The 72089-nt window shown below is 42.2% G+C and overlaps 1 protein-coding gene across 7 annotated transcripts; it reads right to left on the bottom strand.

The window, feature by feature from the left end:
• Nucleotides 1–30737: 30737 nt before the first annotated feature.
• On the bottom strand, nt 30738–69902 carry PPP4R2 (protein phosphatase 4 regulatory subunit 2). 7 transcript variants are annotated; one of them, XM_073351130.2, is made up of 10 exons: nt 69722–69900; nt 69159–69309; nt 68905–68986; nt 45965–46135; nt 39155–39248; nt 37191–37228; nt 35350–35424; nt 34870–35013; nt 33829–34097; nt 30738–32945 (listed from the first exon to the last, which is right to left on the bottom strand). In XM_073351130.2, coding segments are annotated over exons 3-10 (1107 nt in total). In that variant the 5' UTR covers nt 68907–68986; nt 69159–69309; nt 69722–69900; the 3' UTR covers nt 30738–32631. The 7 variants fall into 7 exon arrangements, with proteins under 7 accessions (XP_073207231.1, XP_073207229.1, XP_073207228.1 ...); XM_073351128.2 differs by lacking the exon at nt 69159–69309 and having other exon boundaries at nt 69722–69902; XM_073351127.1 differs by lacking the exons at nt 69159–69309; nt 69722–69900 and having other exon boundaries at nt 68905–69145.
• Between the last annotated feature and the right edge of the window lie 2187 nt (nt 69903–72089).

Raw genomic sequence — 72089 nt, 5'->3', positions numbered from 1 at the left:
CTGTAATTTTCACTCCATGCATCTGAAGAAATTGTTTTTTTACCCACAAAAGCTTATGCCCAAATAAATCTGTTAGTCTTTAAGGTGCCACCGGACTCCTCGTTTTTGTGGATACAGACTAACACGGCTACCCCCTGATACAATTCACCCCACAAATTGTTTTGACTCAATGACATCTTTTGCATCCCCACTTTTCCCTTCCTACCCCTTTCCCTCCCACTCTGACTTGCTCCTTGATTCTTGGGATTTTGAGTCAGGTAACACGAGAAAGCTTCTTTTAAATTTTTTAAAAAATTTAGATTAGAATTCTGCTACCCTAGTTCCCTCAGCTCCAAAACCAGAGTCCTATTACAGCCCTTCGGAGAACAGAATGGGTGCTTTTAGAGTGTTTAATCAACATTTAGCAAAAGAGCAACTATAGGACAATGAAAAGACAGACCATGGACAGCTGATAGACTTTATTTGATGTAGGCTTTCGTTTGTAAACAAGAAAGCAGTCCCTTGAGTAAAGTAGTCCCTCTCTTCTGGGCTTGTTGCTGTGGGCAGGACTCAGACTGCCTGCTTGTTTTATACACTGCTTTTTGTGCATTCCCTTTGGGTCTGAAGAACTACCAAGCCTCAAGAATCCTGAGACCTGGAGTTCCTCATGAGAAGAAATTGCTTGGAGCAGAGAGTTTTCTTTGCTTACTTAGTACCTCTTCAGACAGCATGCGGAGCTGTAACTAGTTCTAAGCACTATCTTCAGAACTGGGCTTGATCCTGCATTTCTTATATAAAACACAATTCCCCAATGTGTTTGCTTGGGCAAGGAATGCATGATCAATCCCTTATGCTTTGTCAATGGGACTCAAAGTGCCAGTTTAGTGCCAACTGCTTTAGCCTCTGCCCTGCCCGCAGCAGGCCTTATCCATATACTAGGCAATTCAGCCATCAGTGGCTGGCTACCAGCCTTGCCGCACAATTGCAAATCCCTGGTGTATTGGCAGCAACACAGCTTATTCCTGATCGATATCGGGGTGCAAATGGCATCTTATAGTGTCCGTGCTTTTCTGCATGAGGGGTTTGCACTCAGGCAGCTACACTAACCCAAGCAAATCCAGGCTGTCGATAAGACCTCTCATTACCAAATCACAATAGAGGGGGTGTCACTGACTGAAACCACACAGCGAAGGCAGATGCAGGAACCACTTCCACAGACAGACAACTGCCTGGAAAAGGGTGTATTTGCAGGAGGTAGAAAAAATAAATCCATCTCTGGATGAGGTATTATGCAGGGATCGTTTTAGTCATGGAGGCATGGTTCACTTCTCCCATGAGACTTGGGAGAGAGATAAATAACCAAGGAACTACAATGCTTGCATTTAGTTCCCTTGTGGGATCATAAGCCACATCCACTTTCCCTCTTAATGAGTATCGGATCTAAGTCATTTTAAAAAAAACCTGTAACAAACTAAATGTAAATGTAGTCAGTTACTCCTGCCACTTGACATTAGCTAAAACGTGTAAAAATAACCCCAAACCGAAGTCATACTGAGAGCCTTTAGGAACTGCTCATTGGTACACTGTCCTGTATAGGGTGACCACCTTTTCAAAAGGCAAAAGTGGGACACATGCAGGAGCCCCGCCCCCTATGTGGCCTCACCCCTGCTCTTCCCCTCCCCCCAACACCTCTCCTCCCCCCAGCCAGGCCGAAAGCTGGAGATAGGCCATGGTAAGAGCTGCTCAGGGAGCCCAGGTGGCTGTGGGGAGCCCTGGACCTTCCCCTGCCCTGGGCGGGATGCTGGAGTGCCTGAGAGCAGCCCCCATCCTGTGTCCCTACCTCCTGGGGTGCGCCACCCAGAGCAGGTGGAGGGTCTGGGGCTTCCCACAGTGGCCCAGGCTCCCTGGGTGGTTCTTATTGCTACCTGGCTCTAGCTTCAGACCTGGCCAGGGAGTGTGACCTGGGAGGAGGGGAGAGGAGAAACAGGGCCCCCTGGTGAGGGGCTAAGGAAGAGGCTGGCATCGCCCCTGAGCCTCAGGCAGGTGTGGAGCAGCACTGCAGGGAATCCGAAACAAATGCTGTGTTAGAGTCATTCAGCCCAGACTGGGACTTGGAAGTCTGCATTTCGGGACTGTCCCATCCAATTCAGGATGGGTGGTCACCCTAGTCCTGTATCTTCCACTTTTCCTGCAGTACATTTTTTGGTATTCAGTAACAGCCATATGGTTCATACCCTCTTTAGTGCTTCATTTCCCAAAGGAATCCAACTCACACCTTCTTTCTTGTATGATGCCTATGTTTAAGTCAACAACCCTGTTGTTCCATACCTTATTGCTTCCTAAGGTCTCATGGGGGATTTTTAAGGAGCAGATTAGTTACTTTTTGTCCCTTTAACAGAAAGCTGGTGAAAGTCACATTGTACCCTCAATGTGTTAAAATATATGTTGCATTTCAGTCTCCTCGGTGCTATTGTAACCAGACAGGTTTGGAGTTTTTCCTAGGCTTATCTTTTTCATTTTAGATCTAGTGTAACCCGTGCATGTAAATCCCCTTCTACTGGCAGGTCCACTAAAGGATAACTTGCTCCTGCTACTAGGTAGTGAAGCTACTCCTTTTGCTCAGGAGTACCCAGAAGTCACCTACTACAGGACAGGCCCAACAAAGAAAATAACAGAATGCCACTAGCTGTCACCTTCAGCCCCCAACTAAAACCTCTCCAACACATCATCTAGGATCTACAACCTATCCTGAAGGACGACCCACCGCTCTCACAAATCTTGGGAGACAGGCCAGTCCTTGCCTACAGACAGCCCCCCAACCTGAAGCAAATACTCACCAGCAACCACACACCACACAACAGAACCACTAACCAGGAACCTATCCTTGCAACAAAGCCTGTTGCCAACTGTGTCCACATATCTATTCAGGGGACACCATCATAGGGCCTAATCACATCAGCCACACTATCAGAGGCTCCTTCACCTGCACATCTACCAATGTGATATATGCTATCATGTGCCAGCAATGCCCCTCTGCCATGTACATTGGTCAAATTTGACAGTCTCTACGTAAAAGAATAAATGGACACAAATCAGATGTCAAGAATTATAACATTCATAAACCAGCCGGAGAACACTTCAATCTCTCTGGTCACTCGATTTCTGACCTAAAAGTGGCTATTCTTCAACAAAAAGACTTCAGAAAGAGACTCCAACGAGAGACTGCTGAATTGGAATTCATTTGCAAATTGGATACAATTAACTTAGGCTTGAATAGAGACTAGGACTGGTTGAGTCATTACACAAAGTAAAACTATTTCCCCTTGTTTATTCCCCCACACACACACACACTGTTCCTCAGACGTTCTTGTTAACTGCTGGAAATGGCCCACCTTGATTATCACTACAAAGGGTTTTCTTCCCCCCCACTCTCCTGCTAGTAATAGCTCATCTTAAGTGATCACTCTCCTTACAGTGTGCATGATAAACACCCATTTTTTCATGTTCTGTATGTATATAAATCTCCTCACTGTATTTTCCACTGAATGCATCTGATGAAGTGAGCTGTAGCTCACGAAAGCTTATGCTCAAATAAATTGGTTAGTCTCTAAGGTGCCACAAGTACTCTTTTTCTTTTTACTGCTTATAAAGGGATTCGTGTAACAGGCAGGAATGGAGTCTGCATGCCCAGGTGGATTTGAACACCTCTGTGTTGTGCAACAGAAAAGTAAACCTCAGGCAGGACCATCTGAAGGGCCTACTATGACATGGCTTTCCTACAGTAAAAGTCCAGAGTAAAAAGCTATAAGGTCTGGTTTTCTTCAGGCAAGCCCAGAGAGAAAAGGATGCCACCAGTGCTCTGTTCCACTCCAGCATTTTTCAAAGAGATGATTCCTCTCTGATTCTCATTCCTAAACTTACCGCCAACCAGCACATCCCTCTCTTCAGGGAGATGAGAAGGAGAGGAAAATTAATTCACAGGAACTGGCCAAGCCCTGTTACCCTGTAAATCCCTGCACACAGGACAAGTCCCTTCTGTAGCCAGAGAAAGGACCTGATCCTAACACACAAACACACACCTCCCCTTTTTAGAGATGTATTTTAAAATATATCTAAGACCTACAGCCAGGAAACGAGATCAGAAGAGAGAGGCCTTTGGAGTCTGGAGCAAAGCTCTTCAGCCAAGTTGAAAGTTAAACAGAATGAAAAAGGGAATAAAGAATCAAAGGGAGGAAGCTGAAAGTAACCCGTAACGTTCTGATTTGTGCAGAGCTGTATTTTGTATTAAGAGAGCACCAAAAAAATAAGCATTTAAAGAAATCCATTTTGTAATAATACAACACATGCATATGGTTGTGTATTGCATATAATGTCACCCCTCCCCCACAACACACTGACTGAATGTTAGGGTTGCCTGTGTGCAGGGGGGCACTCACCTCTTGAGCATCTTCTTGTGACTAGGTGTGGTATTGCATCCCTTTTCCCACTCCTGCCACCCACTGTGACCCATCTGCCTGCCCGTGCTGGTCTTCTGTGGTTCGGCCCTTCAGCCAGCCCACACAGTTCAAAATGAACCCCTTCCTGGGTAGCAAAGAGTCCAAAAAATAAGGTTTATCTGCCCTCACCAGGGTCTTCAGCCCCCCATCCTCAGCCCTTTAAATTCAGCCCTTCACTTGGGCTTCTAAATGAGCCCTGTCCCCTTCTTGGGGCTTAAGTTAAGCTTGTCCCCCCACAACCAGGTTTATGCTACTTTGCCACCTGGGCCCACCCACTACTCTAGGTTCCAGCCAGGGACCCCATGAACAGCACCAATGTACTGCTCAATTCAATTTACTGCTGCTGCTACTTTCCTGGGCCTCTTCCTACTTGGCCCCATTATCTCAGGGCCAAAGTTCTCAAGTTCCTCAATACCGAGCTCTGCCAGTACAGTCAGAAATAAACCTTGGCTACTGCTCAGGCTCCTTTGGCAGAGAGGAATGAAAGGACCAAACAGAACAAAGTACCATACCCTTTAGCCCCAACCAGTGACTGCCCTACTAAGGCCTTGCAGCGCCTTTTATCTGAGCCTGCTGGTTCTGATTGGCTGTTGCTAACCCTTCTAGCCCTCAAAGGACTAGGTCTCTGTAGTTTCCAAGATGGCTGCTCCAGAGAGGCCTCTCTAGGCAGGCCTGGAGGACCCACCTTCGCTGCTCCTTTCCTCCCACATCTCTGCTTCCTGGGATGGAGTGTAGTAGGCCCACTGCAGGGAGCTGCAAAGACCAGGTACACTCCAACACACTGTGCAACATTAATTGGGCCCTCTTGTGCCTAGACAATATGAGACGTTGGCAAATGTTATATAGGAAATCTTGGCAGAGTCAGGAACAGAACACAGATCTCCTGATTCCCAGTCCAGTGCATTAATCACAAGAGAACAGCCTCTCTTCTCACAACCCTCTGCCTCCCACACTGTGCTCTGAATGAGGCAATGAAAACAAATAGTTTGAGATCATGTAGTTAACTACAGAAGCCTAATATATACTCATAAGGGGGCTGAATTCAGCCTTAGGCAGAAAGCAAGTGTAGAAAATCTCAGTCTAAATGTTTACAGTTTGCCAAAGTTATAAGGAATTAAAAACAGCAACTTGTGATGGAAAGTCTTAAGCAACCTCACCTATAGGTGACACTACCAGCACTGCCCATAATTTAAGACAAGAACACTAAATTGATGAACTTGTAATTAGTCACCTTGTCTCCAATTCTCCCACCCACTCCCTCTGTTTCTTCCTTGGTCGTGCCATGTCTTTACTTAGATTACAAGCAATTTGGGGCAAGAATTGTGGGTAAAATTTTTGAACTTGCCTAAGTCCCATTTTCAAAAGTGACTTCAGATTTAGTCTCCTAAATCCCACGTCTTGATTTTCAATGACACTTAGGCTCCTCATTCACTTAGGCAATTTGAAAAATTTACTCTGTCTTTTTGTTGTCATTTTCTGTATAGCACTTTTGAGTGCTGAACAAATAAATAATAAGAGAACCCACCAGTTTGGTAATATCAAGACAGCCTGATTTGGAGGGGTAAACTGGCACCAACATCCATGCCTAGGTCCTTAAGGTCCTATCCAGCACCTGAAGACAAGCAGTAATTCATGTTAGAGAAGGGTAAAGCCTATTGAGAAACCTGCACACACGGAAGGGTACTGGTACCCACTGAGGATTTCTGAGTCCGTTACTTCAGACCACTCATCTGTGCTAATCGTGTTCCCACCTGGAGCACAGGAAAAGCTTTGCTAAACACAGGGCCATGGAATTAAGTGAGCTATAGCTCACGAAAGCTTATGCTCAAATAAATTGGTTAGTCTCTAAGGTGCCACAAGTCCTCCTTTTCTTTTTGCGAATACAGACTAACACGACTGCTACTCTGAAACCTGGAATTAATGTGGTGGTTTTGCTCTGTCCCTTCTAAGGGCTGCTCTCTGTGGGCCCACTGAAGACAGTGGAAATACTCCTACTTATTTCAGTGAACTTTGGATCAGGATCTATTTCTGCTTCGGTTTCTGGTATGGTTTGATCTACTAATCCAAATCCACTATATATTGGGGATGGGTGGGCACATGCAGTATTGTAATATTCTGAGGAAATACACAGCTCAGCAGCATTCATATTCTTTAAAAAAAAATAAAATAAGAGGGGCTATGTGGTAAGGGGGGGGGATGTGAACAGATGCTCACAAAAGGCTATGTGGTGTCAGGTGGTTTATTCGCCATAAATTTAAGTGGGGAGCATTCTGTGTGAAGTAACTACACGGCCCAAGACCCTTTTAAATGTTAGCAGCCATTTCTCACTCAAATTCCCACTAAAATAAATGGCCCAGATGGGAATTAGCAGCCTCTCTCCCACAAAACTATTTATTTATTTTGATTGTAACATGTAATGTAAGAAAAACACCTGCCCTGAGTTCTAGACACCCTCCGCAAGTTACCTATATGATCCAGCAAAAACACACACAGAATTCTGGTTAGACTTTACCAGGAACACTGTGTTCTGATCTGGACACCGCCCTTTCAGAAAGATGTAGACAAAAGGGAGGACGTTCAGAGAGGAGCAACCGAAATTATCAGGTGGTTTTTAAGTGGAAAGTCCAGTCGAAAAGGGGACCTGACAGCATCCAGTCAGATCTCCTGACCAGAAACCAAAAGTCTGGTGGGGGAGATGCTGGGTCATCACCCACACCAGCCCCTACTCAGCCAGGGCCACCTCCTACCTACGTCAGGCAGCTGTAGCTCCCCATCCCAGCTCCACAGGTGAGTCCCTCTCAACCTGGGCTGGGAAGGAGGGGAAAAACAGAGAGTGATGGGGAGGAGACGGGAAAAGGGAACAAAGGGCAGGGCCTTGGGGGGGGAGAGGCGGGGCAGGGGAGGTTCCAGCACTCCTGCTGGAGTATCCAGTTTTTAAATATTACAAAGTTGGCAACCCTAGACTGGAAAGGCTTATGAGGGAAGATAAAAAGAGTTAAGTATGAATTGCTTGACCAAATGATGACTGGAGGGAAAGGGGCAAACTTGATATCATCTATAGATATTTGAAGGATGCAAACTACAAGGAGTAAGAAAATTATTAGGATACCCAGAGGTATGTCTAGAAATAATGTGATGAAATAAAGAAAAGGAAAATGTAGGATGAAACACCAGGAAAATTTCCCTAGCAAGACACATCCACAGTTAGCTGTGCTCAGTCTTACATCCAACTGAACTCGGAAAAGGTTTAAGATTATTTCAAATTTAAATATACTCAAAACTAATAATGTTTCACATCCACTTCATTCCTCTCCCCTCTCCCTGTTATATTTAATCTTTCCCAGCCAATACTTATACTGCACCTCCGATCCGTTCCAAACGTAAGGAGAAAAGAGAGATGTACCATTCTTGTCTCTTATTGGCCATTTTAAATACATGAGCATAATGATCTGATAGCAGTGTTGTGTGTTAATTGGTTATTAATTGATATGTGTATACAACACTTCTCATGATATGTACTAACAACTAATGAGACCTGTGAGGGAAGATAGTTATTTATTCATTGAGAGATAAATATGCGTCTCAGCACCAACCAATTACAAATATTACCTAATTCAGAGTTGCACTCCTGTCATCAATTATTTAAGAAAGTTAATGTATGCACATTGGTTGTGTTTATGCTTAAACTTCTCATAGTGCCAGGATGGGACCTTCCAGCTTTATCTCATTAGCTACTCTGCATATGTAAAGTAGGTGATTATGGTTTTTACATTATTCACAGGTTTTTATCAAACATTAAAATATTATTTCTAAATATGGGTATGTTTCTGTTGGTTTCCAAAACACAGTGCTCTCTCTACTGGTCATTAGAAATATTGCACGGTCAGACATCGTACACAAGCGACCAGGAATAACTCAAGCATATACAGAAATATGCACAGATAATGTTAGTGCTTCTCCGTTGATAAAGAAAAATTAATTGCTGATCCATACATTTATGAGAAATTATTTTATTTTTATTTTATTTGTAGTATATGGAAGTATGCCAGCCACATTACTCAAAGTAGGTTGTACATTCACTGTAACTAATGGTTTATTTGTAGGGGAAAATTCTCTGTCTGTTTCTAACTGTTGAGTAACTTTCCTGCCAGGGAATTAATCTCTCTCAATATAATTATCCATAGGCTTCCATTGTCATGTGTTATATGTATTATGATGCATTATTTTCTGTGCTCCACAGCTAAGAGAAGTTTATGAGATGTGTCCCTCACTATACCATAGATTTCCCCCATCCGCAACACTTTTATCATAGAGACAGTTGTGCAAGGGAGTACCAGCTATCCATGCACCAAGTAGCATAGCAATGCCTCTCTGGAAATACAATGTACTTGAAAGCCTATCTTTGTATAGTTTGCAAAACTAAATGAGCACAGTACAGTGTCCTTCAACTGCAAGCCATCCCTCCCTGGAGAGGTGTGGTCCCCTTCTGGGGGAGACAAAAGCAAGCCAGATAGCCATCAGCCAATTATGGAGATCAAGTATCTTTTCTGTTAGCAGCTAATAATTAACCACTGAGCCATCAAGCTGTCTCTCACGGGAATGCAGGTCACACACAGCCACCTCCCCAACTTCCAAAGAGGTTCTGTGAAAAACCTGGGTGGCGTTCCTTCCTGTCTGGCCCACCTCATGTTACTGGCCCAAATCGTCACTGGCCCTGCTGAAACAGCATTGCCACGGTACCCGTCAGGCACCAGCTTGACATGCCTCCTCCTGTATTTCTGCCTCTCATTTGTCTTCTATTTCTAATTTTCCAAAAGATTCAGATTCTGTCATTCTTCTTTGGCTCTTACTCAAGGCTTTTCTTGCCCTCCACTTTAAAATTATTCCTTTTCCCCTGCCTCCCCCCACAAATGGTACCATCCCTTTTAGTTAGATGATAGGCTTTTATTTTACTTATTAAAAACAAAGTCAGGGAACTAAGGGGCCATCTGCTGCACTGGCCTCGCCACCCCATTGGCTGCACTGCACTATTTCTGTATGCAATTTGCTTTCCAGCTTTTTGCTACCCCATTAGATGCAGGCCTGCTTTGGGGGATCCTGATGCACAGATCACATAGTAAGCCTAGAAGCTGGCAGTCTCCTTCTGGACACTTCAGAGCGGTGGGATCCAGGTTCTTTGAGCAACAGCATCAGGATTTGGGACTTGGCTGTGTAAGCAACTGATAACAGAAACGGGACTTTTGGGTTTACCTTTAATCAGCAGGAACTGCTATATCTAACAGGGACGCGGAGAATGGCATGTACAGAAGCTACCTAGGTTTGGCAAGTTGTGGTCCAAATTCTGCCTGGTCCTTGCAAGGGTGTACAAGGTGTGCAGGTGGGATAGGAGTGAAAGGAGCCTTTTTCCATCCTCCTTGCACACTCACCATATGCGGTCAGCACATTAACAGATCTCAGCGGGCAAGGACCATTTCTTTCCAACATCCACTGCAAGAGGCACATGGCACCGCAGAAAGGGTAGGGAAGAGGTGGGGTCATGGACCAGCCTGGGGAGCACCAGCCTGGGGAGCTGGTTGGGCACATCCTAAGGGTAGGGGATAGTGCATGTGTTGCACTCAAGGCACATAGAGGAAGAGGTTTCTCTCCCCTAGCTGCGCCACAGGGCAAGGCACAATTTGCCTTTGCTTTTGAATCCAAGAACCCCCGGTCATAATGTGCTTGAACCAGCTGATTGTTTCTTGGTCATTTCATACACCGTCTCACTCAGAGAACTCGTTTATTTTGAGCCCAAATCACTCATGTGATGACTGTAACTAGGGACCGAACCTGGGACCTATGGAACTACCAGCATGAGCTTCTATGCTTTGAGCTAAATTACTCCCACGGCTGGCACTGCGGCAGACTCAATATCCTCTCTGAATCAGGCCTACCACCCACTCAACAGTGGGCTACACTTGCATTATGACTGATTCTTAAGCCTGATGCACCTAGATTCTCTAGCAGGAAGAGGGAGGTTTATGTGAATGCTCCCAGAACTCCTGGGACATTCAGATCTAGGTCCAGAATCTGAACTGGAAGAGACTTTTGGGTGAATTAGTCCATCCCCCAGGTCAGCGCCGGATTGCTCTCTGCAGTATATAGACTACACCAAGGATGGATTTGGCCCACAGCTTTTCTGAGCCAGACCTAGATTGTATTTGTTGTTATTATTGAATTATCCCAATTCAATCAACAGATCCACTGGCAGCTCAGCCTCCAAAGCACCGTATGTACATTAGAAACAAAAGAAATACTAACAATAGTGTAGGCCCATTATAAGATGAGACAATAAAAATGTTAAATATTTCTGTTCTGTAGCTGGAAAGAAGCATATGACATGAGGATGATTAACTATTCCTGAGGGAATTCTGTGCCTCTGAGCACATGCAGAATTCAGATCCCCCGCAGATTTCTTTCCTCGAGGCAGAAAATACATTCTGCCAGAGAAGTGCTGCAGTTACGCCTTTTGCCCACCAGGGACTGCTATGGTACCAGAACAGAGGGCAGCTAGCTTACTAGCCATAGCAGCCAGCTGCGGATAGGGAAAAGGAGAAGCTGCATTCCTCAGCACCCTGCCCACAGGGCCAGGTGAGGAGGCACAGGATATGGGGGGACAGACAGAGCGGGACCCATGGAGCTGCTGGGTGGGTCACAGAGACTGGGGTTCAGAAGTGCTAGTGGGAGGACAGACTGGGGGGGGGGGGGCTGAATGGGAGTGGAGGTGCAGGGTCACATGGGGCAGGGGGCAGATGTGCCAGACAAGGAGGGAATGGTCAGCCAGGGTCTACATGGGGGAGGTTTCCCAACTCCCTCACAATCCCTCCCCACCCCACCCCAAAAAGAACCCTGTTCCATACTTAGCCCACCCACACCCAACAACGCTCCAGGTTCACTCCCAGGCTCCTTTTCAGCAATTACTTCTCTCTCCCTCAGCTTCTCCATTACCCCTGACTTCCCCTAAGCCTTTGCACTGCTTCTAAGGGGTGTGGGAAATATATTGCTGTATTGTAGTTTAAATGAACTATTACTCAAAGTTCTGTATTAATATGCCTAACACGGAATCTGTTTGTCAAAAACATTTCCTGAATCTTTTTTGTGGTCTGTATTGTTACAGACATACTTGCTGACAGCTATTTTGAAATAAATTGCGAAAATAATTGAAACTGGCATGATTATATTGCGTCATTTTAACAGTATGCAGAATTTTGCAATATCGTATGCAGAATTTTTAATTTTTTGGCACAGAATTCTGCCAGTGGTAAACTCTTTCCACTCCATTAGTAACTGTAAATCAGGAGGTCCAGATAATTTACACCCAGGAGTCCTAGAAGAGTAGACTGAGGAGATCTCTGCCTCACTGAAGTTAATTTTTAATACATTTTGGAATAGCATGGAAATTTCAGAAGTCTGAAAGAAGTATACAAATGTTGTGCCGATATTCAAAAAGGGGAAAGCACAATGACCCAAGTAATTATACTCTGGTTAGTCTGACATCAATCCCAGACAACATAATAGGATAACTAATACAGGATTCAATCAATAAAGAAAGCAAGGATGGGAATACAATTAATGGTTTTATGGAAAATAGGTCTTGTCAGATAAACCTGATTTTACCTTTATTGGATTACGGATTTGGTTGATAAAGGAAACTGCATAGATGTAGTATACTTGGACTTTTGTAAGGCATCTGACTAAGCATCACAAAACAGTATTGTCTAGGGGTTAACACTATAAAATATCAGTAAAACACATCTTTAATAGATTAAGGACTGGTTAACTCGCAGACTTTACAAAGTAGTTGTCAATGGGGAATCAACAAATGGGCGTTCCACAGGGATCAAAACTATGCCCACTGCTATTGGATATTTTAATCAAGGATATAGAAATAAACATAAAATCACTGCTAATAAAATTTGCAGATGATCAAGACTGACAGCAGTAAATAATGAGCACAGGGCAGTCAGAGTGATCTGGACCACTTGGTAACCTGGGTCCATTCAAACAAAATGCATTTTAATTAACCAAATGTAAGGCCGCATATCTAGAAATAAGAAATGCAAGCCACAGCTCCAGAACGGAAGAGACTATCCTGGAACACAACAACTCTGAAAATGATTTAGTGTTCAGAGAGCACAAGCACCTCAACATGAGCTCCCAAACGATGCTGTGGCACAAAAGGGCTAATGCAATCCTTGGATGTATAAACAAGGGAGAAGCAAGTTGGGAGGAGGTTTTACTTCTGTATGCAGCATTGGTGAGACCATTACTGGAATATTGCTTACAGTTCTGGGCTCTACATTTTAAAAAGGATGATAAAAAATTGGAGAGAATGAGAAAAGAGCCACAAAAATTATTCGAGGGTTGAAGAAAATGTCTTCCAGACAGAGATTAAAGAGCTAAATCTTCTTATTTCATTTATAAAAAGACTGAGAGATTATTTGATTACAGTATATAAAGTACCTTCAAAGGTGAGAAAATACCGGATACTAAAGGGCTCTCTAATCTAGCAGAGAAAAGCCTTTCTGGAAGATATGATTTAATTAAATACAAGTTATTGGGCTCAGTAGAGATGTAACTGGGTGAAACATAATGGCATGTGGTATATAGGGGATCGATCTAAGTGATTAAAAAACCTGTAAGTAGAGAAGATCTATTTTCTCATCAGTTTTTTTCACTTATTTGATTTGTGCAAGACAAAATAGCATCATGAAGGATGTTTTCCCATTTGCAGGCTCCTTTGAGCTTGCATATTAGACGTTTCATAGAAACCATAGACACATATGAATGACGTTCAACGCTCTGCCAAGGGACAGCAGAAGACTCAAGGACCGCTTACATCCTGCTTATAATCTTTAGGCAGCTCTTTGCGTGAGGATTGTTTTTTATTTTTACATCCTTCCTGTGCCAATGTTGGTACACAGGACAGATATTAGTCTCTTCCCTTCCTCTCTGACATTTACTGCTGCTCCCATCTGCTCTGTGGTGTCAAGATCAACTGTTCTGCCCTCCCTGTTAATATTCTTCTTAGGGTTTCTCTTGGGCAACCCTTTTTTGCTCACATCAGTTGGTTTCCACTTGATGACTCCATGTGGGAGTCTGTGTTGACATCTGTACATCCAAAGTTTCCTTCAAAATCTAGTGGAGACGAGCTGCTGGTTAGGGGATTTCTCAGATCTCTTCATTGGTAATGAAGACTTTCCATCTAATGCCCAGGATCTTTGATAGGCACTTATTTGCAAAGGTGTCTAGTCTGGTGTTGAACATTTTGGTAGGTCTCACAGCTATATGCCCGGGTGTGGTGTTCTGTCCCCTCTAGTGGCACTGAGACCACTTAGAGAGAGATTAATGAGTCTGTTCTACAGCCTTAGTTAAGGACTATACGGCTTTTAGCTCATGCCGTTAGAGGCTCATGCATTTAGCTCCAGAGGTCCCAGGTTCAATCCCGTCTGCCGATGACCGGGGCAATCTGTTGGTGTTACAAGTTGGGGCTCGTCCAGGATTTCAACTGGGAAGTCTCTGAAGCTCGAGATGTGCTTCCTCAGCTAGGGGAAGTATGTAACCCACACATCTCCTAGGGGTGATGCTCTGTCCGCTCTAGTGCAGTGGTTTTCAAACCATGGGACACAACCCAGAACTGGGTCAAGGAATGGAAGGCACTGGGCCATGGCGGCTCTGGTCAGCACCGCCAACCAGGCCAGTAAGAGTCCTGTCAGCAATGGTGCAGAGCTAAGGCAGGCCAGACCCTACTTCTTCCGACACTGCGCTGTGCCCCGGAAGCAGCCAGCTTCCATGGGACTCCACGCGCTGCCCCCATCCCGAGCACCGGCTCCACACTCCATTTGGCCAGTTCCCAGCCAATGGGAGATGAGGGGGGCGGTGTCTGCAGGCGAGTGCCGCGCAAAGCCGCTTGCGCACCTGTGCCTAGGAGCTGGACCTGCTGCTGGCCACTTCCGGAGTGCAGCGCGGTCCGCGGTGCCAGGACAGGCTGGAAGCCTGCCCCTGCACCCCAGCTGCGCCACTGACTGGAGGTAAGCCTGTGCCCCAACCCTGTGCCTCAATCCCCTGCCCTAGCCTTGAGCCCCCCCCCCAAACCCAGAGCCCCTTCCTGCACCCCAAACCCCTCATCCCTGGTCCCACCCCAGAGCCCTGACCCCTTCCCACACCCCACCCTCCTGCCCTAGCCCAGAGCCCCCTCCCATACCCTGAACCCCTCATTCCCAGCCCCACCCTGCAGCCCTCACCCCTATATCCCAACCCTCTGCCCCAGTCCTGAGCCCCTCCCAGCTCCGTTGGGTCGCGGGCATCAATGTTCTTCACCTGGGTTGCCAGAAAAAAAGTTTGAAAACCACTGCTCTAGTGGCACCAAGACCACTCAGAGAGAGATTAAGGAGTCTGCTCTACAGCCTTAGCTAAGGGCCATGTGTCTTTTAGCTCATGCCGTTAGAGGCTCATGCATTTAGCTCCAGAGGTCCCAGGTTCAATCCCACCTGCCAACGACCAGAGTCTGTCAGTGTTACATTAGCACTGAGTTTGCATCGGAGTTGAAAATTCTCAGTTTTGTTCTGGCGCTGCATAACTTTGATTGCCATACACTGGGGAGTTTAGCGAATGCTGTGGATGCCTTTCTGATCCTTGATGTCACTTCCCTCTTGAGGTCTCCAGCGGCTAACATGGTGCTGCCCAGGTAGATGAACTGTCCTATTTATTTATTTTATGGTTTTGCCTTCTAATGTGATGTTGCTGCGGCATGTCTGGGTGCTGAGGATGTTACCTGATTCCGAGTTGGGCTGCTTTTGCCAGGCTGCCTCTTTTTGCAGCTCTTCAAGGGTGTTGGTCAGCAACATCATATCATCAGCCAAGTCTAAATGTTCCAGGCATGCTATACCAATGTTTGTGTTGCTAGTACATTTATTTACAGGGTTTAATCTATACGTATTCGTTGAAAGGAAGTTGTAATCACTGCTCAGAAATGATGAAATATTAACAGTGGACTGGGCAGATTTTCAAGCATCCATGTTAGCCTGTTTACATTCCAAGTCCACTCTGGTTCAGGTCTTTAGTAATGGGGTCTGTGGAAAGGCAAGCAGAGTTACTGATGCCAAAGGTGGCTCCCACTGCGCATTGGATCAATTGTAACACGTGTATATTCTAAGCAAAGGTCATTTTCACAAGCACTTGCAGATCAGCTGTGAGACACAGGCTCAGAGTCACGTATCCACCAGTTGTCAATAGTCTATAGTGACATAAAGAGGGTAAATGGTGCTAAAGCTGTCTCAAAGTATGACAGTCCCCATTTTGGCCAACACACTGGGGATTTAACCTGGGATCTCCAGAGCTAAGAGCATGAGCTGTTACAACTTGAGATAAAGAGCTCTCGCTCTGTCACAAGTCATATCCTCTGTGATCAGCACAGAGGGAGACATGGACCACACAATCACCAGGGGGTTACATAAACAGGAGATGTAGTTCTATGATGGTAGCACCCCAACTAAGATCAGGGCTCCACTGTGCGAGGCATCATACAAACAAATACTGTGATAATCCTTGCCCCAGAGATCATACACTCTAAATACAGCAAACAGACAAAGAAAGGAGTGGCATCCCCATTTAACAGTTGGGGGGACTGAGGAAGAGAGAGATTGAGCTACACGGGAAGTCTGTGACAAAGCTGAGAATTGAAGCTCAATCTCCTGCATCCAACTCCCTGACACACACAATTAGGGTGACCAGATGTCCTGATTTTATAGGGACAGTCCCAATTTTTGGGTCTTTTCTTATATAGGCTCCTATTACCCTTCACCCCCATCCCGATTTTCCACATTTGCTGTCTGGTCACCCTACACACGATCCTTCCTCTCTGCCCATGGGCCAAGACTCCCAAGCCAAAAGGAAACAGAAGATCCAATAAAAAAGCATCAGGTATTAAATAATTACAAATAATCACTAATTCAAACAAAATGTGTTAGAAGAAATGCCAAATAAAAAGGAAGACCCAACACTGCACTGCTGGCTGGTGGTTGGTTTCAAGCATCCTCCAGATCTACCTGCAGGAGACTATCACCTGTTCAAATGATCTCTTATCACTTTGTCAGTTACATCACAAGGATTAGTTAGGATCATATGGGCAAATTATTATTCTGAAATAACATTTGGTGGCACTTCTCTCTCTATCTCTCTCTCTCTCACACACACACGCATGCACACTTTGATCTGTTATAAGCAGAATCACACTCTAGATCCAGTCTCCTTGCACTCCTTGGAGAAAAGTGAACAAAAGTTCTCTCTTATATTTCTGGCTTCTCCATCCAACCATGAGATCTTGGTCTTCAGAAGCAATTCCAAGAACTTAAATTACAGCATGTTACTTCTTAGAGAGCAGTTTGTTTCTAACATTACAACTACCGGACAGAACTGCTCAGGTTTATATGATCGCCTAGATGCAAAAGAACTGGATTGGAGGTGGGAGGGGAGAATAAGCAGCCCAAGTTTTCATCCATTCCTTGAATTTGGGTAAGGGCCGTTCATCATTACACAGCCCAAACACCTTTGACATGATATAAGAGAAAATGGATGATTTTTTCCACCCAATCTTCAACTGAGTTAGAATAAACTGACTTTGAAAAGTAATTTAATTTCAATTAAATTAGCATGAATTCAGGACAATTGTCTGGTTTACCTCTGAGGGCTCATCTTCCCTATAAAGAGTTACAGTGTTTAACCCTGTTGTAAGTTAACTATGCAGTCATTGTAGATGAGGATACATTGTCGAGAACTCTTCATGATACAGTGGAAAGTATCTGCTGCTTGGCTCAGTGGGCAGCATAGGGGTATGGCTGGACTCAAACCCACTCCCAGGTATCATGCAAAAGTACTCCGAAATGCACTGCACTCCCTTCTGTGCCCAGCTTTTCCAGTGGTTTTAAGGTTGGCTCCTCTCTGCTTTAGAACCCCGAGACCCACCACATTGCAACAGCTTGATCAGCATCACATCAGCTGAGCTAATCAGGACAAAACCCTTGGCAGACATGATGCTGAGCACGCTTTGCCCTACTCTATGCTTTCCACAAAGTCCCGGTCATCATCCTATCAGCCAAGCCTGACTGAACACTAACATTTTGTAGCTTAGCCAATCACAGATTCAGTTCACCCAGGACTGCTGGCCTCCGCTGCAGTGTGGCAAAATCCAAAGGGATTTTAAGCGGGATGAGTTACCTCTGCTGGGCTACCCCCATTGTACCATAATGAGCAATGGACACAGTGGGGACAAATTTTTGAAGGGTCTAGCTGCTAATTTTGTACTCATAGTAGGCAGTGCAATTGGCTGGTTAGACTACTAAACCTCACCATTTGCTGATGAAAAACTTAGAGACTGCTTGAAAAAAAATGTCTGGGTCTGTCAATATGGCATTGAAAAGATTAACCATGAAAGTGATCTGATGCCCTCACAAGATTATTTCATCTATGTCTAGCCATGCAATCTTGCTTCCCAGAAGCAAGAAGAACGGCTAGTTCCAGTCTTCCCCTTTCCTTACTGCTTGGTTATTTTTCTTTTCATCCTGTTAGCTTTATTTCACAGCTGAAGTGCTTAACCTCATTCCATTTTGTTTCCCCATCTGACTTAACCCTAGTTTCTGTTCTAACACTCATTATTATTCCTTCAAAATATCTTGGCTCCTTTAATTGCCAGTGCTTTGCACTGAAAACTTGACTGTTTTCCACAGTTCCTCTGTTGTGGTTACTTTTAAGTTCCTTGGATTACATTGTTTTGACTGAACTGTCAGATTTCAGAGCTTGTTACTGACTAAAAACATATGGAGCACAAAAGAAAAAAAAAAGACTGTAAAATACACCACAGACCTGCAGCTCACCCTTGTCGCCAGTAGGTGGCGGAACAAACCCACTTGAACTTGCTGTATAAAGGCTGCTGCACTGTATTCCACTTCGGCACATGGAAATAGCCTAGTTATGAAAAGCTAACAGGTTTCCAGTGGGGCTCACTGGAGAAAGGCAACATTTACTCCAAGGATAACGGACACAAGCTGCATTTTTTAAATGCTCCCGATTTCACTTCCCCCCACCCAGTGATCTGATATTGCTTTGTGTTGCCACTTATTTTTAGCAAGTTTGATCCTGGCAAATCACAGAGTAAAATGATGGGAAGCTCCAGGAACGTGTTTGTGGGTCTAGGACGCACAGCCCGATCGGGAAGCAGTAGCATTGATTTCCATGCTCTGCTCCACTCTATGCTATTCTGGAGGGGAGACTTCAGGGAGAAGCATAATCTCCCTGGCGACTGATTCTTCAGCCTCTCGTCAGAAGAGTGCCAATTTGAATGTGTGGTCTGGACTTTGGGTCTGTCTACAATGCAAAAGAAAAAAAGGTGTTCGTAACTCAGATTAGATAAACCCCATTCGCCAACTCGGTTAAAATAGCAATGAAGACATGGCAACTCCGGTTTTAGCACAGGTGAACAGCTCAAGTTCAAGCCTACAGGGGTCTGTCTACACAGCCCTTTGGAGCAAGCAGGAGCAAGCCTCCCAGCTTTGGTCGACAGACTCAGGCTAGCAGGGCTTGCACTAGGGCTATGAAAAGAGCCGTGGCAGTAGATAGCCCTTTTAAGTTTGCAGCTTCGGCTGGGGCTCAGGCTCTGAAGCCTAACGAGCCCAAGCTCCATCCAAGCCGCAACTTCAAAGCACTGTCTGTGTAGTCGTTTCTGAGTACCGCTAGCTGGAGTCCGTCCACTTGGGCCAGGAGGCTCACTCCCAAAGGCTGTGTAGACACACCCTAAGGGAGCTTGCGGTTCAACTCAAGCTGCTAACCTGAGTTGCCATATCTTCACTTGCTGCTATTTGAAACTGAATTAAGACCTTGCCTTTTTTGCAATGCAGACGTGCCATAAAATTGGTGGCCGGAGAGACTACCCACTCATTTCACAGGAGCTACCAAACTCCTCTCAGCAAAGCACTAGCTTCACTACGCTGGGTCAGACCCATACCAGGGAACCTTGGATGCAAGTCGAAGTAGCCCATGCACCACCCTCTTAGTCACCAATTACAAGGTTTCAACATCTCACTATCTGAGCCAGCTCAGCCAGTCCTTTGAAGTTAAAAATCCAAAAGCTTTGCTGAGCGGTTTCTAGTGCTTTACCAGCAGTTCCTCCCGGAGATAGATGTTTTTATAAAAACATCTGTTACCCAAGAAGCAAATGCATGTGCTTGCACCAGAAGGCGTACACACTTCATTACTGGAAGAATATACCTGCTCTCCTATTATATTTTACCATGACTATTTTTTTGCAAAGTGGATGCCAAAGAAAAGCAAGTCCCCGATACAGCCCATTTTATATTGAGAGAATTTTAAGTAAGTCGCCCTGCTCACACAGTGAGAATCTGTGGCAGTCAGAGGTAGAATCCAGGAATTCAGCCCCTTTGCACTAACCACCAGAGGTAAACCCTGCCTCTTTAGGAAGGAAAACCTATTAGAAGCCCATTTCAACAGTGCACAGTACCACAAAGACCTTTTCCAATCCCTGCCTTGTACGTAGAGTTTGCAAGGAAAGCCAGATTCTGGTTTTCCTCTTTGCAAAAAGGTAAAGGGACAGTTGCTTTTGTTGCCATGACATGAGAAAACACAGTTGTGCACTTGCCAGGGAGGAGGACCCAGAAGACTGGAACCTTTCGGGACTCCTGAGAGAAAGCAGGCAGGCACAAGGTCAAGAGACCAACTAAATAATGCCTAAAATAAGTTAATAGAGACAGACAAATGAAACTGCAATAAACCACAGCATAGGGAGGGTTATTTGTTTTGTGGTAGAACCTAAGAGTCACACTCACGGACCAGAGCCCCATTGTGCTATGTGCTTTACAGATACAGGACAAAGACACAGGCCTGGTCTACACCTAACAATTAGATCAACCTAGTTACATCGCTCAGGGCTGTGAAAAATGTGTCCTGTGAGACACATTTAGGTCGATCTAACCCCCACTGGAGATGCAGCAGGGTTGACGGAAGAATTCTTCCATCCACCTAGCTGCCACCTCTGGGAGAGGTGGATTAACTACATGGATGGGAAAACTCCTTCCGTCAATATCGGCAGCGTCTATACCATGGTGCTGCAGCTGCAGCGTAGATATACTCACAGTTCCTTCCCTGAAGAGAAGTATAAAGAAAGAAGCAGGGATTAAGCCAGTTTTCAACATTCTGTCAAACTACTATATTTGATCTACCAATGATGTTTAAATAATAGAGATGTCAGAAAGGTACGGCACCTCCAAAACAAACCGAGATCCTAACTACCAACCAGCTGGTCAGTTATCAGCCCAAATCAATACACTAATTTCCCACTAACCATTTTGTCCTAAGTACAGACATCTTGTTTCAGAGTCTAAAACCTTGTAGGCTTCTTGTAAGCACAGCACAGTCCTTTCCATGCAGGTGCTGATAGTGCCTTACCAGGTCTGGCAAGGGGATGTGCCTGGGCTGTCTCAGTTTCCCCACAAGGGATTCCCTGGTAGGGTTGGCAGGATGATTTAAGGCACTGGTCCTCCAATGAAAGCAAAAGTCTCAACAACAGAACAAGGTCCTTCAGTCCTCCCCTGATTCAGGTCCTTCCCCTTTATCACATGGGTTCTCACTACCACCTCCAGGTGGTGCTGTAGAGAATACCAGGCTCTCCCTTTCCTCCAGGCTCCACCCCAAGACCCAACACCACAAAGCAGCTGTCTGCCTCGCACTCCAAACTGCCCTGCTTCATGGTTCAGATTCAGAGATTTTTTAAGGCTACAGTGAAAACATCTTTTAGAAAGACATGCCAAGTGGCAGAGAATCCATCGTATCCTTCAGTTAGTTGTTCCAATCGTTAGTCACCCTCAGCACAAAAAAGTGCACGATATTTTCACTCTAAATTAATCTAGCTTCATTTTCAAGCCATTGATCTCCCTATGCTTTTGTCTGCTAGAATAAAGGAGCCCTCCACTCACAGAAATCTTCTCTCCAGAAGGCACGTTTAGCTGATCTGGTAACCTCTTGCCTTTCCTTTGGTAACCTAAATGGATTGAGCTTCTCAAATCTCTCATTGTAAGGCAGGTTTTACAGACCGAGACCTCCAATCATTCTTGTACCTCGTTACTTAACCTTTTGTATCAATGGACTAAAATGAGCAAATTGCTTGCTGAGGAACAGTTTTTGGTCATAAAAAGGTATAGACTCCCCATGAAATAAGATTGGTCCATGAACCCCTCCTAACTCACTGGCTTATATTTGATCATTAAAGGCAATCATTTTCATAAAGCATGCAACCGCAAGATGCATTGCTTAAGGAGACACCATCAGATTGTAATCTAGTCTTTTTTTTATTATTGTTGTTGTTTTACAAGAAGTTTTAGATCATAGACTTTTGCCCAAATTGCCAATTTCTATACTTTTTTAAGTCACTTCTTTTGGGGTCAATACTCGTCAAGGCATGTAAGGTGCACAGTAATTTAAACATATGCAGACCCATGCAGCGCTGTCCTGCAATCTGCAAAATTCAGACCTGATCTACAACCTTTCAGAGAGGGTGTCATAAATATAAAGGGAAGGATAAACCCCTTTAAAATCCCTCCTGGCCAGAGGAAAAATCCTCTCACCTGTAAAGGGTTAAGAAGCTAAAGGTAACCTCGCTGGCACCTGACCAAAATGACCAATGAGGAGACAAGATACTTTCAAAAGCTGGGAGGAGGGGGAAAAACAAAGGGTCTGGGTCTGTCTGTGTGATGTTTTTGCTGGGGATAGACCAGGAATGGAGTCTTAGAATTTAGTAAGTAATCTAGCTAGGTATGTGTTAGATTACGATTTCTTTAAATGGCTGAGAAAAGAGCTGTGCTGAATAGAATGAATATTCCTGTCTGTGTGTCTTTTTTGTAATTTAAGAGGGATTCTCTATGTCTTGAATCTAATTACCCTGTAAGGTATTTACCATCCTGATTTTACAGAGTTGATTCTTTTTCACTTCTATTAAAAGTCTTCTTTTGTAAGAAAACTGAATGCTTTTTCATTGTTCTAAGATCCAAGGGTTTGGGTCTATGGTCACCTATGCAAATTGGTGAGGATTTTACCAAACCTTCCCCAGGAAGTGGGGTGCAAGGGTTGGGAGGAATTTGGGGGGAACCCAGATAAAGTTTGGTGGTGCCAGTGGAAGTCCAAGGGCAAAGGGTAAAATAGTTTGTACCTTGGGGAAATTTTAACCTAAGATGATAAAAGTAAGCTTAGGAGGTTTTCATGCAGGTCCCCACATCTGTACCCTAGAGTTCAGAGTGGGGAAGGAACCTTGACAGAGGGTTTGGTTTGGGCCCCCATCGCTAATTGTGGGTTGTCTAACTGGCAAACCTGGCTTTAACAGAACTGAATCTGCCCAGGGACTTTGGCTAGTGGAAGAGGAGAGAGAATGGAAGAGTTTTCTGCAGGAGCTTTCTCCTAACAACAAGGGTTTACTTCTCCAGTTTAACACACCTACATTGTGATGAATCAGTTCCTTAGGCGATTATATAGCGTTCAAGGGTAGGTACCATCTTACAAGCGAAACACAGGAATGTTGTTAGTTACTTAATCTCTAGCGTTTAGTGTAACAATTTGAGGGAAGGGGCGTTTTGTTTTGAACTTTGTTTCCTTGGTCATCATTGTTTCAGAAGAGTTTCTAACCCTAAATGACAAGAAGCTCAAGACTCAAGAAGAAAGGCACAAAATAATTTTTAAAAAGTAACAAGCAGAGAGTATGCAGGAGCTTACCTAGGGTGCAGGTGTCTCAGGGTATGGAGAGGATCATGCATGGCTCTCTCTGGATCACCACTAAGGCTGAATCTGGATCATTGCATTTAGTCTGGGGACCTCATTACCAGAGAGATATTGACACAAAGTGGTGAGTTCAGCAGAGATCAACACAGTTAGGAGAAAGTGTTCAAGCCAAATATGTGCAGTTTGGCTGAGCCACGACTAAGAGTCATGAATGGATGTGAACGCCAAAGAAAAAAGATCTATTTGTTTATGGCTGTATAAGACGGAATAAGTGACGCAGTTGTCCTCTAAGATAAACCCCTTTGCTTGTGACAGAGACAGTAGTGGCTGAGCAAAGTGTGTTTATCATCCCTAATTTCCATAACAGATCTGGTATAGAAGTCAAGGTGTTCAGAACAGCTGGGTTGGCTCTTGTTTAGATACCCAAGTAAGTAGCCTGATTTTCACAAGTGCTGAGCATCTAGCAGCTCTCACTAAAACCAATAGGAATTCAGTGGTGCTCAGCACCATTGCAAATCAGACCCCCCCCCTCCACCCCCCAGTTCAGTGCATAAAAATGGATTTAGGAGCCAAACATTTAGGCATCCCTTTGTGAAAGTCTTGGCCCAATCTTCCAGCATTGTGACAGCTTACATCTTCCAGGAACCCAGGTTTGAAGCGTCCTCATGTGCCATATCCCACAACAATGTGAAAATTAAGTCAGAAGAACATTAATTTTTAATGACTTAGGGCCTCCTCCTACCTCTCCTCAGGGCTACTTCAGGTTGAATGCCTAGCAAACTCTCTTTCTGGCTCCCTCTCTGCAGGGAGCCATTGCTGGTCCTTCCACAAATCCCAGTCACTGGAAAGCCCCATCTGCAAGTTGCTATTCGTAGGTGCCATCCCCCCTGACTTTTGGTCTTTTATCCTGCTTCCCTCTTCCCAGCAAGCCTTTCTCCTAGCCTACAGTCATGTGATTCCTCTAGGGACTACAATTCCCAGAATGCTGACCCTTAAAAGCCCAGAACTTGGAGCAGCAAGTTAAGGGGACAGAACACTCTGTGATACTTCACCGATTTGTCTATACAGTAAGTCCTCGCTTAACGTTGTAGTTATGTTCCTTAAAAAACTACTTTAAGCGAAACTATGTTAAGCGAATCCAATTTCCCCATAAGAATTAACGTAAATAGGGGGAGTTAGTTGCAGGGGATTTTTTTTTCCACCAGACCAAAGACATACAGAATACGTGTGTGTATATACATACACACACACAGTATAAGTTTTAAACGAATACTGTACACAGCAATAATTGTGAAGCTTGGTTGAGGTGGTGAAGTCAGAGGGTGGGATATTTCCCAGGGAATGCCTCACTGCTAAATGATGAACTAGCACTCGGCCAAGCCCTCAAGGGTTAACCCATTGTTGTTAATGTAGCCTCACGCTCCATAAGGCAGCGGGAATGGAGGGAGGAGACACAGTAGATGCATGGCAGTGGCTGCAAACGTTCCCTGTGGAAACTGAAGGCGACAATGGACCCAGGGCTGTCCTTACCCATACGCGAAGTACGCAGCTGCGTAGGGCTCCACATTTCCTGGTGCCCTGTGCAGCTGCATGCTGCTCCAGCCCCTGCTCCACCCCAGCCCCACCTCTTCCCACCCCTGCTCTGCCCCCACTCCACCCCACCCTTCCCACCCCTGCTCCACTCCAACCCTTCCCCCCCCCCATTCCCTGAGTAGGGCTGCATGGCTGGGTCTGCACTCACTGGCAGTGGGAAGTGCAGCAGCCAGGTCCCAGCCACGCCACCAGTGAATCCTGGGGGGCAGTTCCCCTCTGCCCCCCAAGCCAGCCCCTCCCCCCTACAGAGGCCTGGGGCCCCACCCCCCACCTAGGGGCTGCATAGGGCCCCAGAATAGCTAGGGATGGCCCTGGATGGACCCACACTATCCCACTGGAGTGCACCACTCCCTCCACTTTCTAAAGTGCCGGGTGGTGCGTGCATGAGAGAGACAGACAGAGAGGCACATTGCCCCTTTAAGTACGCTGACCCAACTCTAAGTACATTGCCTTTGTAATTAGATCAGCAAGTTGAGACAGCAGCTGCTGCCAGCAAGCTCCCTCCATCCTGAGCCCTGACATGTGTCGTCCCCCCCACTCTGTGGAGATGGGATTCAGGAGCAGGGGAGGGGGACAACCTGACATCAGCACCCCTCTTTCCCCCTCCCCCCCACAGCAAGCAGGAGTCTCCCAGGAGCAGCTCCAAGGCAGAGGGCGGGAGCAGCACATGGCAGTGGGGGGAAGGACACCTGAACTGCTGGCAATTAATAGCCTGCTGGGCAGCTGCTGCACAGGGAACTTCGTGGGGCTGCTGGCCCACGCTGGTTCCAAGCCCCCATCAGCTCACTCCAACGGGCTGCTCTTCCTGCAAGCCACAGACAAAGCAGACAGCTGTCAAACAACCTTATAAGGGAGCATTGCGCCATTTAAATGAGCATGTTCTCTCACAGATCAGTGATAGAACAATGAAACGTTAACCGGGATGACGTTAAGTGAGGAATTACAGTACAATGACTAGAACCAAATATACACATATATGATTTAATTCATACCTTTGGCTATTTCAATGTAAGTGTATATGTGGGCATTTCAGTATGAGTGCCCATAAGTGGTTCCTTCTTCACAGCATGACACTGCAGAGGTCTTCACCTCTAGCACCTCCTCTCAACCACTTCTTTGGTCTAGAGATGGGCTGTCTCTGTCTACCTCTTCTGTGGCCCAGTCCTCCAGCTGGGTCACCTTTCAGGACAGTCTCCTTCCAAACAGAAGATCCTTTGCCCCTCTCAGACTATTCTAAAATTCCCTGCTCTTCACCCATTCTCCTGGGGACTGCAAATTTCCTTCTTTTATCCTTTGACTGAGCACTGCCTCCCAGGGCTTTTTCCCTGGAGGCCCTTCTTCCTAGCAGGTTTTCTCACTGCCTCCCCTCCTTAGAGCTTCTCACAGGTTTCTCTCCAGGCCTCCCACAGGAGCCTAACCTGCTCCCTGTAGTCCTCTCCAGCCTGCCTTCACCAGGCCCTTCCCAGAGAGCAGGAACTCCCCTTGCTCCTCCCACTGCAGTCTCCCCTGTCTCTGTAGTCTCCCTGCCCCTTTCACAGCTGAGATGGCTAATTTTAAAATGAGGCACCAGATCAGGATCAGCCAGAGGTTAACTGCTACATCACAGGGCAAGGCTGAGCCCAACTCCCCTTAAAGGTCCAGTCTGCCTGTGCACTACTTTGATAGAACTTAAGTCAATTCCTTGCCAGCTTCATTAAATTGACATAAGTGCTCGGACCACAAGAAGAGCGTCCACACACAGAATAAGAGTGGGAAGACAACTAACAGTTATTTTGATTCCATTCACCATGTAGACAAGCACTCAAAGAACCAGGGCATAAATACCTAAAATTCCCCCAGGACATGCGCATTTATAAACCAAGAACCATGCTCAGCTGCTTCTCAATTGCATTTTATTTTTTAAACCAGTTAGTTTTAGAGGGAAAGCTCTAGGCTGAAATGCCCTGGTTCTACGGTTTCTGTACATAACCTGGAAGTTTCCACCCACCATTGGTGGAGTTTTGTATCTGCCACTGATTTCATCCTTTTCTTCCTAAAACCATCAATCAGAACATCCAGATAAAGGAGATATATAGGAGCCAAACATAGGAGTCCACAGTGCACATGGGGTCAGTGGTGGCTGACTCTACCATCTGACCCAGAGACTGATAGCTGGTGGAACAGAGGGAAAAACAGAGGCTACCAGAAGTGCACTCCTATCCCTATAAACAGTAACTCCTCAAAATCTGACCCACCAAGCCGTGTCACTATTTCCCCTCCCCCAGAAACAGCTCCGTGGTTTCTCTCAAACACAGTCATTGCACCCACACACCTCCAACAAAGGACAACTTCCTCCTTGCCACATTCAGTGAAGAAGGGTGACATACAACAATTTGGAGCGGGTGTTAGCACCTTACAGCTCTTTATTATAGTTCTTGACCAACAAGGATTGCACTCCGTCCAGTCACAAGTATAGCAATACACATGGTAAATATGCGCTAGCTAAATATACCAGGGCTGAGCAAGATCAGGATTGACTGTCCTTGTTTACCATACTGGAGCGATGAACACGCATAGTTTGGTTTTGCTTTTTTTAAAAAGCTGGAATACTTTTCTTGAACAGGTGGAAGATCAAGTATGAAAGGCATGCTCAGTATTACAGCATACGAATAAATAACTGCATGAGTGTAACAATAGCTTTTTCTCTATGCAGAGCTGATTAAGAAAAGCTTGGGGGAGGTTAATTTTACTGACTACAGTCAGTATTTATGCTTATTATATATTAAAACTCCACCTACTAACAATAAGCCAAGACAGCACACAGGTGACAGTAAGAGCTTATGGCCCATTAAACTCTGAATTTCCTAATGTATCAATTACAGAAGACACATGTGCCAAACAACATTAGGCTGAACCACTGTTAAACTCAGTGTTCAGTGGTCCTGAAAATTTTTCATTTCCTTTACCTGCTCTGAAATGGCCCACTGATTCTAAGTTTGGCCACAGAATAATACATGCAAGGAAACTGCCAGTCTTTTAAAAGGAATGTTTTTATGGTGTATCTCAATTGTAGACAGGAGACACATTCACTGTGTTTAAAGAATTAAATAGATTTCTATTGACAGCTAATAATGATGAGCCAATCATTCATTTCCAGTGAATTAAGCTAAAGTTGCCTGACTCCTAAAAATAAGGATATGACCAACCTCCAGATCTGGACATTTGTCTGAGTTCTTCCACGAGTGAGAAAGTTCTTGTTTTTAGTTTCTTTTGGAGATGCCGTTTCATTTTTTTGTACCGGACCCATGAAAGGAGAGTACAATGTGTTGTGCCTTTCTATAACTGGAATCACAGTGCTGCACTTGCTTGGATCCCTGCAGCCAGTGCATTTCCTGAACTTTGAAAGTTTACAACAAAAAGTGCCCAGTGATTAAGACAAAGAAATACATGAAACTAGCTGAAAAGTGTATCATCTACACCAGGTGAGAGCTGAATGCAGTTCTAAGTCAGTTTCCAAATTACTAAGTACTCCCTGCTGAAATGTTTAAATAACCACATGGCTTTTGTGCTATGTATTAAGGAACCTTAGACGTAGATTTGGTATAAAAATTTTGGATATGGATTTTTACCCGGCCCATCTAGATGAGCAACATATCCAAGGGGATTAATTATTTAAATCCAACCTGTGCTCAGCTCTGATAGGCAAAAGACACCCTCCCCTGAAGATCTTGCAATCTAAAATAGAAAAAAAAAATTGCATTGGATAATCCAAAGAAGGGCATAACTGAAGGGTTTGGATCTTATCACGAATTCAATTTGTGAAATAAGGAGCTATTTATCCCTTTTTGTTCTGTAAAGTGGAATTCGTTCATGTAGGCCCACAGATTCTGGAATCATAAATGGACAATATTGAAGGTGTGAGCAGGCCAAAGCACTCCATCAGATCCATCACTCATTTAGACTGATGTCCAAGAACCTGAGAGGTGATGGGCACCTACAGTTTCCCTTAAAAAGGCTTCAAATTGCTACATTTAAAAATATCAACTCCAAATTCTAATTCCAGTGCAGAGAAACTAACGGGCTTTATTCCATCTTCAGCTTTACCCTATGATAGTATGAACGTTTGAAGCATGAATATTTAAAGCTATAACAGGGGTGGGCAAACTATGGCCCATGGGCTGGATCCGGCCTGTCAGGGCTTTGGACGCGGCCCGTGGGATTGCCAGCCCCGGTCCAGCACCACAACCCTGCAGCCCCTGGGAGAGGGGGGACAGAGAGCTCTGCACTTGCCTGTGGATACCTCCCCCAAAGCTCCCATTGGCCGGGAATGGGGAACCGCAGCCAAATGGGAGCTTCAGGGAAGGTACCCACAGGCATGCAGAGCTCTCTGTCCCCTGTCCCCGAGGCCGCAGGGACATTGTGCTGGCTGCTTCCCGGAGCAGCGTGGGGCCAGGGCCAGCAGGGAGCTCTCAGATCTCTAATGTCTATGACTGCGTAGACAACCCGTGTTTCCTACCATTATAAATGCATGTAATTACATGTACTCCCTATCTCCATGCTTACGGCTTGATTTTATTTTTTTTTTTTTAAAGATGAATACCTACAAATACCACAAGTGCATACATCATGTACAAGCTATTTTAGTATTAAGCTACATGCTTAATTCATGTATGTAATGTGCCATCTCTTTTTTAAAAAAAAATCAATTTATTGGCCACCCTCACTTACAAGGAGCAGCCAGCTATTCTAAGAGGAGTCCTATGCTAGTTTTGAGCTAGCGTTAGTCTTTCATACTTAAGGCCACAAACACTGAGTCAACATGCAGAATATATGGTGTATAAGATGACACACTAACTACAGTTGCTACATTAAAGAACTTTTTTTTTTTTTTTAATTAAAAAGTCTGGATACTATGCAACACTATTAAAGCTTAGACCTGGCTGCTGTGGCACTTATGCTATGGTTAGTCTTATGTTATAGCACGGGGTGTGCAAACTTTTTGGCCCAAGGGCCACATCTGGATGGGGGAAATTGCTTGCAGAGCCATGAATGTAGGGCTGGGGCAGGGGGTTGGAGCACGAGCGGGAATGCGGGGTGTGGGAGGAGGTGCGGTGTGCAGAAAGGGGCTCAGGGCAAGGGGTTGGGGAGAAGGAGGAGTGCAGGGTGTACGAGGGGGCTCAGGGAAGGGGGTTGGGGTGAGTGCTGCAGCCCGGAACCACTTACCTGGAGTGGCTCCGGGGCCAGGGCAGGCTTCCTGCCTGCCTGCCCCGGCCCCAGCCCCTCGCCACTCCAGGAAGCGGCCAGCACAACATCCCTGCAGCCCCCTGCGGGGGGGGGGAGAGCTCCGCACACCTGTGTGTACCTCCCCCAAAGCTCCCATTGGCTGCGGTTTCCCATTCCCGGCCAATGGAAGCTATGGGGGAGGTATCCACAAGCAAGTACAGAGCTCTTTGCCCTCCTCTCCCAGGGGAGTGGCAATCCCCTGAGCCGGATCCGGCCCACGGGCTGTAGTTTGCCCACCCCTGCTTTAGTAGTAGTTATTCTCATGGCAAAAAAGCAACATTTGCCGATTTACAAGGGGATACATATCTCAAAGTTATTCAAGCGAGTTTTTAACAGTTCTGCAACACTAAACATTTGCTAAAATAAACATATCAAAAGGTCATAGGTGCTTAAAGAATAGGTTTATTGACAATATTTTCACAAATAAACATTCTAAAGAAAATTTCAGAAATATCTAAACTTAAAAATTTTAAAATTTTGTTCTCATTGGCAAAATATTTCCAAAAAAATTTCCAAAAAAACCAAAAAAAGGTAAGATGTCACTATGTTACGTCATTTTTGAAAAACTTTCCTAATTCCAACATTTTGGTTCAGTCCTTTCATTTTTATGATACATATCCAACCCTTCAGCACAATGAAAGAAAACAAGCTGTTAATGTTTGATTTCCGTTCTGTCTAGGGAACACTAATCAATAGGATTTTTATTTTATAAACAAGCCTCTCCCCTGAATACATCGTGTCTGCTTTGAACTTGATGGGCAAGCAAAGTCAGTAAGTAGTACATTACCTTACAAATATACAAACTGAGCCAAATTATTCTGGTATTATTCAAAACCTGTATTTCCCCAAAGGTATATATAAAGCATACCACATAGAACAAGAAACTGTTAGCATGCATTTTTGGAGGTCATTTTTGTACTTCAGGAATCTGAACTTCAACTAAAAAATAGGATCCTTTTATATTGTGATAAAAATGTACTCGAATGTTTTATAACATTAATATTTATTGCTTTATATGAATACTGTATTGAAAGCCCAAGCATTCAGTTTACACACAGAAATTATACAATTATATACCGTTTCACAATGGCAGTGAGCACTCATTACAATCTACAAAAGTCTACTTTACAGAAATTTAAAAACTCTAAATATCAAAAAGATACAGTTGAAGAAACAGGTATAAATTTGGCAGCCAGTAATTGTGACTGGGAGGTTGCAGCTTGCATGTCTTTAAATATGGGAATTTGAAAACATTGTGAGTTTAAAGCAGTAGTTGTGCTTTGAACTGGTTTGGAAAAAAAAAATGTAACACTGGCTGTCAAAGTAGCATGTTCAAAAATATTTAGTTCACTTCCAAAATGTTATACAAATTATGGTGATTTCTATGCACCCCTAAAACGTTTAGTTATTTAGCTCAGGTACATAACTAAGGTAATATATTAATTCTTCCAATACAGTGGTCTACCATACCAATGACATTTGCCTACATTAGAATTTTGAAAGAAACTCCTCTGTAATATTCACAATGCTCTGAGAAGCATTCAAACAGCAAGTAGCTGTCCAATTTTTCTGAGATTTTGTTATTAGGTTTGCAAACATTCCACCTACAAAAATTTAAGATCAAGTTTTGATTACTCCGTTCTCCACATAAAGCACATTTTCTCATAAATAAATGAAATCCTTTCACTCAGGCACCTCAGAAGTATATAAAAGTGTTGTAGTCTGAACAGTTTTCTTGGAATGTGTTTCCCCTGGTGTTTCCAACAATGCTAAGATTTCCAGTGTTTCATATGGGCCAGATTTTATTTGGTTTATTCAGAGGCAAAAAACTGCCTTGAGAGGTGAACTCAGTCTTTTCCAATAGAAAAAGTGTACATTGCATTCATCTTTTGTAGAAACAGAAAAATATAACATTTCCCCCCTTAGAATAGAGAGAGAAAGAGAGTGTGTGTGTGTCTCAGTGTGTGTGTGTGTGTGTGTCTGTATAAAGTAACATTTTAAACACACAATTTAAGGTTTCATAGTATGTAGTCAAATAAAAGTCTGGAAACCAGCATGGAACCCTATAATTCACAAGTTAATGTTGAAACTGTAACCAAAATATGAAGTAACTGCTATAGCTGTCAGAGAAAGACAAGACAAAAAGCTTTCTTGCGTACATATAACTAAATGTGGTAATCTCCAAAAAAGTTGTCAAAATTATAATTATTACCTTCCAGTTTAAAAACTTTTATTCTAAATAAAAAAAAAAAAAAACTATACACAAACCACTGATTTGACCAAACCAAAAAGTCAGCGGTAAGCAGGACCTGAAGGAGCTGGTATTCACAGTTCTTAACATGTACTCTTTCAGGGTTCGATCCATGGAGACGTTTATTTTACAACCTGCTTCTCTTGTAAAACTAAAGGTCCACTTTATTACATAAAATTATTTATACAGTGTAAAACCAGAGCCTTATGGAAAATACTGCATCTAAGTGTATTTAAATTATTAGTCTTGCTCCATAGGTTCTTCTGCAGCTTCTGTGGCTTCATCACTGTTTTCCATAGGGGTCTCTGATGAAGTTTCAGGAGTTTCACTGGCATATGATCCTAAATCTTCAGTTTCACTGCAGTCAGCTCCCCTAATGACAGATCCACTATTTTCACTGTCTTCAGAACATAAAACCTTCTCTACTTGAGACTGGTCAGATTCCTCCATTTGATTATTCTCCTCAGACGTCTCTTCATTCACAGTTAAGGATTCAGTGTCTTTTTCTTGATCTTTCCTTTCTGGAGCAACATCTCTTGGGGACATGAAGGACTCTGAAAACATTTACATTAATGACTTAGTGTTAACAATACATTCTTTTTAAACAAGTCAACAATAGTATTAAGTCACTTTGAATACCCAAACATTTACACTAGGAAACTGATTTAGACTATAAAAATGCATTAATCTATTTTTCCTCTATAGAAAGTGAGTTGATGTAAATTTTAAACTCTGAACCGCCTTAAAAATACTAAAGTTAACAACTTCCACAACACCATATTATATACCATATTTACAATATAAACATGAATGTAGTCTGACACCATTAAACCTTATGACTTTATACAGAGAAACTTTTAAACCATGAATGGGCTTTTCTTACTTCCCCACATTCCCATATCTTTTCCCAAGAGTATCCAGCCTTCTTGATATTCGTTGTGAGAACACAAAATTGTTTTGAACCCAATGTGGACATCAAAAATTTCACCCAGCAGGATATTTTACAAGCTACATTGTGAACCTTGAATATCCGGAATCAGAACAGAAGAGAGGAAGAATCTGCAGTGCAACATGGATACAAATTCATGCCAGTGTCTTCTAGATATATGTATTTGTTTACTCTGCACTAGTGCCAGCTTCAGGGCCCTCTGGGTAGTACTCAGCATTACAACTCACAAGGCTGTTAGGTTTTTGACTTGCTACTCTGGCACTGTTTGAGAGAGTTACAAATTGCTGTGTGAAGCTTAGCTTCAAGGACAAGAATCACCTTACGTTCACTTTGCTGTTATTTAGGAACAACACTGACCGTCAAGTGTAGCCCCCACCCCAATCAGGCATCCTCAAGAGAAGGAAGGTCCCAAAGCAGATCTAGGTACAACCTAGAGAATTCCCTGTCCCTAGCAAAACATTACACATATATGGGTAAATCTGAAATACCTTCTTCCTCTTCCTCTGTACAATGCTGTCTTGTACAGCTAGTATCTTTTTCTTTATTCTGAGGTGTAGAAGATGTTTCAGTTTCTTCTGCCATGACTGAAGAGACTTCACTGGAGGCAGTTTGGTTAGATGTCTCTCTTGCTTCCCCTTCTTTGTCAAATTTAAGTCTTTTTACTTCATGTCCCTCTGCTTCCACAGGATCATCTTCAGGGTGCTTATTTTTTATAGGGCTGCCTTGAGTACCTTCTGATTCAGATGCTGGTAATTCACTGTAAGACCCAAAGAAGCCATGCGTGAGTACCAAAAAACATTCCACATCTTGCCTCATTTCTCATACTGCTTATCTGAGATCAACAGAGCAGCATATGGGAGAACGTTATTTGCAAGGTATTCTCCAGCAGAGGTCCTACCCTGAAGAACTCAATTTGCTCATTATTGGCTAAAGCCCAGATTTATTAAATTTTCAGGCATGAGGTCAAGACCACTCTTTTTTCCAGCATTTGGGAAGGGGCTACATAATTGGGCTGATGTATGGTGGGTCTGGATTATGGTTTATTATAATTTGAGGAAAGGCAGATCTATAAGTAACAAGCATTTATGATTTTAAATGTACTGGTTTTAGCATACCATCCTGACAGTAGTTTAATATGGAAACTTAGGATCCCCGCTTAACTCAACATTATTCATTTGTCAATCACACTTTTTTTTTTTTTTTTTACACTAGATATCTACACAATCAGAAAAGAGCTGGACTATGTATAAAAACTCAGCAAGTAAAGCTGAGGAACATCTTCAACTAAACAATTCTATTGGAGAGTCACAGTCCAATACAAATCTTCACTTTGCATATATTAGGTCAGTAAACAAAAAGTAGCAAGTACATATCTAATAGAGCTGAGCATTTACCATAATCCTTTTGAAATGTCTTATTGATTAACTGATCCTTACCAAAGGGACATTTTGCTTTAAAAATATTTACAAAATTGTAAATGTAAAGCATGAGAATAATGAAATAGTCCATACGAATTACTCCGCACAAACCTGAGGTTTTTGTCTTCCTTTTGCTGCAAGTTTGATTCTTTATTGTCTGTGCTGTCAGGCAAACCATTTGTTGTCATAGGAGTTGACAAGGAAACCTTCGGTCGATTTACTGGTCTAGGAGTTCCAGGACCATTTATATTAGATCTAAAAAAATACAATTCATTTTTTAATCCTTTTTGATTAAACAATTAAAATATACTCTAGATTCAGAAATCCTGGAAAAGGAATATACTAGAGTATTTTAATTTTCAACACAATTATTTAGCCCAAAATCCAACATACATCCCATCATGCAAAATCAGTAAAGTCCACCTGTATATGAACTGGATTAAAAATGATTTTAAAGCATCAGTGGCATTCTGTAATACACTATTATGGCAGGATGTCTGGGCTAGGTGCTTCCAAAAACCATAAAAGATTTCTTCATCCTATCACACCCCCACCCAAGTAGATGTTGCCTCCTGAAACTGTTCAACTTACCTCTCTGAATAACCTGGTGAGTTTCCTGGAAACATAACACCATTCATCCTGTTTAAACTATTGGAATTATTTTTCCTACAAGAAATCAAAAATATTATACTTAGCAATTTAAGGTTCCTGAGTTCACAGAAGGCGATTTTTAAAAAATTCTCCTTGATTAAAAGTAATTACAAGTTACTAGATTTAAATAATATATTCCTATACACTGGGTTTTTTGTTTACAACTAAATTGACTTCAACATCCATTATGTGATTAAATGTCATTTGCCTTTGCTTCTTATGCCCCAAATATCTTCCTTGACATCCTCTAATTTCCTTTAAATAATAAAATAAAAGGCATAATTTATCTTCAATTGTGACCATACCCATATTTAAAGTGAAGTGTATGCATAAGTGTTTGCTGGATTGGGGCTTTAGATTTTAAACTCTGTGGGCAGGAACCGTGTCTACTGGCTATGTAAAATGCCATGCGTGACTGGGATAAATGCACACCACACTAGGCCTTCATTAAAGGTCAGTTCCCCCATTACACCACACCCTTTGGAGGATAATACTCTCCACACAGAATAGGTGCTGATCCAGCAAGAATGCCTTCAGATCCTACACTAGCTGATGCCACTCAACATCCTTCAGGTTCTAACTTGTGATGAGTGGTGTTTTCACATGCCTGTGTGACATCCTTAACTGTTATGACAGGGCACAGTACTGTAATTTTAATACTTAGTCCTGCCTCACTGCAGGGGACTGGACTACATGACCTATCAAGGTCCCCTCCAGTTCAACATTTCTATGATTCTACAGCCTCATCTTAAGATATTGGCATTGGAAGAGCTTGTTTCTGTGCTTTACCTACATTCTTCAAATTAGTATGATGATGGGGGGCTTCTCGTACAGTTGGGAAAGTAGCTTTTGCAGGCCCAGGAAGACAGACTGAAGTAGAAGATAATGTGGACCTTCTTCTTCTAGACAACTCAACTGGCCCTACAGCCACTTTTCTGAAGTCTGTTTTTCCTCTTTCATACAACTGTAGATTTTGATTTTTAATTACTCCCTTTCTCTGCCCCTTCATTGTCTCTACATCCTGTACTTTACTTTGCAATCTTCCAGGCACTCAGACTTAATCTAGTTTTATCTAAATAAATGAACAGCACAAGATGTCATAGGAGCACTAAACTACCTACTGTAGGGCAACCCTGCTAGTAGTGGGATGGATGATGTGGGAATCCTCTCTTGAAACGAGCTGTGGAAGGCAGGAATCTATACTCCCTTTTGGTTCAGTTCAAATGAGAGTCTATTCTTTGAATCTTTCACTTTTGCCTCAATGTTTGTTTTTAAAAAGACCCAAACTAACCCCATCTTTGTGCCCCCAATAAGCATTACTTTGTATGCCAAGTTGCTGTTCAGAGCGTATTTTTGCCGAAGGAATTAATTTCTGAAGAGGAAAAGGGTATTGCAAAGACTGACAAAACATTAGTATAAGAGTGGGGATGATGCAGTTCTAACACAGGTATTGTTTAATGCACTCACATATATTGTTTTGGATTAATAAACCGTGCTGTAAATTTTGGCTCAGAAGCTTGTTTTTCATCCCAAAGTTACTACACAGGTAGACCAGCAAGCAGTATATGTCTGCAGGACATCACCTCTTTTGCCACACAAAGTTTGAGAGATTTTGAAGGGCATTTGTTTAACCCATTGACATGGAAGATGAATTTTTGTAGTGCATGTCTTATTGTTGGCAAGGGGATACACCATTACTGCCAGCAACAAGGAGAACATACAAAAAAACCCTCCTAATATAATCCCAAATCTTTAAGTAGTTGAAGTAAATTTATGCTTACTCTGAAGATGGGTATACACAGCTGACAACCATGACATTCTGTAATACAAAAAAATGTAGAGAGTTTAGAAGCAAAAAAATTAAACATTTCTGATCCTGATAGAACTTGTAAACTTGACGATTAAGACACGACAGCTGGATTTAAAAAATTCTAGCTGATAAAGGTAATATTCTCTATAGAACTTTAAATTAGATTATTCTGAAGTCAAAAACAACCTTGGAAATAATTTCTACCTCCTAAAATCCTCAGTGGTAAATGTGCTTTGCTATTGTGAAGAATACAAACCAAACAAGACTTCCACCACATTGCCATTTCCAATATGCTACAGTAGAGGTCAAAGGAATTCAAACCACATTTTGGTGAGGTTTGTAACTTAGATGTTTCGATTACATTAAGCGGATACTCCACGTGGAACTGTGAAAATCCCAACCTGCTGCCAGTGCTCTTCACCAGTGGTAGGCAGCAAAGCTATAACAGTTTTTACCCTATGTCATGTAATCACCAGCTGTTGGTTTATACTAGTACTCCCACCAGTCATAGCCCAGGCAGGGCTTCACTAGTGCTACAGCAACAGTGAGAATTTCAGAAAAAACCTGTGTGAAAAAGGTATGAGACCATTTTTTTTTCATTTCAGAAAAATGGCTGATTATTGTCTGAAAGATAGCTAATGCATATACAAGAGGACTATCCCAATGCAGTTTTTAGTGTGCATTATAAGAACCATACAATAGGGATTTCTGAATTAGCAATTAAAGATAACGAACAATGTTATAGTGCTCCAGTATGCGTGTTGGTTGCTACTAATTACAGCACAAAATATGGTCCAGCAACACGATCATCTTTCGACAGATCAACACAGATAGTAGAAAGCTCTGATTAGTTTTCTAACAAAGGTGTCAGACTACCAGAGAATTCAATGTATGTGTCAGACTGCTCTTGCTCCCCCATGATAAAAAGCAGACTGTAAAATACACACTTCAAAAAAAAAAAAAAATCAAGGCCAAGATTTTCAAAACTGGAGTGCCTAAGTCTGTAACTTACAATTTTAAGTACCTTCTGAACATGAACAAATGTAGCACTGTCAAAGTCTAGAGCACCCTTAAGGCTTGTTTCATTCATTTCAATGGGGTTTTCGTTTTAGATATCAGTGATCAAGAGCCACATTTGCTAATATCATATTACTGCAATTGCACACACAATGGCATGCACAAAGGGCAGAAACAGTGGTGCAACTAAAGAAATGGACTGCATAATTTTTCCACTCACTGCTGAACACTACATCAGCTTTACGAGATAAAAATTTAGCTACTAGATGAGGGCTATAATCTACCCTGAAACCAGCCAAAAGGATCAGTGCCAGATCCACTATAGATCAGCAGCAGTATGGGGCCCTAATTTGCAATCCATGATGATTTTACACATGCCCTAAATGTAACTGGGCCCACCCAGGAGAACGGCAGTTTGACATCAATTTTGGAAGTAGTACTGCATGCTTTTGGAAAACACTATATAAATACTACCAAACAAGTTCTGTATGCATTTAATGAGGGTTTTAATGTGCTAAAAAATGAGATCTGAAAAACAAAAATCTCTCCTTCAGCTTTTGAGTTTGATTCAAACTCAAAGCAAGGAAGGAAGAACTGCCCAGACCTGATAACTTACATGGTTGCATATCGCTCCGTTATTTAGCAGTGGGGGCTCAGAACAGTGAGCGATATTAAATCCTACATAAACTGCAATATTGGAGCATTACAAACAGAGACAGCCTTAATCCTGGAATTTATTTGCTTTTGGGTCAAAAACATTTTAGAATAACTTTTTGCAGTTATCTTTTTTTTAAAAATTAACCAAATCGAAGTTGCTATTATAGCCATAATGAAGCCAATAAAACTTTGGGAGTCATTTAAATATTATATAGTGGGTAGTTACAATTTAGCTCCAATGCCTCTGAAAGGAAGACATACCTTTTCCACTCCTCTAAGAAACTTGTCTGTTCCTGTATAGTTCCTCCTTGGATCTGTCAGCAACTCACAAAGTCGCTGAATAGTAAAGGGGATACTGCAATGAAATACATATAGAACAATGTAAATGGTACTTAATGGGTAAAAGGCTGCTAGGAAGCAACTGCATTATTGTTATCCCTGCAGGCTGAAAAAGGTCCAAACAGAGGAAGTAGAATTTCACTGAAAGCTTGCAGTAAAAGGACAGTTGGCTTCCTCTGCACTTGGAGGTAGGGGTGTAATTCCCAGATCACGTCTTGTCAGTTCTCATTGAGCTAGCATGCTAAAAATGGTAGTGCAGCCAAAGTAGCATGGGCTAGCTGTCCTGAGCATGCACACGCTGTGGATATGTACTTGGGGCGGCTAGCCCATGCCACTGCTTGCCGCTTCCTATGCTACTGCATCTATGCTACCATTTTTAGCAAGTAGCTCAATTAGTACTGCAATTATGTCTATGCAAGCTGGGAATCACACCTTTAGCTCCACCTGCACATAGCTTTAATCTCTGATTTACATTTCTCAGTTTGCATAAACACTTGGAAAACACAGCACACACTTTTGGGCAATACATCCTCTACCAAAACTAACTAAAATCCAAAAGACATCATTCCAAAAATCACAATTCACTACGCACACTGTATTCAATAATTAAGTTACATGTAGATTTCAATTCAGGAAACCAAAATCAGTCACAGTTTAAAACTACTTTTATTGGGTAAATTATGAGGTTAACAAAATATGTGAAACAGCAACAGTAAAAAATGCTTTAAAACAATTAAAGATTCACACTCCTAGATCTGGCAAAAATAAAAAGTGATTCTCAAGACTTTTGATTTTACAGTTTATAGGAAATGCATTAAATTTTGTAAGTAGTACAGCCAGTTAATAATAGTTCAGAAAAATATGGTATCTACACATTCAGATCTGGTGATCTATCTAAAACAAGTATGATTAGTTTTTCTGCTGCATTGAGATAGGACAGGGCTATATACTCATAATATTTTGTTCATACAAATGTGTCCTCTGTCTAGCAATTTTGTAATTGGATTTTACACAAACACTAACAAGATCAACTGAAATTTTTCATTTTAGCAATGCGTAACAGGATCAAATATTTAAGGTTAGCTGATCTTACATGCATTTCCCGTAGCAATATTTATTAATATACATTTACAGTAAATCTATTTTGTTACACAATTATCAGCATCTAGCAAAACTTTTGAATTATGGTACAGGAATGCAATACTGCTTTTTAAGCATTCTACTAACTGAATTTGTCTGAGCTTGAAGTCATTACACTTGGAACACAAAGTGCTTAGTACAATGTGAAGCATTAGAATTATATTTTATATATGTAGGAAATTTTAAAAAATTACACCCAAACAGTTTATACACACACTCAACACGATTCCATCCCTACTACAGAACTGTTACAACTGTGTTACTCAGAAATTAGAGTGCTAATTGTTATTAAAAAAATTAATGAATTCAAGTTTGCAATGGGTAAATCACTCAAGCTAGAAGAGCATAATTTTATGCCTACTTCATTAAATAAAAAACAGATCTTGTTCAAACATTCACTGATCTGATTTTTCACCAAGAATATGCCAGAAGAAACCATGTTCAACCAGTGAGAGTAGTTACTGGCATTAATTCTACTGGAAAGCTCTTAAGGGCCAAGGCCTTTCCTATAAACAGAAATTGAACCAGACTAAATATCACCCATTTTAATGTGTTTTGCAGATTCTACCATGTGTTATGGTACAGTGGAAGGTATATAAACCATAACCTGAAACAACTAAGAGGTATGTTGTAAAACAGAATCTAGGAGAAATCCCTATGTTTGGCATGTTGTCAACATATCTACCTCCAAATACCTCAGAGATGATGCATATCAACTGTATTGTGGATTAATCAATATTTATTATTATCATACACCTAAACCATGACAGAATCTCATCTTTATTTCACTCCTGAAGAACAAAAAGACAGTATGACAGGCTAATCTTTATGGGTCAGTACATAGCTCCTTCAAATGGTAGAGAATTAAATAAATGTGAGGCTACAGGAGCGATAAAACAAGAGGACAAGAATATTCCCAGACCAGACCTTCACTGTAAATTTCTTTTATATCAAAAAAAGTAAGTTGAAAGGAAGGAATTTAGTATTTAGTGAATGTTATGGCAGGCATATTTTACTTGTCCACCAGGTGTTTGACCCCTCATCTGCCTACCATCGACCAAAATTATATTTAGACTGTTTTTTCTAACTTGGTTCCCTACATAGTTCGACTAAAATGAACTCATGTATTCCTTTTGGTTCAATTTACTCAATGAGAATGTCCTTGAGACTGTGAGGGTTCACTTCCTGTTAATACCGCTCAGAACATCTTTGCTATGGATTAAGTTATACCTGGTGTTTCATCAAGTTTTGGCCAAGGTGTTTAATGACTTTACTCACAGAGATGCTAAACCAGAAAACCTCTGCCATGGACAGACTCTTCAATTTGCTCCCCTTGTTGGTAGTTTCACTCACTCTTCCTATCTCCAATCTTGGTAAGTGTGCAGGAGGAGTTAATTGATTTGTGAACTCACCCATATATGTACTGCATATCTAAACCTGTGCATAGCTGCATAAAGATATAACTGCTGCTTATTTTTTGGGTACTTTTTTGGGGTGGTGGGAGGGACAGAACAGTACTAGACTACCAAAGGTTGTAACAGCTAATCTTTAAACAGTAAATTCAAATTACCTGTCTGCTTAAACATCCATTTACAAAGACCTATAGTTTAAGTAGTAGCATATTAAAAAAAAGTGAAAATTTGTAGAATCTTGTTAACTTATTTTTAATATTTATTGGATATTTGGAATACAATTTGAAAGACTAACATATGAAATAGTTTATGAAACTCAGTGGCATTCAGCTTACTGAGGTGATATCAAACCCCATAAAATGCAAGATTTGCAGCTTCAAAGTAAATTGTACATTCCAATTTTTTATTTTAACCTACACTATAATCTGTGTTCTGGCCAACAGCAACACTGTTCCCTTCAAAGCATCTATAAAATAGCGAACTTTGTTTAATGCACAGTAGATGGCACCACACATCATAGTATGTGCTTTACAATAAACTGACATCGAGTTACTGTTTTTTGACGACTTTTTTAATTTGCAGACTTCCAGAGGCAACGACATCTCAGCTACAGTGAACTATGTAAAAGTCATATACAAGTACATATTACAAAAATTAAAGGTGTGGCTTTAAACCAATTTTAAAAAAAATCAGTGCAACTTTGTGCACGGACATTCAAACGAATTTAAGAGTGAGTGTACTGAGGAAGTTGCATCTATTTTACTAATTAGGTTTCTAAACTCTTTTAGTTAAATCCATGCAAAAACCGCATAATAAAATTTCTTCAAGTGAGCAAAGGGATTAGGAATTCCATAATCAAGTGAAAATGATCAGAACTGCACTTCCCAGTGCCATTGGTCAGGGTGCTGTAAAGAGAGCCTGATCATGACAGCCATGTTGTAGTGTATTAAGCAAAAAGGGACTGAAGAAAAGATGTGGAGAAACTCCTTTAGTTGGTCATATGACTGTTATAAAGGTGAGCAAAGACAAAATTTGTATATTCTAACATGGATATTTCTGTAAGGTACCCAAAAAACAAAGTCCTCCTAACCCAATAATCACAACTGACGACCAGTACTCATCCAAAAATATAAAAGATTAAGGAAGCCTACCTCTATTTAAAGACAGACAGACAGACAGCATACCTTCACCAGTGTGTTGGAAGGAGTGCTGAAAAGCCAGAACCTAACTCAGACTAGCAAGAGTGCAAAGAATACATCTGAAAATTAACCCTATTTGTACTACTGAAGAGTTTACTTCTTGTTGTAAAGAATTTTCCATGAGCCATACACCTCCAGTGGTTCGTTTTGGAAGTATTCACAATTTACTAGGAAAGGGGAAAATGGACATGGGAAACTTCTTAAGAGTCTCTTTGGCATATAAGTTTCTTAAATGTGGCAGGAGAATCTGGCCCTACACCCATACAATGTCAGATGGATACAAACTGATATTTTGGGTTTAAACAAGCACTGCCATGTCACTATGCAGCCACCTGAAAGAAAAAGCATACTTATTCTGTCTGTCAAAGCCATTTAATCCAAAGTCACTGATTACCCAGAGAAGGCAATCATCTCTTAGTAACTGCTTTTGCATGATGTCTTCCTTTACGGATGAAGAGGAAAGATTAAATATGCCCTTTTTCTTCCTATCTTATGCATCCTAGAAGCAAGGACAGGAAAAACCCTGTTAGGTCAGGGTCACAATAAGCATCCACATTTTCTGTTAGGCTACCTTGCAATGATCTGAATAAGAAGATCCATGAACGAAAATGGTAAAAGGCCTGAAAATAACTGCTCTGGGCAACTGGTGCTCTCTGGAGTCAAGATTTTCCAAGGAGTTCATTAAGTGACAGCAACGGTATAGATAAAATAGAGAATCCATTATCCCAATGAGGGAGGAAAAAACCCTGCATTCTTAAAAGAGAAGTGGTGTCTGTAGGAGAGCCTGACAGACAGAGGCAAGAACATACTGGTGTTGTAGTGGTGATATGAAATCTTCATCTGATTGGTTGCTGCTGCCTGGTTGTCAGGAGCAGGAAAGGATAGCTCAACAATAGAGACTGATGAACCTGAGGACACAGAATTGAGTTTTATTTACGTTCGAGTGTCTAACATCACATTAACAAAAAATTCACATGTATTTTATGGAACAACTCTAGTAACTTAAGTGTTATTTTTTACTTTGCCAACAGAAACAGTACATTGCTAAGGTCTTCATTCTCATGGGATTTATCAGAATCATGGGCTTTATGGAGCAGGATACGTATACCATATTTTTAAGCCTTTGAATTATATGTATTGCTGTGTAGTACAGGCCTAAGTGTAGAACTGGTCTCGAATTTGTTAAACTGAATCAATTTAATTAACTGATAGTGATACAGCAAATCAGGTATCAGATTGTACAAACTGCAGCCTGTTTGTGTTATATGTTGCTTTAGATACAAATCACTGGATAATGATTACTTAAGAAGTTTCAGAATCATAGCCTCGTTAGAACAAAGTTATATATGAATTGCTACATGGTTTATTTCATTCCTGGTTGTGAAAAGTTTTGAATTTTAGCATTTGTTTAAAGGCAATAATTATACGTCTTCCGGTTTTTCCATCTAGTGACACTAGCTGGTTTCCACTTTTAAAGAACACATGAGGAAAGCATTGGGAGTTCTTCCTTAGCGTTAAAGTAACACTTTTAAAAATTTTGCTTTGTTGCCACAGTATTTTAACAGTGCAAAAGGCTCAGACACCCAGAAGTTTTGTCAAGTGTGTCTTTGAACTATATGATTTGGTGGTTGCCTAGCTGTTCATTTCCTCTGAGTGGTTTACGAGCTTAGGTAAGCTATGTAACATAAGCAAAAAACAGCTTTGAAATAATAGAACAAAAAGCCCAGACATTAGGACAAGTTTTTACTTCCTTAAAGCTAGACTACTATTAATACCAGCCAGCAGAATAAAAGACATCATGTTACCATTTGTAGGTTTCATGGTAGAAATTCTTGGCATCACATTTAAGTGAGAAATTTGAATATGAAAGTACTTGAAACTTTCAACATGCAAAAACATTTATTTCAAGAGAGTCAATTCTGAAGCACAATCCATGTTTTAAATAACGTCAGTCTTAGGGAACGTGACGGTAAGAACCACTGATCTAACTCCAGCATATGAATCTCAAGAGGGGTCATCATAGTCCTTTAAAGCTAGCAGTCTCAGGGGTAACATGGAGGAAGGCTACAACATGTCCATTTGCTGATAAGCTGAAAATACAGCAGGTAAGTGGTTGGTGCAAATGAACAAAACACTAATTAACTGGATGATAAATTTGTGACTCAGTTTAAGCTCAAGAAAGTGCTATCAAGCCGTTACAAAGAAATAGCAAATAAGAGAGTAGATGCCCATGAAAAACAAGAGTTTTATTTAAATGAAACAAAAGTGAACTTCAGAAAAGTCCTTTTACAAAAGCAATAAGCAGCAAGAAACAATACACTTTGTAGTCTAGAGAAACAAACAAGTAATCATTCAAATGCTAAAAGTATACTTTAACAACCAGTAAACACATGGTTGTTTTTTTGACCTACAAATCTGAATCTGTAGCTTAACAATTCATAGTAGATACACTGTCTCTTTGTTGCACTGTGTCACAGAATTCATTGTTCTCAATGAGCTGCCAAACTGCCAGATGCAAGTTAAGGGGACAAACACCAAATGGTTACAGTTTATTAAAAAAACCTAAGCACCTAAAAATGGATTAAAATAAATCTGATTTTAGATAGAAATAGATTTCTATCAACATGCTTCTTTTTATGTATACTTTTTGTATTGCATGAACAATGTCCATTAAAGAAAAAGTTAATCACAGATTTTAAAACAACTGAAGACACTAACAAATGTCACAAGATATTAGATTAATCATTAAAAGACAGATTTTGGACTTTGGTTTTTAAAAGATATCACAATAAAATATGTTTAAGTTGATAGGCACCAATTTATTTGTACCTGAAGTTGTCTACGGCAAGTGTTGAGCAGAATGAAGATGTGGAAGTAAATCACAGTAAGACTGGAAGGTCATCTATGAAAGATGATACATTGCCTAGCCTTGAGAAAAAAATTGTTTAAAAACAAATGAGATTTGATTAAAAATTACATACCCGTTAAATCCGGTGACTATTTTCAGGATTCGTTCCTTCATCTCCTCAAAGGGAATATATTCCACATTGGGATTAGGGGGCCCTCTTGGTTCAGGTGCAGAGGTTCTGAAGTCATCCATCACTTTCTCCAGTTTGAAAATAAAATAGCCTTTAAACTGAGACCACTGAATCCTAAATTAAAGGTTAAAAAAAAATCACAAGTGACTTAAGACGCATGCAAAATATCCATATTATAACTTTGTTTAGATCAAAGCAAAAAATCTTAGACGATCATGAATTTTTATAACCAGGTAGTTCAAAGATTTAATATTTTTAAGCAACAAATAGTTTACTGTAGCCAACCAACTGAGAGACATTTTTGAAGACTATTCCAAGGACAGCAGACAGGACAAAATTAAACATTTTATCTTCAACGAGAAGGCTGTTAACACCACTTTCATACATAAATTTAGATACGATATTTTACAAAAGCTCTTTTGCAGTCCTGAAGAAGACCTGAACATAAATTTATTCTTAGTTATGCAACTCCGTTACTGACAGTTAGATTGTCAGCTCTTCATTACATGGATCATTTTATTCTACATTTGTAGAACACTTAGCACTTTGGGGCAGCAATCCCAATTATTATTCATATTATAGTAGGCCTAGGAGCCCTGTGCATGGACCAGAACTCCATTGTTCTGTTTGTACTGCATCTGGCAAATAAAAAGTCCCTGTCCCAAGGAGCTCACCATGTTTTAACCAGGGGTATATAGTAAATCATGGGCAGGTCACGGGCCATGAATTTTTGTTTATTGCCCATGACCTGTCTGACTTTTACTAAAAGTACCCGTGACTAAAGCATAACCTTAACAATGAGATAGCTTTGCAGATGTTTACAGGAAGCACCTCCCACGGGTGTTCGGAAGCATAGGAGAAAGCATGCATATGCTTGTTTGAAAATTTAACAAGTAGACAGTGGAAGACATCATGGCTTGATCAGAGGTGAGCATCAACATCCAGACAGTGAATGAGAGATGATAGGTAGGGCGGAGGTTCACTGTGAAGGGTCTTGAAAGTGAATACAATCAACTTACGTTTGATGTTAAATGAGATTGCAGCCAGTAGAGAGATTCAAAGGGGGGGAGACAGCATCAAAGCAATAGGCTTGGAAAATGATATTTGCAGTAACATTCTGAACAGATATAAGCAGGGCAATGCTGCATTTGTCAAGGCCAGAGCGAAGGACGTTACAGTAATCAAGATGTGAGATGAGAGCCTAGATGAGAGTTTCAGCTATGCGAGTAGATAAAAGCCATATCTTATAGATGTGGTGCAGAAAGAATTGGCAAGATTTTAGGTTTAGCCTGGATGTGAGGATGCAAGGCAGAATGGTGTCCACAGTGATCAAGAAATGAGGTTGGTGGGAGGGTTTGCAGGGAGTGGGGAGATTACGGGCTCTGTTTTCTTCCAGGTGCTTCTTACCACGAATAAATAATATGGAACTTAACACTGATGAACATAACACTGACTATTTTTGTCCATATTTAATTCATATAGCTATCTAAAATAATTATAATGTAATTCATGTGGAAGATTAAAACAGAAGAATCACTAGCACCTGTGTAAGAAATATGGGAGTAAATGTTTTTCTCTTTGTGTTGAGCTGGGATATATTAATCTTTTACTTCCAAACGACCACCTTGGTGTGAACAGTATTTTTGCCTTCACCTTTTTGCCTAACGCAAGTGTGACAGACCCAGGCCAGTTGGGTACAGCAGAGTAGTAGAAGACAGATATACTGGCCTCTGAGGCTAGCATAATCTGCCAGGAAGCGCGGAACCCACTGAGGCAAGGTCAGAGCTCTGCCTCACAAGATACTAACTATTCAGCTCTCCTCCAGTCTACAACATCAACTCTGCCAAGGTATTGACAGTAAGATAGGACTATGGCTAAAAGACTAGAATTGTGCTAACCTAAAAGATGTACATACTATAACCATTCTCTTACATAGTTACTGGTCTTAAGTGTCTCTTTAGAATAGGCTCAAGTTACATGCTTCCATATTAATTTGTGAAAGGAGAACTTTACAACAAAGAAGATAATGTTTTTTTGCTGCCTTAGCTCATCTGTCTCCCAGACTAGTCGGTGCTTAAAGATTCAGACACAGAACATATTTATGAAAGTCATTTTCAAAACTTACACAATTCTTTTAAACAACTTTTATAGAGAACCTTTTAAAGTGCTATTTACCATATAACTTCAATCTAAGTTTGATGCCAATGAGAATAATTTCCATGTATTGGAGCTTGCCAAAAAACTAGAAAAGGATGCGTCAGAAAATTACTACAGATATTATGGGCAGGTTCTGAATAAGCTTCTCCACACTGATCATCACATAGAACCTGCACTGCAAAGAGAAGTTTTGGGCCTTTTCATAACACAGCACTTCCTCAGCAGTGCAGGTAGAATTGTGAAACTGATGAATATAATGTTATCTTAATACATTTCAATCTACTCCTACTGGTGTGGTTTATAGGATTCTGGCTAACTGACAGCCACATTTAGCCCTCTTCAGCTGGAAAAAGGAGTTCTACATAATCAAGGACAAGAGGGAAGACAAGACATAGTAAATATAGGTCTAAAGATGGCGGGGGCTTGAAGAGGGGAGAATATAATTCAAGCTCCCCTCCCAAAGAGATTCTGATATGAAGGATTGCTCTTTTTTTAAAACGTGATTAAGGGCAAAAAAATGGAGGAGCAACAACATTCAAAGTTTGAAATAATGTGTGGTTCTTTTATTTAAAATATAATAGAAGGGATAAACTGGGTTTAAAAGTGAGTGACACACCTTGAAAAGACACTTTACCCCTCACTCCCAACCCCCCCAAAAAAGAAAGAGGATGGAAACAACTAGAAAAGGGTGGGATAGAGAAAGACCCATACCAAAAACACAAGGGCAGAGATAAGGGAAAGAAAAAAAAAATCCTAAAATGACAAGGGTGTCACCTTATTGACTTGAACTGGGACCATACAGAACATGGTTGCAACCAAGGTCCTGTAGTGGCACCAAATCTTGTATAAAGGGGGTTAAATAATGTGTCTCAGACAAGGTTATGGTTTGCTGGTTATGATTACACTGTCTACATGTGTGTATCATTTTTGTAGTTAAAGTTATGAATATTGGCTCTATACTATCTGTATTTCAAACCTATGCTACGCTTCTGGGCGACACCCCAGACAAGTTAGTGTCAGATCTGCCTAGCCTGCTGGATGGCCCATTAAGGTCCATCAGATATACAATGGACCCACTGAGAGAAGGCAGACACCTTATGACTCAGCAAGGCATGCAGGGACTGCCTATGGACAGAACTCTGAGGTTTTTCCATGCCATGTGATGGACAGCTCGTCTTTGAAAGAAAGAAAGACCGACCACATCGCAAGAGAATATAAAAAGCTGCTGCAGCTCCTCCATCTGGTCTTCAGTCCTGCTTCTTACCTCTGGAGGGACTTTGCTACACAAGCTTTGAACCAAGGACTGAAAGACCCATCCCAGCTGTGGATGTACTCCAGAACTTGATTTGAACCTGCAGTTTATTCTATCATTGCAAAAACCTGAACTAAGAACTTTGCCATTACTGTATGTAATTGATTCCATTTAACCAACTCTTGCTCTCATCTATATCTCTTTTCCTTTTATGAATAAATCTTTAGATTTTAGATTCTAAAGGATTGGCAACAGCATGATTTGTGGGTAAGATCTGTTTTGTATATTGATCTGGGTTTGGTCCTTTGGGATCAAGAGAACCTTTTTTCTTTTACTAGGGTATTGGTTTTCATAACCATTTGTCCCCATAACGAGTGGCACTGCTGGTAAACTGGAGTGTCTAAGGGAATTGCTTGCGTGACTTGTGGTTAGCCAGTGGGATGAGACCAAAGTCTGCTCGGTTTGGCTGGTTTGGTTTGCCTTAGAGGTGGAAAAAACCCAGCCTTGGGCTGTAACTGCCCTGCTTGAAGTAGTTTGTCCTGAATTGGCACTCTCAGTTGGGTCCCACCAGAACCAGCACTGTAACACAAGGCATAGATCAAACAAACTATTATTCTGTTCGGTTTGTTACCACTCTAATTAGCTACATAATACTAAAGCAAAAGTAGCATATCATTTCCAATGTACTCTATTTTAGGTTTTGGGGTTTTTTTTAGTTTAACCCTCAATGCAAGCATCCAGACTCTGCAAAACTGTAACCATGACAGACTCAAAGAGACAGAAGATTTTAGAATAAATAGCAAATGTTTATAATAAGTGAGAAAAATCTCAAAACTCAGACAGAAGAGACCCATTAAATCACCCCCATGCCTGGATTACACCTTACACAATATTAGCCCATGAAAGTAGATTCCAATATTGCACTAAAGATTATTTCACAGATCCATTTCCCCCTACTTCCAACCTAGGTTAATTTTCCCTTACTTATTTTCATTCAATTACTAACTACTACTACTTATCCTTTCACACAATATCAATGGTTCTCAATTATTTGTAGACAGATATCAGATCCATGTGGCCTAATATGTACGGACTAGGTTAATAGTGGAAGTCTAATGCCCTTGGGGCTGAAAACAGTGCCCTGCGTCATTTTAAAAATCCTGAAACCACAGAAAATATTGGTGCCACCTGGGCAAATGGGAATCACATTTTCAAAGCACAAGGCAGAAATTCTCCCTACAAGTTGAATCTGAAATCTACTTGGTTTTAATTTATTTTAATGCACTGCACCTCTCCAGGCTATCATACTGATTTCAGTTTTAACAGCATCTTCCATTCAAAATCTCAAAACAGTCGACAAAATACCTGTCAAGCAGAAAGTAGTATTCCCATTTTACAGACTGAAGAACAAGCAAAGCTAAGTAATTGGTCCAAGAGACACACAGGTCATTGGTACAACTAGGAATATAACTTCAATCTTCTGATCGCTAATATTGTGATTTAAACACTAGAGAATGCTGGAATTTTAGATAATCCTGTCGAAGAGCTGCCATTTTGAACTTTATGGAGCAGTTTATCCACGTAGTGGTACACTTGGAGGGTACTCCTGCAACAGACTGATATGGACCAACAGCAACTCTTAAGTCCACAGAGCAAACGAGACACATGATAACATCACATGCTGTGCTCTTAGAATCCCTGTTCTCATTTTATGTCTAAAGGATCTTGCACAATTTTGAATGAAACAGGAGCAGAGAGTGGAAAACATGTTCAAGATGAAATTATACAGACCACAGCTGCTTGGTAATGGAGGAAAATTCAGTCGTCTTTATGGTACTACTAATTATCAGGCCCATAAAATTGTCAAGAATTCTCACTCCATTTACTGGGATCAAGATTTTTCTGTTTAGCAATCTTGGCTGAGATGGAGAGAGAAGTTGATCTTTTGGACCAAACAAAACTTGATCATCTTCTCCAGATTTAACTGGACTTCTTCATTTCCAGATTGCAACATTCAGAGTCTATCCTTTTCCAGAGATTTTTGGCTTCAGGAATGTTTCTTTCCCTGTTTTCCTCTCACTCCATGTTAAGAGGACTGATGGGCACTAAATAGAAGGATCTGTTGTCTTTAAGATGGAACGAGTAAGGTAGACCAGCTCACTTATTTCATCCTGAAGGAAAATGTGACTAGTTGTCACACACTGGTTCAAGGGCAAGCAGAAGTGTCTCCCCTTTTCTACTGATGGCCCTTGAAAATGGTAATCACCTGATCCCTCACAAGAAGCAGTTGGCTAATATTTTCCTTCTCTAGTTAAAGGCTGAGTCTATACTAGAAAATTGGGGCAGCATAACGTCGTCGCTCAGGTCCACACCTGAGTGGCACAGTTAAGCCAATTTAAGTCCCCGGTGGAGGGATAGCTCAGAGGTTTGAGCACTAGCCTGCTAAACCCAGGATTGAGAGGTCAATCCTTGAGGGGGCCATTTAGGGATCTGGGGCAAAAATAAGAGAAGGTACTTGGTCCTGCTGTGAAGGCAGGGGACTAGACTCGACCTTTCAAGGTCCCTTCCAGTTCTATAAAATAGGTCTATCTCCATATTAACAGCATTAGGTCAAGGGAAGATTCCTCTGGGAGGTGGATTACTTAGGTAAATGGGATAACCCCTCCTGTCGGCACAGGTAGTGTCTACACTGAAGCACTACATCAGCTCAGCTGCAGCAGCACTGCCATGCCGCTGTACTGTTTTAAGTGCAGACAAGCCCTTAGAGTGAGACCTGGCTGCAGAAAGAGCAAGGTCAAAAGAAGACTGAGTGTCTTAAGAGATGAAGACCTCAGGATGCCTGGTAACCATAAGTTTTGGACCCGTGAGAAGCTAGGGAGAAGGTCTTCATCTGAGTCAAACAGATTTTGAAGAGGGAAACGGGTATCCAAGCTGGTTGGGAGTCGGAGTTGTTGCTAGGGTGGGAACAGGGTCACTGACTAACCCAAAGTGAATGATATGGACAGGCAGCAGAGGAGAAACAGAGCAGGACAGGGAGCAAACACTGGAGCCAGGGCCATCCCTTCGCCGTTTAGATCAAAAGGAGCCACCATCACCGGACGCTGAAGCAGCATTAGCGGTATGTCATGTTAAACATTTCCTTCCCCTCTGATTAACCTGTTCACTACTCTTTCTTCTCCATAGGTGCCAAATTCAGATTAAGCTGCAGAAGATGATTTTATGTATCAAGAAATGCCAAGTCCTGGCCCCGGAAAAACAGCCTCTAGCAGCTACAGATTCTTTTCCACTGAGCTGCTGCAGGCTCACAGAACAGAGCCAGGAGTGGAAGCCCCTTTGAAGTGGAGCCCTATGTAAAGAAAGATCAATCACTATAAAAGCCATAGACAAGACATCCCCAGATTCCCTCAAATCTTCCTAGGACTATCTCCCTACCAAAACTGTTAGGTTGAAGGGAGAAGGAGGAAAAGCAACCAAAAAATCTAGCACAGAGGCAGACCAGGGCTGCTGTTGATGGCAGTAACCCATTCTTGACAGCAGAGGGGGATAGCAACTAGCTGTAACAAAAAACACAAGAGGAGTCACCAACAGATAGGATTAGAGGCAGAAAACCTGTCATTCCCGGACCTTTGGGAACAGGGGTTTTTCATGCGGGCATTGAAAGGGAAGCCATTTATCTAGATCGGGGTGGGCAAGCTACGGCCCACAGGCTGCATCTGGCCCGTCAGGGCTTTGGATCCGGCCAGGGGGATTGCCAGCCCTGTGGTGCCACGAGCCCCGCACCGCTCCCAGAAGCGGCCGGCACCATGTCCCTGGAGCCCCCCCACCCCCGGGGGTGGGGGGGGGGAGGCAGAGAGCTCCGTACACTGCCCTCACCAGCAGACACCACCCCTGCAGCTCCCATTGGCCAGGAATGGGGAACCACGGCCAATGGGAGCTTCAGGGAAGGTACCCGCAGGCGAGGGCAGTGCATGGAGCCCTCCATCCCCCCTCCCCCAGGGGCCACAGGGACGTGGTGCCAGCCACTTCTAGGAGCAGTGCGGAGCCGGGGCAGGAAGGGAGCCTGCCTAGCCCCGCTGCGCACCACTGCCACCCGAGCCGCTCCAGGTAAGTAGTGCCGGGCCGGAGCCTGCACCCCAACCCCCTGCCGCACCCCTCCTGCTCCCCAACCCCCTGCCCTGAGCACCCTCATGCACCCCCTCCCACACCCCAACCCCCTGCCCCAGCCCTACATTCATGGCCCTGCATGCAATTTCCCCACCCAGATGTGGCCCTCGGGCCACAAAGTTTGCCCACCCCTGATCTAGATAGCAATGCTACAAACAAAATAAGTTCCTGGTTTAGAAGAACTGCTGAACACACAACTTCGCTGAATCTTTTTAAAAAATATTTTATCACCTCACTCAAGCCTAACTTGTTTGTGCTTTAGCTGCACCTGCTGATAAAGCTATTAAACTTCACTTTCATGGTCTACCTCAAGAGTTTGAGGGTGCAAATTTGGTTTTCCTAGATACCAACACTGAACACACAAGAATTTTCACATGCAATCAAGCAGCCGAGTCATTTGCATACACACACACACACACACACTTGATTTGTAGATCAAATTAATTCAACTGTGGAAGTTACGTGCACAAATTAGACATACAATTTGCATACCTAAAGTTAGACCCTTAAAATCCATCTATTTACAAGAGGCTATCAAAGAAGGTAGGCTGTTTGATAGGTCTATGAAGCTTATTATTTTTCAAAAGCTCAAACCCTCTTCATTTGTCATATTTAGAAAAGATCAATGCATGGCAATAGTTCAGCACCTGAAGCACTCCTGTAAGAAGTCAGCATAGTAATCAGAAAGGAAAAAAATGGGGATGAGCTGATTTCAGTTTCAAGTAGTAAAGCAACATTGTACAGTGTGTCAAAAATAGTTTGAAGAGGGCATTCGCAAGGTAGGATACAAGACCTCTAAATATAACTGTTTACTACAATAGGGGGTTTGTGAAACAACATTCCCCCCCCCCCCCGAGGAACAGCAGAATTTGAATTACAGAAAGCTTCCACCAACCAGCAGCTGAATGGAAATAAAAACAGAAAATGCTTGTATGTATGAAGTTCTTACATAAAGAATAATTTAGAAAGAAACCCTACACATCAAGCTCTGTGAATTAATCCAACTGAGGAATCTGCATGGAAAGGAGAGTACTCTCAGGACAATGCACCCACTGAATTTGCTTACAAGAACTTGCCACTGACATATGAGTCATCTCAGGATCTACACACTGTAAGGAAGTAGTTCTTCCTAACTGCAAGCTCAGGTAAATAAGGTACCACAAGTTTTATCCTGACAAAGAGAATTTATACTAACACTTTATAAAGAACCCTGGATGACTGTTTATTTACATGTGTAACTATATAATGTTTTAAAACAGATTTTCATGAGTATTCCACAAATACGGTACAAATACTTTCAGAATCAGTATTCGAGGTGAAAAAAAAATCAACTGGCCTTAAAAATATTATTTGTTGTCCAGAATGTTCTAGTTTTGATAGGCTGAACGAGGACTTAGAACTACCCAAATTCTATGCATTTCTAAAACGCTCCAATAGCTTGCTCATCCTCTATCAATATATCTAATGCCAATGACAGCATAGCAAGAAAAAAAATTAATCCCCAGATACGATGCAAGTATGTAACAAGCAGCATTTCTGTCAATAATAATGGCTAATGCAACCCAAGGATTGAAACACCAAAGTATTAAAATGGTACAGTAATATAAACAAACATGGAAACTACACTTTAATGTTATAGTGCAGTTTGGTTTCTTAAACCAAGACTTTCCATTTCATGTTGCACTCTGCAAATCAAACAAGACACAATGTTCTAGTTTTTAAAACTGTTAATCACCACTGCTACATAGCAACAGTAACCAAACATGTATATTGCACTATGATTCTGGGAAGTATCATGCAGTAATAAAAAAAAAACAGTCTCTGACCTTACACTCTAACAACCAGACACAGACCACAAAGAAAACAGACATGAAGGGGAAGGAAAAAGATTTAAAACAACAACAGTAGTTGTAGAGGATAGAGTGTAGATCATAGGTTGAAATTTTTAACTAGAGACTGAAGTAGATTAATAAGAAAGTGGGCAGCACTAGAGTGGAAAGTCACTAATGAGAATCAAAGTAAAAGGTAGGATTTGAGAAGTAGAGGAGGAGACTTGCACACACAGATAGGGAATCCATTACAGGCACAGGAACAGAATAAAAAGGGACAAAGGACAGAGAGTGAGGAATGGACAAGGAACAATAAGAAGAGTGGACAGAGATGAAGATGTGAGATGGGAAACAAAAGGATGAGATGAGAGCAGAACTGTGTACAACGAAGGCAAAGAGTTTGACCCTTATGGGGAAAGACATAAGGAGCTGGGAACTATAACATGGTAGAAGTAGAAAAGGAAGAGGTGTTTTCGTTGCTGAAAGTTGAATGGACTTGAGAGAGAAAGAGAGAGAAAGGACAAAGAGGAGGAGATTATAATACTTCATGGGAAAGACCACGATAGCATGGAACTGGAAATAGATAGGAAACAGTGAATTTTAGAAATGACAGAAAAGCAACAAGATTTGCTGAGAACCTGGATGAAAAAGGAAAGAAAGAAAGGGAGAAGTCAAAGGTAGCTAAGTTGCAATTACACTGCATGAAGACGAATTGGTGAACTGCTTCTTAGAAGTTGCACAAATTAGCCAACATAGTTTCCTTGTCAAAGTTCCTTTAAGTTATACCAGTTCTGTTTGAGGAATACTTTCCCAACCTAAGGAACACTGCTTGACTTCCCCCATAGCTTGACATTGTCTGTAAAAGTTTTCATTCCTCTTGTTACCATGGCTTCATTACAGCAATGCATTATTAACAAGCCTTTCAAAGAACGTAAAGAAAACAGTAGTTCATTCAGCCATCTAGTGCTATGTTTTGATTTAATGCAAGAACTATAAGCACATTAAGTTCTTTACGAAATGCATTAAAAAGTGAGTGTATTACCAAGTTGTGCAAGATCATACTGATACAAAAGCTTATCCTAGCCAATTAAACAGAAAATCCAAAGTTTCACTGCATACAGGAGCCCAATCATACCGTTACTCCTATCTCTTTGGGAGTTTGGAAGGGAGAGCAATGAAGTGTAAAACTCTCCTTTTTGCTCCACCACCCACATACTTGGAGGCCTTACACTTGTGGAAGTGGGAAAAGCATCTCCCCCTCTTCCTAGCATCTCTCCCCCTCTTCCTAGCCTTCTCCCTTATCTGTCATGGGAGTCTTTTCCCTTCCCCCCGACTACTGGGAAAGGGGAAGCTTCTTTCATCTGTTCCCATTCAGTATCAGGCCATTTTCTAGTCACCAGCAGTAAGGTTTATAATTATCTCACTAGCCTTTGGATTATCCTTCCTGGAACGATCAGATTTCACATTTTTGACCAGGAAAAACAAAATAAACTATTTAATAAAAAACAAAAAAAGTGTCAAAAAACCTCCTACACTGTGTTTAAACAAAGAACTTGGCACAAAATGAAGCATACAAATAGGCTCTAAAAAGGCAGTATAAAAGCTAGAAATGCACAAAATCGTAGAATCCAAAGGATTTCAGAAGGATACCCTAATGCTGGATCTCTGGCAGACAGCAGACCAGAGATAGTTGTGCCAAAATATATACATACATAAATAAATAAAATAGAGGACACCCTAACTGCAGCTGTCCTCAACAAAAAACATGTCTGCCTGTTGGTGTGTTCCTGAAGATAACTATCCGAGACATATTTGAACACCTTACAGTCCTATGTACTCTAATTTAAAAAAACAAACAAACAAAAAAAACCCACACACACACACACTGGAAGACCTGGTAACACTGTAGTATTTGACACTTCTATAAGGTTTGGCCTTGAGGTATAGCAGCATGTTTTAACTGTGTTACAGCACTTGTCTTAACAGAACTGCAGCAAAGAATATAGTTAAAGCGAATTTCAGATCTGCCCACACTATGAGATTAACACACCGTTAAAACAATGTAAGAGACTACCGTAGAGTAAACAGATCACCAACACAGTTTTTACACAGTAGATGGGACATTTAACATAGCAGAATAAAACTGTAAACTTCAGTAATATTTGTGGAAGAGAAAGTCAGAATGATGTCTAAAGGAATCTGAACGGGGGTGGGGAGGGAGACTGAGGTTTAGATCAGAGCAAATAATCTGAAGTGAAAGTACTGCAATTATCTCAATCTTTCTGGAATTGTGTCAGATTAAAGATCTAATTAAACATCACACTATCATGGGGAGATGTTGAACTTCTGGAGAACTAGCCATGATCTTGTAACGTTAGAGTCGGGGGAGTCCTAGTGGATGGCAATCTTTAGATTTTGCTGAATTTAAGGAGTTCGTTACCAAGTTACTTGGTTTAAATGTTAAGAGAACTCCATCTCTTCTGAAAAAACTGTCATAATACCAGAAAAAGCAAAACGAAAAGGGAAACAATGGACACCTACTACTGTATTTTGTGAACTTGAGACCATAGAACAAAACAAAATTTTGTTTCAGATATAGGAAAGGAGGATTTTTATTTTTCCCCTAACATTAGCCCAGTGAAAAGTGAAAAAACTAAAATTTGAAACACAGCTTTACTCAGAAAGTACAATCAAGCATTCCATTTCCAGCTAACCTAAAGAAAAAGAAGCTGTATTTTCTGAGAGAGGTTCATAAAAAATGAAAATTCAAAACCAGAGGACAAGCTGAAAACTAAGTCAGAGAGGTGAAGGCTTCATTCCGTATACTCTGTGATGGGGTGGGGAGGGGGGTGTGGAGTTTGTTATGTTAATAGCTTTTCCCAAAGTTACTATTATTGTTGACTTTGAAGCAAACTGAATGCTGAGCATTTTATCTTCCATTTTCTTTTATTTCTGTGTGTGGGTTTGCTCAGTGCCCTGTATGTATTGTATTGTATGGCCTTTTAATACAATAACAAATAAAGCAAAATAATCTAGTAAAGTTTTTAGCTCTTCCTTTCACTGTTTGTCATCCTCCTACCCCTTTGCATAGCACCCATAGTGGAGAAAGATACGCTCCTGAACTCAGTACTTCCCTAGAGGTACTGGCAGTAGCAGCATGAAACAATCAATTTCACTCTCCTAGTGTTAGCAAATGTTGGGAAAGCACAGCTGAAAGATTTAATCACTAAGATTATCTAAAAGTTCAGGGTGAAGCAAAGAAATAAGACACTCCTGCAAACTTGCACCCAATTTAACCACCAGCTTTAGGGCCCATATTTTACAGTATTCTTCCCTAGCCTTGATGCAAACAGTATCCAAACACATAATGACCATTGGCTATTTTTGGATATGCCTTAACACCCAAGTTTTTCTTCAACATCCTCCCCTCCCTCCCCAAAAAAAAAGATCACTAGGCACACAATCAGAAGCGTTTGGTGATAGGGGAGTAAGTGGAAGACATTTTTTCAACTGCCTCTGAAAATATCTGGGATGAAATCCTGGTGCCATTATAGTCAATGGCAAAATTCCCATTATCTTCAGTGGAGCCAGAATTTCACCCCTGATACTTATATATCATCCCTATGCTGCATCAAAGCTAGTGAATGAGCTAAGGAACCAGGAGAGAAAATTACACCCTGAAAGCTAGTGTATTGCTGCACTAGGTAGAGATAACTAGTTAGTAATTTAGGGTGAGAAGAGAAAATGTCACTATCAGTCTATAATAGAACTTACATTGTTTTTAAACTTAGATTCAAATATTTTTAAAATTTCTCAACTTTAAGAATTATTTAGTCTCTCTGGTTTCTCCTGCACACTTGTTATTTTGATTACCAAAGCATTTCAGTGCTTCTGGTTTGGAGACAGTGAAAATAGCAACATCAATGCACTGGGAATTAACATGGGAAATTCCCAACAATGATAATAGGATTGACATATGAAGATCCCCTGTGCATCAATGAAAATTAGATTCTTAAATGCTTTCAGCATGCAAACAAACCCTTAAGTTCTACGGGCTTAACAATAAAAGTTGTGAGCTAGTGATAGATTTCTTTATGCTCCTACAACTGTAGCACTGAATGCAACACTCGTAATTATGTAGTATTTATTGGGGTGTTCTACATGAGTCATAAAAAAGTATTTCTTACTAGGTTAGCTAACACGAACTGACACACAAGGTAAAAGCTTAGCGAAGACAAGACAGTTTGTAGTTTTAACACAAGTTAGGAGGACGAAATATGTAAACTATGGGCTGTCTAGGGTTTACCTGGACCTGCTAGCAGTGTGTAGTATTAACACAAGTTGAGTCTTCACTATGATTTTACCTCATGTTAACTAATAAATTAACACTTTTTTCCTCTAGTGAAGACAGTCTAAAGGAGAAAAACATGGAATTTCTCAACAATTCAGAAGACGTTGTTTTGGTTTGTTGACTAATTGTGTAAATAAATCCTTGATTTCTTTTTGGGCAAATGACATGTTAGATCCAAGCCTAAGGAATTAGGGATACACTCTGGCTGCATCTACACTGGCAAAACTGGTGATCATCAGTGCTGCTCCACTGGTCGTGAATTACAGGTTCCATGTTTGCCAGGAAAGGCAAGGCCTAGTTGTTCAGGAAGCTGACAACTGATAACGGTATTAAGAAAATGCATTTGAATATCAAAAGCCAAATTCTGATCTCACACAAGGTTTATACTATGTAATTCCACTTACTTCAGTGGAAAACAGTAGTGCACCCTGGAGGTGAACAAGATCTGAATTAGGGTTCAGACATTTTCAAACAAGCTGATATCTTTAGGTAATTTTACTATGTAGGATGCATACAGCTACCCTTTATTTCTCTCCCTTTAAAATGCTAATAAAGGCTGACTGATTACAGAAATTTAACATTTTTGGTTATTAGATTGCTAAATTGAATACACGGATTCATACACAATGGCAAAATCCCATTTACCTGTTCATGAAATGCAAACAGTAAGTTGTTCCAACCAAGCAAGCATGACCAATCAACTTACACAGGCTGTAAGATACTTTGTTTTAATCACTTTTCCAGTGCTGTAGCTACCATTGTTACAATGGCAGGTCTGTGGTGGGAATGCCACTCATGCTCCTTCAGTTCAGCAGAAGGCCAAGTTGAGGAGATGCTGCAATAGCCTCTGCTGAATCCTCTTTGTTCCAGACTCAATTAACTGGGCAAGGTCTGTTCCCTTCCCTAACATTTACTATCTGAGGTCAAGACCAGAATAGTCCTGCACTACCAGTCTTCTCTCCAGGCTTGCCTTGTCCAGCAATCACTTCCCAAGGTCTACAGAGGTGAAGAGAAGAGAGCTGGTTTATCCGCCTTCAAGTAGGAGCAAGATAAATAACAGCTGTGCTCTCTGTAAGCATGATTTAGGATGGGACAGAACTCCCAGTCTGAACAAAGGGTCTGGGGGAGTAGCACTTCAAGTGAAGTAGTCAGAAGTGAAACCCCTATGGGAAGTTAAATTTAAGTCCCAGCTGGGGAGGACAAAGGAGGTACTAAAGCAGCTGCTGCATCTTTTAAGAGCCACTATTGAGAGACAGAGGCCAGGTCCATACTAAAAAGTTAGGTCAACCCAGCTACATCACTCAGGAGTACGAAAAACCCACAGCCCTGAGCAACGTAGTTAAGCCAACCTAACACCTAGTATAGATAGCTAAGTTGACAGTTCTTCTGTGTTAGCACTACTTCCTCTCAGGGAGGTGGCTTACCTCCCATCAGCATAGGTAGTGTCTACCTAAAGTGCTTACAGCGGCAGTGCTCCTGTAATATTTCAAGTGTAGGTAAGTCCAGAATATAAGAAAAGAACCAATGAAGATGACGAGGAGAAAAAGAAACCTAATTAGCAAAGGTAACAGAATTGATGAAGCAAGGTTAATGAATGAGTAGAAGGGGAAACTGAATAGGCCTGGGTCAGGGTGTGAATAAATTAGCTGGTGTATAGAATGAATCAATGGTAAGGTCGGTGGGCTGTCTGTGTGACACTGCCTACATTGCGGACCTGGCAACTGTACGGCTACAGTGCGCAGGTGTAAGGTCTCCTGCATAGTTGCTTTATGCCAGTAGGAGAGAGCTGTCCTGCCAGCATAATTAAACTAACCCCAACAAGCGATGGTAGCTATGTCGGTGGGACAGCATCTCCTGTTGACATAGCGCTGTCCACACCAGCACTTTTGTCAGTGAAACTTATGATGGTCAAAGGTTATTTTTTTCCCACACCCGACTGGTAAAATGTTTGTCAACGAAAGTGCCAGTGTAGGCAAAGCCTGAGAGGGGAACAGCTCGATGTTTGTAAGAACAGCAGCAATGGCATGAAGTGAGCTTATGAGGCCTGGTATACACATAATAGAGAGTACATACAGTGGCATCGGAGGGAGTTGTATGTGACAGTAAATGCTCACACACGTTGATGTTACTGTTATTGTGCACTAGTACATTATTGCCTAGGCTGGAAAATGTTCTTAGCAAGGCTGACACACAATACATTCAATGTGGCTTGTTAGCATTACTATGAGGATCTTGGATTTTGCATTTCTTTACTCAAACTGTTAATTCTGCGTTAATGTAGCTTTGACATTTAATTTCTGTGGGACAGATTCAGAAGCGCTTAGCACCCAAATTCCACAATGTGAGCTACTGGATGTCCCTTTCCCTTCACTCCCAAAAATCACAACACAAAAGACAAGACCCACACTAGTTCACATTTCTGGGAAACACCAGTACAGTTTGTGTACATTGCAATGCTGCCTCCAAAGGGTACAGCACTGAAATTGCACCATTACTACACAGATAATCCTTGAAGCATAAGCATTGCATCAATACCTCTATAGCAGTGAGGGAGCCAATTTACCACCTGGGAAGAGACGAATGGGAGAGCTTCTTCAGTCAAACCTCCTGTGCTCTGTACACCAGAGCACATTTTGGGGTACTAATCCCAGAATCTCACAAACTGAATTGAGTGAAGGATGACTAATGTGAGGCAAATTTTTAAAAAGGGCTCCAGATCCTGGCAATTACGGGCCTGTAAGCCTGACTTCAGAACCGGGCAAACTGGTTGAAACTATAACAAAGAACAATATTGTCAGACATATAGATGAACGTAATTTGTTGAGGAAGAGTAAACATGGTTTTAGTAAAGGGAAATTATGCCTCCACAATCTAATAGAATTCTTTGAGGAGGTGAACAAGCATGTGGACCAAGGGGATCCAGTGGATATAGTGTATTTAGATTTTCAGAAAGCCTTTGACAAGGTCCCTCACCAAACACTCTTATGCAATGTAAGCTGCCACGGGATAAGAGGGAAGGTGCTCTCATGGATTGGTAGCTGCTTAAAAGATAGGAAACAAAGGGTCAGTATAAGTGGTTGGTTTTCGGAATGCAGAGAGGTAAATAGTGGTGTCCCCCAGAGGTCTGTTCTGGGATCAGTCCTATTCAACATATTCATAAATGATCTGGAAAAAGGGGTAAACAGTGAGGTGGCAAAATTTGCAGATGATACAAAATTACTAAAGATAGTTAAGACCCAGGCAGACTGCAAAGAGCTACAAAGGGATCTCGCAAAGCTGGGTGACTGGACAATAAAATGGCAGATGAAATTTAATGTTGATAAATGCAAAGTAATGCACATTGGAAAGCATAATCCCAACTATACATATAAAATGATGGGGTCTAACTTAGCTGTTACCACTCAAGAAAGAGATCTTGGAGTCATTGCGGATAGTTCTCTGAAAACATCCGCTCGATGTGCACCTGTAGTCAAAAAAGTGAAAAATTAAAAAGGGATAGATAATAGGACAGAAAATATCATGTTGCGTCAATATAAATCCATAGTATGCCCACATCTTGAAAACTGTATGCAGATGTGGTTGCCCCATCTCAAAAAAAGATATATTGGAATTGGAAAAGGTTCAGAAAAGGGCAACAAAAATTATTAAGGGTATGGAACGACCTCTGTATGAGGAGAGATTGAGAAGACTGGGGGTTTTCAGCTTGGAAAAGAGACGGTTAAGGAGAGATATGATTGAAGTCTATAAAATCATGACTGATGTAGAGAAAGTAGATAAGGAAGTGTTGTTTACTACTTCCTATAACACAGTGAACTAGGGGTCACCAAATGAAATTAATAAGCAACAGGTTTAAAAAAAATAAAAGGAAGTATTTCTTCACACAATGCACAGTCAACCTGTGGAACTCCTTGCTAGAGGATGTTGTGAAGGCCAAGACCATAACAGGGTTCAAAAAAGAACTAGATAAATTCATGGAGGATAGGTCCATCAACGGCTATTAGCCTGGATGGGCAGGAATGGTGTTCCTAGCCTCTGTTTGCCAGAAGTTGGGAAATGAGCAACAGGGGACGAATCACTTGATGATTACCTGTTCTGTTCATTCCCTCTGGGGCACCTGGCATTGGCCACTGTCGGAAGACAGGATACTGGGCTAGATGGACCTTTGGTTTGATCCTGTAGGGCCATTTTTATGTTCTTATTGAATGGTCAAACATTCAAAAATAAGCCCATTTTGGTATGGGATCAAGGATGGATGATCCCTGAAGAAAATCAGGAAAGACTGACCACTTTAACTTCATTTGTAAAGTGTGTGCATTAACAGTCACATACACTGCATTTATTTCAAAGTGTTACATTGCACTTGTCACAGCATTATTACGTGATAGTTAATTAGAAACTTGACTAAGCAAAAACATGCACTCCTCATAGAGAACTACCTATGTCCTCTGGCTGAAGTTTAAAGTTTGCCTTCTTAGTCAGCTGAAGTAAAAAAAAAAAAAAAAGAAAAAGAAAAACGCATCTCTCTCCAGTAACTCGAACAGTTGAATGAATTTGCTTCTTATTTTTCTACCAAAAGCAATCCAACTTTATTCTGAGACCAAACTTCTAACTTTCAATATAAAAGGAGCTTTTCAAAAAGTTACAAGTGAAAGTCAGATGATAAATAGTTTTGTGATTTTATCTATACTTACTACTGAAAGCTCTACACTAACATACCCATGTATAAAGCAAATTTGAAAGTAAAATAAAAAGAAAATTGTTCATAAAAATAAGGTTTAAATTATAGTAGGGGAACCTTTGAAGTTAGAGCATATGTTGCTACAAAAATTTACATACACTGAAACACAAGAAAGGAACTTAGCATACAAAATGCCGAAATATATAGCTGAAATGCCAGAACGAAAATTCGAGGAACTTCTGTCCATATTTACAGTTATTTTCATCATTAGACCAGTTTTACAACTGACAACACCTTTTTCACTCTGGTTCAACTTAAAAAAAAACAGAACTGAAGTTCACGAAGGAAGTTTAAAAAAAGTTCAGTTAAAAACTAAACACTTTCCACCAGCAAGAGTAAACAAAGATATTAAAACAGACCAAAATACTAATGAGGTTAAAAATGTGCCCCTTTCTGTATTATCTTAGGGAGAATACAGATGCACAGAACATATGCTGGACATTTAGAGACCACTACATGCTAAATTCACTTGAAGGTATTTTTCAAATTCAGGCCAATGTGAGAAACTGAAAGGTTGTCTCTTGGTAGCTTCCTATGTATTCAGTTAGACAGAAGTTGGGAAAACTTAGAAGACAAAAGCATCTGAGGGGGAAAACTTGACTACAGAAGAGAACAAACTATGCAGTCCACAGCCTAAAGTAAAAAAAGTGAAAAACCAAAACTAGGTAAACTGAGTAATGTACTCAGAGGCACTTAGAGTAAGCACTAGTGCAACCCCTTCAATTCCTGGTCACAGGTCATGAATCAGAACTGTTCCCAAGCACAGGAAAGGCTTAAAACTATTTTACAATTAATCACTTCTGACCTGAGCCAAGATTTCTACAGGTTTTGGTAGGATCTTAAGGATGCTAGAAACCAATAGGTAACTAATAAAACATCTGCATTATATCTTTTGCAATAGGAAAAACTATTGTTAAGACTGCAAACTTAAATGTTACCTAAATTGGCAGCAGAGAGGGGAGGCCTAAGGCAGAAGGGAGGGGAAAAGATAATCTATGCTTTTTGGGGTGTATAAAGACATCCCAAAACTTTTTTAAAACTCCGCTTGTTTTTTCTACCTTAGAATTACCAGGAATGTCCAACCTTGTTTCCCTGTTTTTACTACATGTTTCCTCAAAGGACCCAAAGAAATGGCTATCAAGCTCTTCTGCCATTAATTGAAGGGGCAGAGAATTGAATCCTTAATTCAGACACCCTTCTTTCAACTGTTAGGCATTTGAATTAAGTGGCAATACTAAACAACCCCCTCCCCACACACAGCTAGTTTTAAGAAGTCTTCAACAAAAATTGCTCAATTTATCAGATTTTACTTCCCCGATACTGAAAATGTCATAAATACTAGCTCTCCAGTCACCTAGAGAGACTTTCTGAAAAACAGTGTTTTTCTACATTACATTAGGGTTTGTGCAGCTGCAGGAGTGATACAATAGGATTATTTTTCTTTATAACTGAATGATGTAGTTTAAGGCCTACAGAGTGGCAGAAAACAATTGTGCAACTTCACAGCTCTCCAGGTAGGGCTTTTAGGCAGCAGATTTGCTTTCTGCTGAAAACTGTTAGCTGAAAGGTGTTTCACATGCACATTACAAATAAGATGGTACTAGGAAACAGCCTGCAGCCACCAGTTCTCAGACAGTGTGGGTTGGGCATAATTCTTGTTCAGTATACGTCTCAAATTACAAGAAACCAACATCATTTTGCATAGCTCCATAGTGCTTGGTTAAAAATTCAGGCCACAATCTTTCAAACACTTAAGTATATGCTTAACTTTGCTCACAGTAATAGCCCCATAGATTCCAATAAGTAAAGTTATGCATGTGCTTGAGCTGGTGCAGGATCAGGCTTTTACTGCAAGATGCTGCAAATCCTTGCAACCAAGTTTAGCATTTGCACATTTATACCCAGGCTTCACAATGTACCTATAAAATTTTTAATTACTAGTCCAATCCTACACACACCAAGTAATTTTACTCAGGTGAATAAGTCCCAGTGAGTCAGATGGAACAACTCTCATAAGTTAGTGTTTTCAGGAGTAAGACGTAGGCTATTAAATGTGCAATATATAGCACGTCCATGCTCCTATGAGAACCTCAGGACCATTTTTTCTAGACATATTTCATTTTAATTTTCAAAGCCATACTAATTAAATTTAGTAACTGTTTACCTACCAGAAAATACAGCTACCACAGAAGGAAAACACCTATTCTTTAAACCTTATTTTATAAAGTATATATAAAGTTTGAAAAGAAATATCATGAAAGCCACAACAGCTCTACCTTAAAACTGGAGGCATAACAATAAACTGAGGCAAGACAGAAAGCAAAATTGCCTCATGTTATCTCATTTACCTCTTTCCCCACTAATACAAATCCTTTTTGTTCACTAGCTTATATGTCAGCAGGAATATGTACAACTCCACATACCACTGATAAAAGAAATGTTGCCAATGTGCAGAATCTCCAACATTGAGGACCTTCCCTAAAAAGAGGGCCCTAATTATTTAAATAATTGTGTTCCCGATACTGAGGTTTAGCAACCCTTGGAACTAGGTTTCAGTTTTAACAAACATTGCCTCTGAATATTTCAATATGCAATGGGTAAATAAATTTTGCAAAATATTAGACGAAGAAATAATGTAGATCTTGAGGTCTAATGGGAGCAGAATCAAATGTATGGTGAAGCCTGTGTACACGTAGTTCCAAATATTGCTTTGTTTGTGTACAAGGAGAACAGTGGAGACTTGTTGAACTGTTACCAACAAATGTGAAACTATTAAACAGCCCAGAGCTACTGAAATATCTGAGTATTTAGAAAAACACAGCGGGATAACAACAGAGAAAGAAACTACTGAGAATGTATCGGGCCATCATTTGTATAAAGTGTGAAAAATGTGTCTCTCAAATAACACAAAGCCCATTGCAGGATCAAGGCCTTTGTTTGTGCAACTGAGTACAAAGTTAATCCACATATTTCCCAAACAGAAAGCAAGCAAAAGTTAACAGTACAGAGACAGTTACATTGTATCGCCTGGCTCTAAATTCCCTATCACTAGTGATTTCTTAAATATTTCCCCTGCAATCAATTTTAGAAATATGTTATAGTTTCCAAAACAGAAAGTAGATAAAGGCTTTTGTTTTCCTGTCTAAGAAAATTTCAGACAAATGTAAGCAATTAGCATACCTAAAGAGTAATTTTACACTTTATAAAAGTATAATTTCTTCTAAAATAAGACAGCATAAAGATTCATTAAGCAAAAATATCTGTATTACAGTTGTGCCTTTTTCTGCTAAATTGAAGCCTTTGATTCAAAGAGCAAAGTACATTTCAGAACTTCAGCTTTCCCTTCAAGGCCACAAATTCAAGCAGGAATAGCACACTACATTAAAAACAGATCTCTTGCAACTTAGACACAGTATAAATTAGAACAAAGCCTCTGTGAATCAGTGGTTCCTAATAAAACACTAGTATAGACATATATTCTTTTCTGAAGCCTGTACTCTGGCTGTACTAGGCCTCAAAAACAAGGAGGCAGCCTGAGAGCCAGAAAGCGAGCAACACACCAGCAATCCATCCAGGGAAGCCTTTCTCCTTCCTGCCAAATAGTGAGACAACAAGGAAGTCACCCAGTACTGCACCAGAGATTATCCCTGACAAGGAGAGAGATATTCTAGCTCCTTTATAACTACCATGTCCCTTCCAAAAAAAACCAAATGGCCCCTGCCCCAGTTAATGTTGATCTATGAAAGAAAGTCTGGGGAAAGTGAAATGGGAGCAGTTGTGTGCAGACTGGGAAATGAGGACCTAATGAAATGGAGAGTAACAAGTTAGCTCCCAAATGCCTCTTGTGCGGAGAGCACCTAAATATTTTTCCCCCTTCCACATAAAAAGCAGCAACTAAATGCAAGACAGCCTGTAAGTATGCAACACAGGCTGTGAGTACACAACACAAAGCCTGCAAAAATTAATCATGTAATTCACATCTGTGAACCATGCTATCAGATATCATCACATCAAAAGAGAGATCACAATACATATTAAACTTTTCCTCTTTCAAGCTATGAAAACTGATATGAGTATTATATAAAATGCAGAAAAAGCAACAGGCTTATTGTATTTAATAGGATCAACGAAACCTGACAGATGACCCTGAACACAAGGAGAAACTTCTCAATCACATCAGACTAATGTGTACCAACTCTAAGTGTGAAAGGAAATAAACAAAACTCAAGAGGTCTTCAGCAACTAGAATGAAGGAGAATATATTCAGCACACCAAATCAACCTACATGCAAACAAAACTTGGGCATTACTCAATCTATCTCTGGGCCTAAAATTGAGAGAGTTCTTATAAGTCTCAACTGGGTAAGAGGAGTGGGGAAGGGATCAGACTTACATTGTCTCTCCAGTTTTGGCAACATGACAAAGAAACTGATCCAGTACTGGACACACTTCCTTCTTCCCCCTCTTCTCAAAATCTGCAGGTAAGAGGGGGTGGGGGGAGGAGAAAATCCCAATCGACATTAATGGACTTGGTCTGCAAATGCAGCTCCCACGTGAAGCTTTTCCAAGTCCCAGTGTGCTGGAAAGCAGAGCCACCCCCTTCCACCCCACTCGAGCCGCAACCTTAGGGCCCTGCGAGCCTCTTACTGCTTCTGAGGAGGGAACCGTCTACATCTGAATGGCAGTAAGTCACTCGAAGTTGATTTGCAACTTCTCTGGAGCGGCTACAGCCACGAGAGAGAGGCTGATGGACTCCGGCTGCGTCCAGGGAGGCAGGCTGAGGCTAGCACGAATGGGGCTGGGGAGAGAAAGGGCAGGGGTGAGAGGGGGGGCCGGCACACGGGGGGGAAGGGGGGCACTGGGCTCCAGCAGGGCAAGGGGAGGAGGGGGAGAAAAGACACTGGAGGCCCTACCCCCCAGCCGCCCCCCTGAAGCCCAGGGCCCCTCCGGGGGGGGAGGCATCCCCCCCCCGTTCTCCCCTCATGTCCCAGAGAGCTCTGCCTCCCCAGAGGGGCGGGGGGGGGGGCTTTCCTCTCCACCACCTTCCCCTCCCAGCCTAGGGCGCTGCCACCTCGCCTGCCCCGGGGGGGCCATGGCCTCCCTCAGCGCAGGGACCCCACCCGCAGGGGGTCCTGCCGCCCCCGGTGAGGAGAACTCGCTCGCTCGCTCGCTCCCTCCCCGCGTGGGGACCCCCCCAGCCCGGCCACCACCTTTCAGCGCCTCCTGCAGCCTCTCGACGTCCATGGTCCGCCGCTGCCCCCTCTCTGCGCCGCTCCCGCCTCCTGCCCCCCGCCCCGCACAGGAAACAGGCACCGGCAGCGGCACAAACACACACCGCGGCGGGCTCAGCAAGCCTCCAACATGGCGCCCGGGCCGTCACCGTGCGCGCGCCCGACGGCCCGCCCCCTCCCCCTGGGAGCGGGGCCGCGCGGGGGGCGGGGCCCGGGCTGCGACCGCCCGGCCTCTCGGAGAGACAACCTGGCGGGGGCGGGAGGGGGAAGGGGTGGTACTAGGCGCGGGCCGGCGTCTGTGGCCAGGCCTGGGCCTAGGGACCCCTCACACGCACCCCGGTCATACTTAGCCAGGGGGCTTCCCACCTTCCCGCTCTCCTCCTTCTACACTGAGTGTGGGGCTTCCCCCGACCCCCACCTTCCACACTTACACTGGGGGGCTACTCAGCCCCCCACCTTCCACGCTCAGACTGGGGGCTACCCAACCCCCTCAACACACACACCTTCCACACTCAGACTGGGGGCTGCCCAACCCCCCCCCCCGACACACACACCTTCCACACTCAGATTGGGGGCTACCCAACCCCCCCGACACACACACCTTCCACACTCAGATTGGGGGCTACCCAACTCCCCACACACACACACCTTCCACACTCAGACTGGGGGCTGCCCAACCCCCCTCAACACACACACCTTCCACGCTCAGATTGGGGGCTACCCAACCCCCTCAACACACACACCTTCCACACTCAGACTGGGGGCTGCCCAACCCCCGCCGACACACACACCTTCCACACTCAGACTGGGGGCTGCCCAACCCCCGCCGACACACACACCTTCCACACTCAGACTGGGGGCTGCCCAACCCCCCTCAACACACACACCTTCCACGCTCAGATTGGGGGCTGCCCAACCCCCGCCGACACACACACCTTCCACACTCAGATTGGGGGCTGCCCAACCCCCGCCGACACACACACCTTCCACACTCAGACTGGGGGCTGCCCAACCCCCCGACACAACACCTTCCACACTCAGATTGGGGGCTACCCAACCCCCCCGACACACACACCTTCCACACTCAGACTGGGGGCTGCCCAACCCCCCTCAACACACACACCTTCCACACTCAGACTGGGGGCTGCCCAACCCCCCCAGACACACACACCTTCCACACGCAGATTGGGGGCTACCCAACCCCCCCGACACACCTTCCACACTCAGATTGGGGGCGACACAACACCTTCCACACTCAGATTGGGGGCTACCCAACCCCCCTCAACACACACACCTTCCACACTCAGACTGGGGGCTGCCCAACCCCCCTCAACACACACACCTTCCACACTCAGACTGGGGGCTGCCCAACCCTCCCGACACACACACCTTCCACACGCAGATTGGGGGCTACCCAACCCCCCCGACACACACACCTTCCACACTCAGATTGGGGGCTACCCAACCCCCCCGACACAACACCTTCCACACTCAGATTGGGGGCTACCCAACCCCCCTCAACACACACACCTTCCACACTCAGATTGGGGGCTACCCAACCCCCCCGACACACACACCTTCCACACTCAGATTGGGGGCTACCCAACTCCCCCCCACACACACATTTCACACTCAGATTGGGGGCTACCCAACTCCCCCCCACACACACATTTCACACTCAGATTGGGGGCTACCCAACCCCCCCAACACACACACCTTCCACACTCAGATTGGGGGCTACCAAACCTCCCACACACTTCTTCCAAACTCAGCTGCACTCCAACTGAAGTGGTGAATACATAGCTGTTCTCCTTTCCTTGTGCCACTTAATTGTCCCTTATCTCTCTTTGCTATTTGCCTATTACAATATTATTTACCTTTGTAAAGTATTTTTGCAATACTTTGTATATGAAAGATGCCATGTGAAAGATGCTTTGTACTATAATACCACTGTGTACCATCATATGAATTAATATTTTCTATAGCTTTCAGGTATTTGTGAAACTGACCATCTGTGTTAAAACTAAATAATTATTTCTTATATTAAAATCTAATAGAATTAAGACGTGGTTGTAGTAGGATGACCGCCCAACCAAACTTAAAGGGATATTCCTTATTTGAGATCTAACATCTTGAATCCCATATCCAGTCATTAAAGGACACACTTCCACCAGTAATCATGAAAAAAACATACACAACTGTACAAATGTATGATTTTCCACAGTGTGTACCTCTGCACCATAAATGAAATGTAGGATGCTATCCTTAATTACATACATGCACACATGCATTGACTCGTATTTTAACAGCTGTAGGTGGTCACTCGCATTTGATCTGACTTACCTCA

This window comes from Lepidochelys kempii, chromosome 7 (assembly GCF_965140285.1).
Source record: "Lepidochelys kempii isolate rLepKem1 chromosome 7, rLepKem1.hap1, whole genome shotgun sequence".
Lineage (NCBI taxonomy): Eukaryota > Metazoa > Chordata > Testudines > Cheloniidae > Lepidochelys > Lepidochelys kempii.
This window is presented reverse-complemented; position numbering and strand designations above follow the sequence as displayed.

Coding starts and splice junctions, on each gene's coding strand:
- PPP4R2 (XM_073351127.1), bottom strand. CDS start 69,032: ATGTCGATTGGGATTTTCTCCTCCCCCCACCCCCTCTTACCTGCAGAT. Junction 39,249..45,964: donor ATAGTCACCGGATTTAACGG/GTATGTAATTTT, acceptor ATTTCATTGCAG/TATCCCCTTTACTATTCAGC. Junction 34,098..34,869: donor AAGGAAGACAAAAACCTCAG/GTTTGTGCGGAG, acceptor TGGGTCTTACAG/TGAATTACCAGCATCTGAAT.